General features: G+C 40.4%; 1 protein-coding gene across 1 annotated transcript; it reads right to left on the bottom strand.

Moving 5' to 3' along the window:
* Positions 1-7,253: 7,253 nt before the first annotated feature.
* On the bottom strand, positions 7,254-30,906 carry GHITM (growth hormone inducible transmembrane protein). Its single transcript, XM_077821601.1, has 9 exons — positions 30,801-30,906; positions 28,110-28,273; positions 24,984-25,083; positions 22,743-22,854; positions 21,018-21,159; positions 16,503-16,611; positions 13,213-13,401; positions 10,111-10,288; positions 7,254-8,880 (listed from the first exon to the last, which is right to left on the bottom strand). Exons 2-9 carry the CDS (start codon positions 28,239-28,241, stop codon positions 8,793-8,795), a joined length of 1,050 nt encoding a protein of 349 aa, XP_077677727.1. The 5' UTR covers positions 28,242-28,273; positions 30,801-30,906; the 3' UTR covers positions 7,254-8,792.
* Between the last annotated feature and the right edge of the window lie 30,042 nt (positions 30,907-60,948).

Raw genomic sequence — 60,948 nt, 5'->3', positions numbered from 1 at the left:
CTGGTTGCTAGGTTTCGTGTGTGGGTGCTGGGTGCTGTTTGTGACCTGTGATATACAAGAGGTCAGATTAGATGATCTGATAGGTCCTTTCTGGCTTTAAACTCAACGATAATCATAAGTAGTCTTAAACACTTCTCTCTTTCCCCACTCAGCACAAGGACTATCTGTTGGGTTAGTGTCACGTCTAGCACAATGGGGTCTTGGTCCATGACTGGGGCTCCTAGGTGCTACCTCAATACAAAAAATAAAACGGTAATAATAAATGGAGGATTAGAATGCTCCTTAGATTACCTCTCTTTATGGGGAAAGAAAACAAGCTGAAATTCATACAAAAATAGGAGCTGTGACAGCATTAGCCTCTCATCTCCGAGGGTCTAGCTTCAAATTCTGGATATCTGATCATATGCAAAAAAAGAGTGCATTACGGCACATTACCAAAACTGCCAAGCAATTTGGGATCACTGGCCCTTTCATGGGTCTACACAGGATCAGCAGGTGTGTTGACCTAGCAGGATTAAGGTATACTGGCAGGCATGGGTGGTGAGAAGCTTCCCATACCAACCCTGCCTCAAACCATTGCTATCAGTCCCTCACTTTTCAAATTGATCTGAGTTTTTAAGAAATGATTTACATGAAGATTAGTCAGTCTTCCTCAAAGCCCTGAAGGGTGACAGCTGCACTGTGCTTTCTCTTCAGTAGGCTAGCTCTGGAAGTGCAGCAGTTTATGAATTTAGATAAATGGAAAACCCAACCTCTGACAAATTGGCAGAACTCCAGGCATGTGTCATTCTCTAATTACAAGATGTAATACTTCCTGGAACAGGTAATTTCACTTCAGATAAATGGCAAGCAGTGGCCAGTTGAATTATTCTTCAAGAAAGAGGCATTATAAAACCATTTAGTTTATGTCAGGAGTAAGGCCCTGCAGCTGTGCCTGCTCAGTACTCCTGCCACCTTAACGAGCCAGCTAGGCTGCCTGATGGAGCACCCTGCCCGACTGGCTGAGGAAGCCAGAAGGCCGATTCTTAAACTCAGAAGTTTCTTGCTGGTTATTCAAATGCCCATGGACTTTGCCTCCCTAAGCTTGTATTTCTTGCCAAGCTCTGCTCCTGTTCTGCCCCACCACAGCTCCAGCCCAGAGCCTGCCCTCTTCCTGCAATCTTGGTAATCTCTCTTTGACACAGGCCTGGTTCCTGGCTCTGACTCTGTCTTGACCCTTGACTGTGGCATTTGGTTTCCGACTCTGGTTCTGATCTTTGGCTTTGCCTCAAACCCTACCTCTGGCATTTGGACTCTGACAACTAGGCTTGATAGCGTATTTCTTAGACACATATCTTCTTAAATTCAGCCCAAGGAGCTTTTGCATTCTCTTACCAACTTATTGAGAAAAAAAGGCAAGGAACAATACTAGATTTCTCAGATAGTGACGGAATAAAGGATGACTGTTGTCTTTGTAACTATGGTTAATGAGAGGACAGGAAATTTTTTCACATTGAGGCTGCATGCATTTTCTTCACTTTACATACAAACTAACCCCCTAGGAGGAACATGGGTATAAGTGTCTGTATAAACAGATGGTTACCAAGATATTTCTGATCATCCTGGCTACTACAGAAGGGTCAGTTCTTGTATTTATTTTTTATGAGAGTCCCAAGCAGATTGGATCGCAAGAACTATTTATTAAATTTTACTAACCAGAATAATAGGTTTTGCTTTAAGCATGGGGTGCCAATGAATGAAACCAGCAAGCTTTGATTGTGCTTCTTTTAAACCCTTGTTTGCATTATTATAAGGCATAACATATGAAATGAGCTCTTATTTAGCTCTCATGTTTTAAATACTATATCTTTCATTAACATGTTTGGATTGGGATTGAATGATATAGGCAAAAAGACTTTTGTTCACTGCTGTTCTTTAGAAGCCAGGTATGATAATAGCCCTGATCTTAGTTGGAATCTCTAGCTACTATTGTAATACAAATAATCTGTCTAGTTTAAATAAAGGGAAAATTGAAATTGCTTGTTTAAGAAAGTGAGTGAAACACTACTATCATTTCTCCCCTTCAGAGGTTGAAGGAGTAGTTAAAAAAAAAAAAAATCAGCGAAATTTTTTTGACAAAACCCTACTAGAGTGTGCAAAGCAGCTGGCAAATGCGACTTTGTGGGAGGGATAGTTTTGTTTATGTTTCCAAACTAAGAGGGATCTGACTGTAGAGAGCAAAAACAGAACATAAGGAAGAGAGGAACTACAAGGTAACACATAGGCAATCAACTCTAAGATGTTTGAGCTCCAGAGAAGGCAAATCTACAAAGACAAAAACAATGCTTTGAAGAAACTCAGAGAAAGGCAGAGGGAAACTTTGAGCAGTCAAGTACTCCAGGGGAGTAGTCCAAATAATTCTTAACTTGCCATAAATGGTTATGAGAAAGTGCTGTTCTTGCATTTTCTTACACTGTTACCCTGACTCCAAAACTCTGCCCGTTACAACGTTCAACACTTTCATTAAGTCTTTTCCTCATAATGAAACTATATCTGAAATTTCCTCAAATACAGCCTTTTTCAATGAAGATGAGCCAAATTAATCCCTGATGTACTTTTACCAATTCCACAGAATTACACTAGGACTGCATCAATAATGCATTTGTTGTGCAATTTCTTCAGCCTCTCTCGAACGCACTAGTTAACGTTTTATTTATTTCCAATTTTAACACTATCACTTAGTCCAGCTGTTTCATCTTCCTGGCACAAATAGCAGCCTCAGCCCTCCCAGCCTGTTTGGGAGCGTGCTCCCAGCTGAAGTACAGGTACATCTCAGGGTCACTAACTTTCACAATTTTATCACAAGCCTTGCAGCATTTGGTGTATTTCTTAAAGCCCCAGCTCCTGAGGTCATGTGGATACATAGCAATCTCAGCTGTCTTTCAAAAACAAAGTAAGTTTCTAGTCATCATGGTTAGAGAGAACTTGAAAATGTGACCTGAGCAACACCTAAAGGTTAAAAGAAGATAAACAAGAACCCCAAATGTATTCTTCTTTAACAATCACATGATTTGGGACTCATTTCTGAGCTAGTATTGGGGTTGGCAATACTAGTTTCACACTCTAGTCTAGGGAGAGCTCTAGAATGCTTCCATCTTTTTTACTTAATCCTTGGTAGGTCTGGAACAGGCCCTGGAAAATGATAAAGACCCCAGCTCAACCCAGGAGCAAATCTCTACTGCTCTTTTGCCCAAACAAACTGTTCCCCAGCTGGCCATAATCCGTAAAACTTTCAAAGCACCTAAGTGACATAGGAGCCCATGTTTCAATAGGATTTAGCCTCCTAAATCAATTTGGTGCTTTTCAAAACATGTCCCTTGTCTCTATGCACATGCATACTCTCCCCAAATACACTTGCATTGACACAGTTTTGCTTCACTTTCTTATAGAAATTATTAAAGTTTAGATTTTGGATTGTGAGTTGGTGGGTTTTTTTGGTGTGTTTCTCTGGATCTGGGAGGATTTTGGAGATCAGAAACCTCATGTATTGCTTCCACTATTGCTTTTCTCCCAGCTGCACGGCTTGCTCAGAATTTATTTTTCCTGCATCCCCTCTTCTTCCATCTTGTTTCAGGTTGGCTTTATGATGGAGTTCCAAAGCTTCTTCAATCCCCTGAACTGCTGGTGCCAGTGGATTTTTTATGTGGAAGGAAGACAGCTTCCTGTGTCTTACCCTTGTAGGATTTTCTCAGCACTATTGAACAGTCTGGTCTCCAACAGTCATTTACTCACTAATAATCTTGCCTTCATACACAGCTACTTGTCAGGAGCATTTTCTCCACTTTCTCTCCCCCTCCTGCAGACTATGACATATAGCATTCAGAGAGCAGAAGCCCTGTCCCCTTAATGAATAATTCATAACACCTTTTCCTATTTACTCCACTCTCTCCACCTACTGGTCAAAACTGCAGACTGAAACCCTACACAGCACTCTTGAACCTCACATGTTCTAATTTCATGAAAACCAAAAATCCTTATGGTCTCATACTAAGACTATTACTTTTACAAAGTTATTGCTGAAGACACAGCACCTCCCACTAAATCATTGGGACTACTCTGGTGAGTAACATTACTCCCCATCTTGAATCTCTGCAGGACTGGGCTCTATGTTTGCACAGCAGAAGACAGATCAGAAGTTCTGTCACCAACCAGTATTTATAACAATGTTAGTCTGTTCAGCCAAGGGATTCCTCCTCCTCTTTAGAAAATCACAAAGGGACAAATCCTGACATCCTTAGTCAGATGAAACTTTTAATGAGCGCTTACCTGAGTCAGATTTGAATAATCACTCCAGTGCTCAGAAGAAGTGTGAATAATGGCTATAAGAATGAAGGTAGATGGCATAGATACATGGGGTCAAGGTTTAACTGTAAAAAGTTCCAGTGCTTAAACATATTGTATAACTTGGTATCAGAAATGAAAATACATTTATGTAGCTGTAAGAGCTCTTTGGGACATCTGAGATAGCTTGAATAACCAATATGTAACGTTGGCTTGGCAGAATTCAATTTTTATTTTCTGATGAGTGGTAAAAGTTAAATTATTCCAGTACTCGGCATTTTACACAATACAATCTAGCTTTTCTTCAATTGTATCTGCTTTGATATTGTTGCTATTCATATGAGTTATACTTTCTGAAACATCCATGAGCAACAGCAAAATGCAGCTAAGATTGTTTCCTACTAAAAGTTTGGGTTGCATCAAATATTTACTAGAAATAATTGGACAAAGAAAAATGTCCTTTTTGCAGAAGATTGTGTTGAGTACTACTTATGTTCCAATGTCTCAATACTCCTTGTTGGTAAGGCCAAAAAACGAAGGAACAATTGGTAACAAAATTTATGAACTAGCTTATCACATGGAATTGTGTACATAATCCAAGCAGTACATGAAGATTTATTTACTGATCAAAAACAGTGAGATACTTGTGTAAAGTACATACTAAAGAGGTCGTGAAAACACGACCTGTGATTTCAGCATCACAACTTTCACTGCTATTGGAATGCAGTATTGTGTAGCACAACAAAACAGAATAGGTACATCTGCTACTTTAAGGACAGCTAGGATAGCATAGCATCTGCATTGTCTCACTTTAAATTATTTAAAATATTCAAGATTAATCTTACAGTGAAATAGTTGTCATAAAACATCAAATACAGATGCAGTTAATTTTTAGTAAGTCACTAATGCTGTCTATCTCAGTTTACCTGAGCAATGCAACTGGTATTTTGAGATGGGCAAAAGCATTTTTACCTCCCATACCAATTTTCTCAAGAGTTGCCTTACTCTTCTCTGCCCCCGCAGACATACTTGTTAGTGACTGAATATACCAATTCTAGTATTTTTGTTCTTAAGTACAGCATGTTTGTTTTCTTCATTTATGTACCGACTAGTTTTAGGAGTCCTTATCCAGGAGTGCAGGGTGAGAATCAACCAGAATAGAACAGCAAGCTCTCGAATTTTCTTTTGGCAAAGGCAGCTACCTGTTCTCATTCTTGTCCAATAAGTAGCATGTGTTGATGGAAGACCATCCTTTATCTTACTTTGGGACCTGGTGTTAGGCAAGGAGGTAAACCAATTAGAATTAGTTACCCGCATTTATTATATGAAGAGATGAAGTTTCTACACTGATTTGTCTTTTGCAAACCTATTATACTCAATACATCCTGGAGAGTACTAGACTGTACTGATTACGGAATCAATTGTGGAGTCATCCCTCATATATGCACCACTACAATTCAACTGTAACCAAATATGTTCACAAGGGCTGCTATTAAAACATCTCTTCCAGTGGTGGAGAGGATAAGGGGGTGGGGAGATATTTACTGTTCTATCTCCCTCTCCTACCAAATTAAGGCTGAAAAAGTGGATCCTGCCATATTTTCCTTCTCTATGTACAGGTTAAGAACTATGTACAAAGCCTCTAACTTCAAACTTTGCTAAAGAGATTGCCTCCCCTTGTGTTTAACTTTGTACAATAGGAAAGTGATATTGCCTGAATATACAATTGGCTGCCATTAGATCCAACAGTTCTTTCCTGTATTTTCCACAGTATGCATCCAATGAAGTGAGCTGTAGCTCACGAAAGCTTACGCTCAAATAAACTGGTTAGTCTCTAAGGTGCCACAAGTACTCCTTTTCTTTTTTCACAAAGATCATCCTTACACCAGTGAGATTTTTAAAAGCCTTGCCTATAACTGTCTTGGGACTGGACAGTCATTGATCTTTTCTCTTGGTTTTCACTATCTTAGTTACTTCTTTTGATGTCAGTGCTCCAGAGTTCACTAGAACAGTTAAAATTACTCCCAGTCTGTTTTAATTCCCTCCTTGGGTTGTAACAAAAATATCTTTAGTTTAAATAAAAGATTTCCTAATTAAAAAAAGGATTGTTATAGAGCAATATAAAAGCCAACTGAATACACCTGCACATAGCTCTATTGAATCAATGGAACGTAATAAAAGTTAAGATTTATGTGGTCACTGTATTTGAGATTAACAAAGACCCACCCACTAAATGGGCTACTGAATCTTCACCTGTGACAGTATGATCTGGAATCCATTAGTTTCCTCAATGAGGATCTAATTCAAAGCCCACTGAAGTCAACAGAAAAGTTATTAGATCTGTCCCATAACAATACGACTACATATGGCTGCAATGTGGATTAAGCACACACAGCAGTCATGTAGCAAAACTTACTAAGAGTGGTATCTAATGTAATCTACTGATGCAAAAAGGAATTTGACAAAATTCTTCCTACACGCCACTGCTCTCCCCCCAAACGCAGTCATCTGGAGTACCAGACAGTTGGGCACTGTTCCTTCTTGTAGGTGAAGCTGATAGTGCTGTCTAGTTAAAGGTTGCCTAGCACTTCTCAAATTTAGTGACACCAAAAGTTATACCATGTAGTTCCACAGGGTGAGAAAAAACTTCTTTACACCATGAGTAAAAGATACTAACATTTATTCCACAGAGTTTTGTCTTTGTCTATAGTGTTAATTGAGAAGAAAATGCATCTGGAAAAATAGCATTATGGACTCCACTGCAAAACAATTATGCAGACACTCCACACAAGGAGTAGGCACTGTTCATTTAATTCTCTTATAAGAAGAGGAACTGGGGGGGAAGGAGGAAGATGAAGTTACAGTGCCCTTACTAAACTAAGTAATGTACTACAGTATAAACATTATTTGAAAGGAGAAATAAGAGACCAATGAACTGTTAGTCTTGGACTTTATTGTTTCAGAAATCAGTACACGAGCACAGCACATTGTCAGCATAGTACAGTGAAAGGATAAAATCAGTTTCTCAATTGCTGATTTGAACTTTGCCAGGACTGGTAACTAGATTGAGTACAGCAGCATTTACATAGGCCTCATTTACTTTTAAGGATTTCCAGCAATAGCTTATGCCCAATATTTTCACAGGCTTACCTGGTCTCTCAGGGTAGAATACTTGTATTTGCCAAACCAAGTATGGTACTAGAGCAAACAATGAAACATAGTTGTAGAAATTCACCATCAATGTTAGTGGGACATTTTTGTTAAATATGGTAAAGAAAATACCAGTTGTATGACAGCAATTTCAGAAGAGGAGTCAAAGGATTACAGGCAAAAGCACTTGCAAGTATACAGCATTTGGTTTTGTGGCCTGGAGGACAGGTCAAAAAAGCAGAATAGAGTTCACCTTCCCTTTGTTCCTGTACCATCATTAGGTACTTTTTAGAGTGGGACTGGTCACTGAGCTCAGACCTTAGGAAGCCATCACCAAAAAGAACTTAGTTGATTTCAGTATTTAAAAAGTTAATCTACAGTTTTATTGGCCAACACACATTATAGTCTAAATATTTTTTGGTTCTGGAACCAACACTTCAATAGTTTGATGTTCCCAATGTTTAACTTCTCAGTGCAAAGACAGACACAGCTAATGAACATTAAGGATGTTGGAAACATTACAGCTACACTGAATACTAATTTTTCAAGTATATTCAGGAAAGGTGCTGAAGTTCTGTTTACCCACAGGACAAAGTAAGAGCACAAGCTTCTTTACCATTGTCCACCATTCCGGAAGGGTCGCATTGCCTTTCCAAGGCCTTTGTATTTCTCTGTACTCACCCTAATCCTTTCTAAAATTTCAGTTGAGATGTTACAAGGGCACAAATTGTGATAGATTAAGTCAAGTTCTAGTAGATAGAGCTCTAATTCCTTTCAGATAGGTCACCCAAAGGCCATCCAATAGCAGCAACAGCTCTCAGACAACACCACCACTTTCTGTTTAAGCACAACAAGGTTCCATATTCCAATATCAGTCTTTTGAGTTATCTTGTGCCCCTTTCTGTATACTTGAGTCCCCATTTTGGAGATCAGTTTCTTTTTACTATGCAATTATGGTAGATGCAAAAAGTGATAGTCACAGAATAATATGTTGTCAAACCTTTCAGAGAAGCAGACTGATTTAGTTTTATTTACTTAAGTTTAAAATATAATTTCCTGAAATATATTTCTTTCCCATTAAGATATCACAAATTACGTACAAGTGTTTGCACTGTTATCCAAATTTGACCTTTTCAGAAGAACTGGAAAACGTATCCTTGAGATTCATGTTGTACTGAAACACCTTAATAATGCTCAAGTGCTTCAAACTTCTGACTTCTACATGAAAGCTGCTTGTACACCAGATTAATTTTTACTAGGCATACACACTAAGCAGACAGAGTTTGGTGAACTATCAGATGGTTGCAAAGAAGAATCTTAATTCATTTCTTCCTGCTACTCCCACCAGTGGCAAGCATGGTGGCCACTCGAATAAAGATGTTCAGTGTATCCATGTAAATACCCAGACACCTAAAAAAACACCCCAGAAAGCCAGTTAGTTTAACTTACTATAAACAGTGTTATAAGCAACATTACTCACTCAATGTCAATACATCACATTAGGAAACTTTAAAAATCAGGTTGAGGACCCAAGTGTCTCACTCAACTTGTTTTTTAAGAAACTACATTGTGTATGTGATTCTTGTTTTTCTGAAGTGAACTGTGACCATTACAAGCAGAAATGGACTCATTTGCCACTAAGACTTCAGTTATGACATATAGCTCCTATTTATATTTGTTTAAATCATTCTGGAAACTGGAATGACAATCAAATTTGTTAAGCAATAAGCTATAGATGGGTAAAAATGCACAGTAACTTCTCATGGGACATTACATTAGTAGCTAAAAAACATACTGGAACTAGGATTTGGCCCAAACCAACTAAGCTTCCATTAAGTTCAGTGGGACCAGGATTTAGAACAAAGTTTTGAACAATGTTGGGTAGCTTCCTTCTTTCTTCCTCCCAACAGCTTACACCTCTTTCCCCCCCCCCTTTTCTTTTAGGATCAGTTATTTACATAAAAGTAAATACTGAACTTAGTTCAAAAGGATAACAGAAATATGCCTTTCCAACTCAAAAATATAACTGAGGATTGAAGAAACACCTTTACGAAGTGAGAAGGTTAGAGCCAAATCTGATAATAGGCCTATTGAGGACAATTAATCCCTATATTACTATTAGCTACAGCACTCATAAAAGTTTTACTGATTTACAATGACAAAGCTTAGATATATTATATAAACTAAGATATTTTACAGCTTACAACACAACTAAAATTGCTTGTTTGAACAGGTTAAGTATGTAAGCTGAAAGTGTTTCAGAAAGCAAGTACAAAGAATTTCTCCCACCCACACAGAAAAACTGTTAGAAATAACTAACATTGGCTGAGAGAAGGAAAAAACCCTCAAAACCAAAAAAAAAAAACCCTAATTTTTTGGCATATGGAGTACTTATGTATTTTTCAGTAATAGTTTTATCCCCATTAACTATTTTCATATTGTATTTGGAAAATAATGTGGCTATAATCCTGTACATTTTACTGTAAACTGAGGTTTACTATCCCAAAGTGAATTTCTCTCTTTAATATCTGCAGGACAGCAGGTACATTTTCTTTATACACTACTGCATAGCTTGAAGGGACATCATCAGTTAAAATAGTCTTAAAATCAGATCAGTGTTGACACCAGGATAATACTTACGAGTTGATGGGGTCATACTTTGCTACTCCATATATGGACACTGGGTGTGTCTCTGCACGTTTGATAACTTTTTGTGTGTCGTACAGCAGGAACATGCCAAAGAGGATCAATCCACCATAAACTGCTACAGAATACAGGCCTGCTCCAAATGCAGAGGTAGGAGGCAGGAACACAGATCCTGGAATAAGCGTGCAAAAAAGGTGTTAAAAGCAAGCCCTTCCTTTATGTATATGCATTGTTACAATCTTAATTATTTGAGGAATAGCATGATTTACAGTGTATGATCATGGAAGAACCATCCTGTAAGAGTACTCATGTCATTCCTGGTGCTTCTGAAATGCCAGCTATTTTCACGGATTCTAGCGTACAAGTACACCATAGTAAGAGATGTGACATTTATTCAAAATTGCAGAAGAGTACTATATAGGGCTGTCGCACGATTAAAAAGATTAAGTGTGCGATTAATTGTGCTGTTAAACAATACCATTTATTTAAATATTTTTGGATATTTTCTACATTTTCAAATATATTGATTTCATTACAACAGAAGATAAAGTGTTCAGTGCTCACTTTATTTTTGATTACAAATATTTGCACTGTAAAAAAACAAAGTAGTATTTTTCAATTCACCTACTATAAGTATTATAGCACAATTTCTATCATGAAAGTTGAACTTACGAATGTAGAATTATGTACAAAAAATAACTGCATTCAAAAATAAAACAAATGTAAAAAACTTTAGAGAGTACTAGTCCACTCAGTCCTCCGCCTTGTTCAGCCAATCGCTGAGATAAATAAGTTTGGTTACAATTTGCAGGAGATAATGCTGCCTGCTTCTGGTTTACAATGTCACTTGAAAGTGAGAACAGGTGTTTGCATAGCGCTGTTGTAGCTGGTATCAAGATATTTACAGGCCAGATGCGCTAAAGATTCACGTGTCCCTTCGTGCTTCAGCCACCATTCCAGAGGATATCCTCCATACTGATAACAGGTTCTGCTCGATAACGATCCAAACCAGAGCGGACCTATTCATGTTCATTTTCATCATTGAGTCAGATGCCACGTGCAGAAGGTTGATTTTTTTTTTTTTTGGTGGTTCAGGTTCTTGTTTCTGAGTGCTGCTCTTTTAAGACTTCTGAAAGCATGCTCCACACCTCATTCCTCTCAGATTTTGGATGGTACTTCAGATTCTTAAACCTTGGGTTGAGTGCTGTAGAAATTTTTAGAAATCTGACATTGGTATCTTCTTTGTGTTTTGTCTTAAAACGAACATGTGCTGGGTCATCATCTGAGACTGCTATAACATGAAATATATGGCATAATACGAGTAAAACAGAACAGGAGACATACCATTCTCCCTCAAGGACTTCAGTCACAAATGTAGTTAATGAATTATTTTTTTTTAAATGATCATCATCAGCATTGGAGCATGTCTTCTGGAATGGTGGCCAAAGCACGAAGGGGCATATGAACGTTTAGCATAACTGGCACATAAATACCTTGCAATGCCAGCTACGAAAGTGCATGTTCTCACTTTCAGGTAACATTGTAAATAAGAAGCAGGCAGCAGTATCTCCCATAAATGTAAACAAACCTGTTTGTCTTAGCGATTGGCCAAACAAGAAGTGGGACCAAGTGGACCTGTAGGCTCTAAAGTTTTATATTGTTTTGTTTGAGTACAGTTATGCAACAATAAAAATCTACATTTGTAAGTTACACTTTCAGAACAACAAGATTGCACGACAGTACTTGTATGAGATGAACTGAAAAATACTTTTATCACTGTTACAGGGCAAATATTTGTAATATAAAGAGTACTGTACACTTTGTATTCTGTGTTGTAATAGAAATCAATATATTTGAAAATGTAGAAAAAATCCAAAAATATTTAATAAATTTCAATTTGTATTCTATTCAGTGCAATTAACTGCAATTAATTTTTTTTGAGTTAATTGCAATTAATCAATAGCTGGAATATTGTATGATCTAGAATTTTTTTTTAAACACTATTCGATCACATGATTAGACTGTACTGTAATGTGGAAGAGCAATGGGGCACATATGCAACCCTCACTTCAACATTTTGTGACTTTTGAATTCTCAACTGTCTAGCCTTAAGTTAAAATTTAAATAGTTAGAACTTGTAAGCCTCTCACAAGTTTCCTTAAAGTATCTTTTCACCTAGAGGGCGAAACAAAACCCACCTAATTGGTGTTATTTTCATATGAAACTTCTACGTCAGACCATTTCACAGAGCAATCCAAGCAGGTATGTTACAAAAAGAGAATACACAGAAAAAATATTCAGTAGCTAATCTGAGTCACATTTAATCTGTCAATTTTAATTTGTTACCAGAAGACACCACTGCAGGTTTTTGCCATGTCACAGTTTACTGAAACTTTAACCAGACTGATTTTTATCCTAGACTTTTTTAAAAAAAAAAAATGCATGAACTCCATGTCTATCAGTACTCTTCATTGAGAGTATTTATAGTGTGGTTTTAAAACAGCAAAAACATTATTTTAAAACAGGGACATGCTGACAATTTGCTGTGGTGCCAGACTAAAAAAAGCAAAAAACAAACTTGCTGCCTGTCTACGAGAAGGTTAAGGGGTGACTTGATTACATGTACCTACATAGGGAACAAATACTTAATAATGGGCTCTTCAGTCTAGCAGAAGAAAGTATAACAATCCAATGGCTGGTAACTGAAGCTAGACAAATTCAGACTGGAAATGAGGTGTAAATTCAAAACCAGTGAGAGTTAACCATTGGAACAATTTACCAAGGGTCATGGTGGATTCTCCACCACTGACAATTATTAAATCAAGATTGGAAGTTTTTCCTAAAAGATATGCTCTAGGAATTATTTTGGAGAAGTTCTATGGCCTCTGCTATTATCCAGGTCAGGCTAGATGATCACTGTGGTCCCTCCTGGCTTTAGGGTCTATGAAGAGAACAGCTCTTGCAAATACTATCTAGCCAGGTACTTTTGGGTGTTCCTTTCTCAGTCAGGGCCAGTCTCACTGTATTAAAGATATAATGAGGTGAGTTCAGTTTTAGACACTTAGAAGTCAAACATCAAAACAGTATTTTGTTTACCAATTGACGAAGCAATAACAAGGCCCAGGCCTACTCCCAGTGGTCCTCCCATGTTCAGAAACTTTTCACTTGGTGCACATATGGCCACAGTTGAGAGACCTCCTACAATTCCTGCTGTGTACCAGGCAGCTCTGATCAGCAGAGGACCACCCAACAAGGTCAAAGGAGCCACCACTGCACCCATAACACCTAAGTGAAGAAAAAGACAAGCAAGGTTGGAAATTTAGTTATGTTTAATGCCATATATACTGAATGGCTGAAGATAAATGCCCTATCCAAACAGGGTATTTTTCAGCCACATAACTGAGTCAATAGGCCAAACTCTGTATTGATTTACACTCTGTTCAATCTTATTGAGTTCAATCGGTTTGCACAAAGAAAAGCCAGTGCAGGATTTGGCAGAAAATATTCAATACAATGCCACAAAACTTAGATCTTAGATGAAATGTGTTACTATTCATTTAATTATGAAGGACAGTTCAGAAAAAAGAGCAGTCTTTATGCTGGCTGATGACAATTACAAGGCCTGTTCAAACTCAGCAACAAGTATATCTTGAACTGAAATGCTTCAGACAGTACAGTCAGCCTATGAAATGCATTTTCACAGGAAGCTGGAGTTGTAGCTGTATTTTGAAAAAAGGAAAGAATTCTTGACATTAGGAACAGCTATGCAATCAAGTCACATGCTTCAGGGTACAAAGCGAGCAACAAAAGCATCAGAAAGGAATCCCTCTTCCCAAATACAGCACTGTGTATTATAAGAATTTGGCCTACCTCTACAGCAAGAGTATTAGACTTGACTGTATATGTCAAGTGCTTTGATCTTAAACACCATATTAGCTTCTATAGGACCTAGTAAACACAGTAGTTATGCATATGCAACACTACCACATTAGCATTTCTGAAATCCACAGACAACTGCAAACGCAGCATTAAGGTTTCTAATGGAAACTGCTTTGAAAGTAAGCAGCAGTGTCACTTGAACCCGTTAATCTGCTTGATATGAGTGAAGTTCATCAGCCATATCTTCTTACACAAAGTGTTTCAGAACAGTGGGTTTTCAATGCCCACCCTGACAGGGAATTGAGCATGTGGACATTTAATAGGTCAAATAATACTACCTTTTGAGAAGTTACAAAAAGCAGGAGAAAGGGGATAAATGCTCTTCCTGATAACATACTGTGAACAGTACAATTACAATTCCTCTCCTGAGACACTTCTGTTCCCTAAGAGAAGATGGTCTTTAGAGGACAGACCTTATTAACAAACAAGTTGCAGGAGACCAGCTGCATTATATTTAAAAGTGAATGAATACTGCACACAAGGTACACAGCAACTAGCTGCTAGCTCACATCGCAGTGGACATAACTGGTGTTGCTCTACCCCTTCCCAGTGATCCACTGATGGTTCACTGATGATATTGTGACAACATGGTGAGTGACTGGCTTTCTTCAGTCATTTGCATGTTACTATAATGTTAAACCATTATCATAGATCAAAAGTAATGGTACATTCATTTGCACAAAAAATTCAATTCAAGTGACACCTTACTTGCCCACATCAGAACTGTGGGAATAATCTGCTGCACATTGACTCATACAACTTGATTACACAGGACTGCTGATGAGGTGGTTAGTACCAGTATGATATTTATAAAGTCATGCTAACCATAAATCAATCATTCAGGAGGTAAACTGAAAAGACAGCTAGAAGATGCAAGTAATTTACTAATGTGACATATATTGCAGGTTTGATTTGAACATGCATTCTCACAGAAGAAAAAAAAATTACAGTTCTTTAAAGGGACACTTTTGACTAACCACATTTCCACCTAACCGTTCTTACCATTGTAACTCTTAAGATCACTATAAAAGATTCAAGGAGAAAGTATTTCGGTTCTTTAGTTTGTTCATTTGAGTTTGTTCATTTTTGCACTGTCAGTTTCATTGTTTTGTGGAAGGAATAAAGCCTTCCCCAGGCTCTTCAAGAACATGCATTACCTGTATTAGCAACTCTGACAATGAAATCAAAGGAAGTAAGAAATAGAGAAACAATGTGCACGAGAGGAAGAAGGGGTAAGTTTGAGCATATTTGCTCTTTTGAAGGGTGTTTTCAAAGGACTTCAAAAGAAGTCAACAGGGAGCAGAACATTCCTTTTGGGGTCGTTCTTTTAAAATTTTCAAAAATATGTTTAAGGGAGCCCATAAAATTCCTTAAAAAATAAAGTTGAAAGATGCTTCATAAAAAGGAAGTCCCTTCAAACAGACAAAGGAATGGCTTTGCTTTTTCAATTACCAATGATGTGTCTAAAGTAATTGTTAATTTTTAATATAATGGAAACATTTATGTACCTTTTTTCTATTAATAATGAATGCAAATAATCACAATCTTTCAGCAGATGCTCTGCTGAAAACAGCCTTGTGACTAGTCATGAGGACTTCCAACATAACCAGCAACATACTACTAACCGACCAGTAATTTCTATGTTCCTACTGAGCTACTGAACTGAAGCTCAATAAATTCACTGGTCAAGCATAGGGTGGGCAGAGGAAATCACCCCAAACTTTGACCTTTGTAGGATCTCTGGTAAGGTCAATCTGGATTATTAGCTTTCAACTGCTCAGGTACCCTCTGAATCCTATCATGAAGTCTGGGCTTCCAGGCTGCCACCAGGCCCTCCATTTTTACTTAACCATCACGGGAGGGGGCCCAGGTTCTGGCTTCTATTAAAGTGAACAGATTTGGGAAATGGTTAGATTGAATCAGAGAGCCTTGGCTGTTCTGTGGCAGCTGAGTACAGTGAATAGAGGGTAAGGGTTCCTCAAGTGGAAAGGCATGCTTGCAGAATCCAGATATCACCAGAACCATTTAATGAATATTAGCAAGAGAAAATGCACGGCAAATACCAATACCTGCAGCAACTTTACAGAGGGTCTGTTATCAATCCATTTATATTTAAGAGAACAAGGATGTCAAAGCAGCTCAATGCTATACAATGTACTTGGGGCAAAAGACATCTCCACAGCTCACCGATAAGCCCCAGCCAATGTAAGGAAGATACTTTAAAGAATATTTCATTAACAGCCACACAGAAGGTGCTGTGAACAGGAATAAAAGGAGCTAAAAGGAAGTTACGGCCTCCCCCAAAGCAATAGTTATTTCATTAAAGTTTTGGGAGACTAAGAACTTGCTTTCCTTTAAAAGTAGGCTTATCTTCAGCAAAACCACAGACATAATATTTCATATTAAGTAGCTGAGATACTGTCACACAGAAAATTAAATGCACCTACCAGCATGAAGCATCCAGGCAAGGTGTTTAGTACCAGGATTACCTTCATAGGATATTGACCTAACCAGCATCCCAGCACCAATCATAGCTGCAAAAGTTGCACCTATTGCCTGTAATATAAAGAATTACCATATAAGAATTCAAGAGCACACTGAGATGTACAAAATTCTCTACTCTGCCTCTGAAATCTTATTGTTTATATTAATTTTTTTACTAGCCTAAAACTCAGTGGTACTCCTATGCACAATTATTTCTCAAAGATTCAAGAGCAGAAAGCTGCACATAGTTGAGTAAAAGCACAATTAACTCAAGTACACAACTAAACTTCACACAGTAGCCCAAATCCAGTAGTCCTTACTCTAGCAAGACCACAGTGAAGTCAGTGCATTTTTTAACCCACAAAATATTAGGACTGTACAAGCCAGGTGGCACACCAATTGGTGCTGCGTGTCTAAAGCTGTCCAGTACAAGATATGCCAGGTAACAACAAACACAAAAACACACCCACAGAAGCAGCTAACTGGATGATTCTAAAGGTGTCCTCTGATGGTTCACTGTATCCCCACTTACGACCTTTCATTTACTTAAAATATTTAAACATTACTGCTTGTTCCTAGTACATGTTTTTGCCCCAAGCCCCATCCAAATACCATCTGTCCCTGCTCCCATTTGTTTCCAAACCGTATGTCTCTCCCCTCGTGCTCAGTCTAGCTGCTTCCTGCTTGAACAGGAGTGTGTGACCAAGCAGCTAATAGATGGTTGACTGAGACCATGAGCAGCTACTTCTGGCTTGCTCTTGCCAAAACCACATCTCTATGACATGCCTAAATGGACCTTGGGGCAATTCTGTAAATAGATTAAACATGGCTGTCTCTAGCTATGCCTTCTACTTTGTAGAATTATCTACATTTACCCCTTTCAGCACACATGCTCTGCAGATACCCAGCTGCCGCTTTTAATGTACGTCTCCTGCTCTCTCCCTGTCATGTATGCGCACATTCATTGGAATTTTACTCTGGGGGGAATTCTGCACCAAAAAATTAAAAATTCTGCAGACAATTTAAAATTCCGCAATTTTATTTGTCAAAACACAACATAATCACTCCAGTTTCAATTATTTTGGTAATTTGTTTCAAAATACCTGTCAACAGTACAGATAAGAGCAAAAAAGATCCCCCCAGGAGTAGAGAGTTAAAGACACCCTTACAAAAACCCAGTTTCAGTGGGGGGTGGGTGGGTGCTGGAGAGAGCTCTGGGGACACCAGCATCCCCCTCCCCACGGAGCAGCCTCCAGCCCAGACACCAGCACCCGCAGAGCCTTTACTACCCCAACTTCTTTACTGTCCTGCTGAGGGACATGGTATGGTGCGGCCCAGCCCTTCCTCACCATTTGCCAGAGTTGGCTGGATCTCCCAGGTCCTTTCCTATCCCGGGAGAATGAGAATCAAAGAGCATTCAGCCTCCAGCCCCACCAGGCTGGGCACTCTGCTCACTGCAAGCTGGGCTCTGCAAAGTCCAGCGGCCCCGAGAAGCAGCCAGAAATTCTGCCAGGTAAACAGGGAATTCTGTGAAATTCTGCATTGCACAGAATTCTCCCAGGAACAGAATTTACACCCGCATGAACATTTGAAAATTTGGACCTGAATGTCATCACTACATTATGCACAACTGATAAATGGATTTGCAGAATCCGGTACAAATGTCATTTTAATACTAAATTTTCAGTTAGTCATATACCTACAAATGCCAGTGTGCACGTTCACAGGGAAGAACAAGCAGGAGACATTCATACACAAGATTTCCTAAGGAGGTGGCTGGACATCCACAGAGCATGTGTAGATGCAAATGGATAAACAAGATTAACAAGCCTGGCCTCAGACAGCCAAATACCATATTCATAATTGTGCATGTCGCTGATCAACTTATGCGCAGGCAAGCTAGGCATCGTTTTGGCAGCAGCAAGTCATTTGACCTGCCTTTGAACAGTTAGCTATTGCCCACTGGTAGGTTTATGCAGCCTTTGATGACAGTCTGATCAGATATGTCAAGTCTGATGTGATAGGTCAGTTTCATACCAGAAGCCACAGCTTTAGTATTTCACCAACTTTAAACTATGCTTAATTGTTCAATATGACCAGCTGAAGAAACTTTTACATGACCACAACAGACTATTTTAACAAATAATATTAGCTAGCACACATTAGGCTCTTGACATGCAAATATACCTAAATTTAAACAGAAAACGAACTTAAGTTTATATATGTATGTTTAGTTAGGATTCTTTGACGTTCTTCATAAAGCCATCTTTTACAAGGATTAGATAATTAGCAATAGCTCCCTCTACCGTACATAATGTGCCCTTAGCGATATTTCTGAAACAAAATGTTTAAAATAAAACCACATTCAGCACTTTGTGGAGTAAAATTAGTTTAACCTTATCACCATTCTTATTGCCAAGTTATGTATTGTAAATTAGCCACAGTTTAACTATAACTAAGCTATGCATGTTTTAGCTAAGATAACTAAACCTTCAGTTCATGACACTTTACCGCTACTCAATTTGTTCGCATTAAATGTTTCTAAATTACTTTAAAATAGCTATTAAAGAGTGTTTAAAGCAGACTATTTTCAGCTTTTACTACTTTATGCTGTTAAACCATCTAACCATGAGAAACTGATCTTGTTCAGACCAGTTTAAGTCTGAGGTTATCCATAAATCCAGTTACCTAAGTATCATACTGGTTAGTTTAAAAATAGGATTTACCTCTACAAGCTTATTTCAAATATTCCTGTTATGTTTGTGAGAGACTGCAGCACATTAAAGTCAGATTTCAGTTTTATTGGGGTCTTTAGTATAGCTGACTAGAAAACTGAATTTCAGTTCTGTGAAAATTTGAGTGTTCACAAAATTTTTATCCTCAATCAGGACCAAAAGGCAAAAACTCAAAAGTTTTTGTGGAACTGAAATCCCACTATATTGTTTTGAAAATATTTAGACATGGTATTGCCAAAACAAAACATGCTCCCCAGATACTTGTCAGCTTACCAAGAATCTGGCTAGTTTCACCAGTACAATTAAGTGGTGTGCAACAACCAAACTGATCATCATGTCAATTTCACAGCTACCAGGATTTCCAGGGTCTCTGGTGGGTTGAAGAAAAACCCTGGAAATGCCAGCTCCCAAATTTCAAGGCTCCTTCCCAAGCTCCCCTTCAGCCTGCCAGTGTTCTGTTGGAAGTTAACTGATGACAAACCATTTCCTTGAAACATTTCAATTTTGACTAATCGTTATATACCAACAAAAATGTTTCCTCAGAATTCTTCCAGACACCATTAGTATTTAGCTTAACTACTGAGACACATTTAGGAGGAGACTGAACAGTCAGACCACTGAGCTCTAACTGCTTTCAGGTAGCAAGCTCCTGTCATCAGTCTGGTGTTTTTTTTTTTGTTTTTTGTTTTTTTTTTTAAACCACACACACACACACTAGAACAGAGGTAGTCAATTTTTTTTTGTCAAGGTCCAAATTTCTTGGACAAGGTATAATCAAGATCCAGACTCCAGAGAAAATAATAAAAAAACAGTAACGATAAGTACATAAAAAAAAGATGTCAGTGTCTGTTCAAGAGTGTATGGTGGGTCCAGATTTGGCTTGCAGTCCACCTATTGAAAACCCCTGCCCTAGTTCATGTAAGACAGGGGTGGACAAACTTTTTGGTCCGAGGGCCACACTGGGGTTGCAAAACTGTACGGAGGGCTGGGTAGGGAAGGCTGTGCCTCTCCAAACAGCCTGGTCCCCACTCCCATTCGCCCCCTCCCACTTCCTGCCCTCCTCAGAGCCCCCGACTCATCCAACCCCCCTTGCTCCCTGACTGCCCCAGCCCCTGACACGCCCCCGGGACTCCCACGCTTATCCGACCCTCCGCTGTTCCCTGTCCCGACTCCCCTCACCCCAGAACTTCCGTCCCATTGAACCGGCCCCTGCTTCCTGTCCCCTGACTGTCCCCCGGAACCCCCTACCCCTTATCCAAGCTCCCGGCCCCCTTATGCCGCTCAGAGCGGCATGTCCCGGCAGGAGTCAGACACGCTGCCCTGCAGGAGCTTGCAGCCCTGCTGCCCAGAGTGCTGTCCGCGCAACGATGTCACGGGGGGGGGGGGGGGGGGGGGGGGGGCGACAGCAGGGGAGGGGCCGGGGGCTAGCCTCCCTGGCCAGGAGCTCAAGGGCCAGGAAGGACGGTCCCATGGGCTGGATGTGTGCCGTAGTTTGCCCACCTCTGATGTAGGAGGAAGTTTCTCGTCTTCCCCGCTCACATCAATGACCAGAAGTTTGTAGACGCGCTTTATTCAAAGAATTATGTAACCCTGTATTGCTGGTACCAGGTGATTGGGGCTGCTTTAAGACAACTAGACACACCCCATAAAGTTTCACCCCCCAAGATTCCAAGTTCTGCTTCAAAACAGTTTTCTTAACACTAATCTTTCTGGTGATTAAAGAGAAAGCCCATATAACCTTACCAGCCAAGAACCCCTCATCATGAGGCTCATGAGTGCAGGAGATCTGCTGACTGCTACAGCAGACAATGCTGTCAAACCAACACTTCCTGCAAAGTACATGTAGGTAGAACGGATTCGGTCTTTCACATACTGAGGCCAAATACTGAAAGAGATGAAATTATGAACAGTTATGTTGCTATTTTTTCATGTTTTAATTGATCTCACCAGTTATTCTTAGTTCTGGTACAATCAAACTTATGATATTTAAGATTCATGAGATCCATCTTACACAGTGGCATGCAATATTCAGTTTAGAGACATTTGTCATGAAATATATCATGTTTCAGATCTTAATTTGTTAACTTCTTTTCCACCATGCACAAAATTATGTTGTTTCCATGGAACTATGCTAGTTTACAACAGATCAGTTTCACATTTCCTGTGTGCATTCCTTTCACCCCTGTCTCTGTAAAGTATCTATCTTACTCTTGCCTTTTTAAATAGTGATAGAGAGTGATGTGAATAAGTATATTATAGGTTTTAAAACTGTCTAAAAGGAAAAACCCATAGTCTATGTACTAACAATTGTAAGTAATTTAATGAAATGGTCACAAGTTGCTAAGTCACCAGAGCAATGTATCATCACATGATATACATGCTATGTTTTGAGATAAGGAATACCCTGGAAATTATAACCTTAGATAGGAAAAACTTCTGTACTACTATGTTTAAAGAACTGATTCTACAAAGACAGAATTTCCACCAGTTAGCAACATTTAATAAAGAATGCACATTCCATTTTACAAATTTACTATTACTATTTTCCCCAGAAGTCCGCAGACAACCCGAAAACATCTCAAAAGTGCAAACTGTTCCCCATTTATCTTAATGGGTGGTAAATGAATGACAGGTATTTGAATGTTAACAGAGAAGGTTGTCAATTGTATTAGAAGATTGGCACAATAGGATGTTAAAGTGAGATGTCACTTGAAGCAAGAACGCGTGGAGCTTGGAATACCACTTCTTCCCTATCTTTCTGTTACGAACCTAGTAAATTTATCACAAAACTGAGCAAGATTTTCTTATTTTAAGCCCACACATTCATAAACTTTAACATAGGATTTATCACTTGAAGGCTTCATCATTAGATAGGATGCTCCACCCCTGCTGTAGACACGGAACAAAATTTGTTATACCAAGGGCAAACACTTTTTGTAAGTTAGTGTTTGCAAGAGACAGGTAGATAGGGAACAATTATGACCTGCTTACAACATTTTCTTACAGCTCTTGGTGAATTCAAGAAGCTATTTTTGCTTTCTGAACAGGGTCTCAGAGGAACCCTAGATAATGTGGATTTAACTAGCACTTTCACAGAAGTTAGAACATCCACCTACGTTTTAACTCATGACATTCCCCAGACAAGAATATAGATGCATACCATTTGAGATGGGGCAGGAGGCAAAAATACTTCAAAGTTAACAGTATCTGCAAGATAGGAAGTGGGATATTTATAGCAGCAATCAGCCAAATTGCATTTAATCCCAAGGCTTTACCAAAATTTGTTCCCAGGTTTATATATAAAAATCAATGCTTTCTGCAAGAAACTAGGGTTTCTCTTTTTAGTTTAAAGTCATGAAGAGTAAGCACACACAGAAGGAGACCGGTTGGGAGAGAAATTCGCGTGTAAATAAGGGTGTCAACTGTTCTAGCCTTGATTTGAAATAATAAGCTTGGTATTTTGCTCACACAGCTTTTTCAATGGCTCCAATTTCATTGGACATTCCCATTCCATAATAACATAGAGCTCCAAGACCAACAGCAGCCCCTCCGGCAACAATCCATCTTCCCATCTGGTCCACTGCACAACAGAAAAAAAGATATTGATATTCCTGTAAGAGTTTTGTCCTGGGATCGAGTAGAACAGTTTTCTAATTTCAGTTTAATTATGTATATAACAACTGATAAGGAAGGGAAAAACCTCAAGATTTATAAAAACTCTTCATTCTTAATGTCCAAATGAAAAGGTTACCTGTTAGTCTATCATTATTTTATAGGAGCTTGTTTCTCTTCCATGAAACCAAGTTTAGAGAGGAACAAAGATGCCCTCTGAATATCAAATTCTCTTGTACTGCTACACGATGCAGTTTCAAACTATAGCTAGCTAGCTATGTGGATCAATAAATAAATGTTACATATTTTAAGTTTATCAACAGGAGGCAGCCATTTCTAAGACTATACAGTAATTGGAATAAAAACCCAGAATGAAAATCAAGAACAATGTCACCCACCAATTGGTTAGTGATATATGCCTATCATCTAGGTAAGTTTCTTCATTAAAACAGGAGAGGAGAAAAAAAAAAAAAAAAAAAAGTCAGGCCTTTCAGGTCTCTTACCCTTTTGCCCTTCCCTCTCAATGTTGCCTTCTAAACCTGCTCTCATTGAGAACAGTTATAACAATTTTTTATCCATCAGAAAGACCTGAAATTGGATGTTACTGACACTGCTGTAAAGGATAACTGTCTAATAAAGTGAGAAGTAGCAACCGTTGATATTTCCAGTTGCATGGTTTGTTTTTTATTGGGAAAACTATAGTTTCTCTCAAGGAAGTTTTATGAAAAAGATTTAATATAAAACAAACCTGGGTATGTATGTACTGGACTAGATGTGCTACTTAACAGTAACCCCTTTGTGGTCTATCTGGCAAAGCCATATTTAGAAAAGCAGAGTTTTGAACTTCTTGAATATCTGAAGTCAGTGCATTTGGCATCTGTATTGTGTACGTTATGACAGCAGATTAAATTCAAAATTGTTGTACACTTTTTACTAACTACAAACACAGGACGACTGATCTTTCAGTAGCTATGCTGAGCAATGCTAAAGGTTATCAAGACAAACATTCACTCTTAGAATAGAAGATAACCATTCTCTACATCCAAAGAAGTGTTGATTTCCATTAAAAAAAAAAAATTTCAATCCTCAAGCTGATCTAATAGAGCAGTGGTTCTCAAACTAGGGCCACCGCTTGTTCAGGGAAAGCCCCTGACGGGCCGGGCCGGTTTACCTGCCGTGTCCGCAGGTTCAGCCAATCGCGGCTCCCACGACACGGCAGGTAAACAAACCAGCCCAGCCCACCAGGGGCTTTTCCTGAACAACCGGCGGCCCTAGTTTGAGAAACACTGTAATAGAGTCAATCATTACTAACAGCCATAAATTGCCACTAAATTTATCATACTGTAAACTGGCACCAGTTCCAGTGATTTCAACTGAACTGTACTTGTTTACACCAGGGCTCAATTTGGCATAGTTCTCTTTAGTCACATGAGGTGACTGTTTAAAACCTTGCCAATTCAGAAGCAAAGAATTATATTTTGAAATTATACAAGCTCAAAGTAGCTGATCAGCTAACAAGCAGACCCTGCAACTAGAGCTCAGTTTATCTTCCAGCTTTTGGTCACCTCACCCCCCAGCACCAATCCCACACTAATATTAGAGTATCAGGAGATGTGAATTCTGTCACTGACTCACTATATGAACTAGGGAAAGTCACTTAACCTTTTTGCCTTCGATTATCCATCTATAAAATAGAGGCAATACCTCAAGGATGTTGCAAGGCCATAGAAATATGAATCCTACACATAAAAATAGATCTCCGCTTCTTAAAAATATATTTAACTTTTTAAGAAACTTTACTACTGACATATGAATGACAGAGGGTCTTCAAGTTCAGGAATTTCCACGTACTTCAGAATGGTTATGACTCTGAACAACTCAAATTGCTCCATGGCTACTGGAGGTATTCGCAATATCAAATATTGCGGAGAAGTGAAGAAACCCATTTTTCAGACATTTGTTTTCAAAAGCATAATTGATACTTAGTCAAACTCTATAGTAAGTCATAATGATCCAGGATTTTAAGCTTATTTCTTAGAAATAGCTTTACAGTTGGTGTTCAAACATTCGGAATACTTGAGTAGAATGGTTATTCACCTTTAAATGCAGTTTCCATTGCTGGCTCAAAGGCTGCTTCTTTAATTTCTTGGCCAGTTCTTCCACGCCGCACACCCATTTTTGCTTTGGAGGCATACCCCTGTTATGAGCAGATAGAAAGGAAAGACAGTTAAGTAGATCCTAGAACAATAAAGATGTACATATTTACAAGCAGAGTAATGGAAAAATCTTTTACATTACAGAGTAATGGAAAAATCTTCCCATGAACAGCAAGATAACTCCTTTTTAATTATACTATGTTATCTAAATATAACCGATCCCTTCTAACTCAGGTGTCATTATCCTCTTCAAACTGTGCGACACTCTAACACTGACTACACTAAATTACAAAAATATCAATTGTACCTTAATATATGAATACTGGCAGTGCAGACAGTATGATTTTATTCCGAGAAACAGCTCAAACCTCCCACACTACCCACTGGCCCTATAAGTGGCCAGAACACACTTTTTTTTGGCTTTAAATAAATAAAGCTAAATATTTGCTGCTTATGTGCTTGTGAACAGGTCAGACTGAAAGGCGTGGAGACCGAACTCAAACTGATCACTGTTTTGGGTGAAGCAGTTATAGTAGTACTCCAACCTTCTTCACATTGTACCACTTGAATCCTTAAACTCTTCTCTGAAGGGCAAGAGTAGAATTACGGCCCATAAATTAAGATTTTATGGCAGGGAAGGTCTAAAAGAAGAGATTAAAGATAAACGCCAACAAATTTTTGAAATACAAGCAAATCAAAATTTTATGATTTCTATGATCCTTGGCTCTCACTGGTTAAAATAGCCCCTGGAAATCTGAAGCCATTGCACTCTCTTGGCTTTATTAATCCGCACATGCAGATGTGTTCCTAAATATGGGCTGTAAGCACCTAGGAAATTAAAATATTCTGCAGGACTGTTTCAACACAGATTTAGAAAACATAAGGAAAGGAGTGGTAGTCAAAGTTGACCCTAGAAATTTTTTAACTATACTTGTGAGAGCAACATATATCTCACTTCTGTTCTAATAGGTATCAGCATTTAAGAATTTAACATTTATTTTTAAATAAGCAATTTACAGTGATATAGTACAGAAGATGCACTGTCACACATAATCTACAAAACAAACCCAAAGTGCACAAAAAGAGGATATTTAGAATTTAGTTGAAATAACCTGGACTTTAGTGGTCATGAAAGTGCCATAATAAAAATCTGGGAGACAAACACACTGTTTGCTTTGTGCTTAATCAGAAACTTTCCTCAACCCAATTTTTTTTAAACTCTGCAATTTTTTTGGAGGGGGTAGGGGAGAATATACCCCTGGTGATACAGACAGGTGGAAGAATTTTAAAATGGAGTAGTTTCTAAATCTACTTAGGCCACAATGGTAAATATGCCCAATTCCTGTATACACTAGTGTTTCCAGTGTAGTAGAGACAGAAGTTGGGTGAGGGAGGTAATAACGTCTGTTGGTCCAAAAAAAGAGATATTACCTCACCCATCTTGTCTCTACTATCTTGAGCCCAACATTGCTACAACAACACTGCAAGTTTCCAGTGTAGTGCCAGAATAAGACTGAGAAACTGGTGCAGGCTTCTCCAGGAGATCAGTGCCAGAAGACAAGGTGTTCCCAGACACCACTTGTGACGTGAAGGAGTCCAGTCTGTGAAAGAAGCTTATTGGAACATCTCTGGGGGTGAGATTTCATCTGTAAATCAGTTTCTTAATGTATTAGGCTTAGACTTGCCTGTTGTGTTTTATTTTGCTTGGTAACTTACTTTGTTCTGTCTGTTACTACTTGGAACCACTTCAATCCTACTTTTTATATTTAATAAAATCACTTTTGTTTATTAATTAGCCCAGAATAAGTACTTAATACCTGGGGGAGCAAACAGCTGTGCATCTCTCTCTATCAGTGTTAAAGAGGGCAGACAATTTATGAGTTTACCCTGTATAAGCTTTATAGAATAAAACAGATTTATTTGGGGTTTGGATCCCATTGAGAACTGGGTATCTGGGTGCTGGAGACATGAGCACTTCGTAAGCTGTTTTCAGTTAAGTCTGCAGCTTTGGGGATGTGGTTCAGACCTGGGTCTGTGTTTGCAGCAGGCTAGCGTGTCTGGCTCAACAAGCCAGGGCTCTGAAGTTCCAAGCTGGCAGGGAAAATGGGTTCAGAGGTAGTCTCAGCACATCAGGTGACAGTCCCAAGGAGGTTTCTGTGATCGAACCAGTCACACAACTAACATGAGAGATCTGAGGGGGTTTACCCAAGCTTGATGTGTGTGGTTGGTGAATGATTTGCACACAGAGCAACAATGAGGAACACTTGCATCCCCAAGACAAAAGAGAGAATACATTTACTACTGGAAGAGGACACAAGGCCCTATCAGAGAAGCGTGGTTTGATGTCAGACATGGCTTAAATGAGCAAGTATAAGCTCATGAAAGGCTCAGTGTAGCCTTAAAGGCTAAATGCCCAATGGGTGCAAAACTCAAACACTGTTGCAATACAATATTTTGTATAAAAAAAAGTTCTGCACTTTCCTAAAGAAGAGAGGGGAACAACTGAGGAGTTGCATATACCGTAGAGTTCCCGCTTGTCATCTGCAGTGGCCAGAAGGAATTGAGTGGCTGGGGGAGTATGCTCTCTTATAAGTCCTTGAATCGCATAGGGTGAGAGGAGGGAGAGAAACATAAGGACAGGCAAGGTCTGAGCACATCTCCAATGATTGCTGCTGTTCAAGAGTTTTGAGCATGGATGCTCAAGATGTACATGACATTTAAATGGGAATCTGTGCAGACAATGCAAGAAATACCACTCCATTCTAGTCTTCTGAGCCAAGATTTCTAACAAGCGAGTCCCAATTAGAGTAAAAAATATTCATTTTACATCTTTGGGCCACTGTTAAATAAACTTTTTGCCACTAACAACTTTACAGCAGGTTGCTGCTTCACTAAGACATTGAAGTGCTGTCGTCCCATTAAGTTGGGCCTTCCATTTCAGTTACCTCACTTACATTTTGGTGCAGATGAAAATGTGTCTTTTGGTAAAGATGGAAATGGCCTCAATGGTCTAATTTGACATCCTTTGTACAAGCAATCCTTATCAAATTAAAAAAAGCTACCTTACCCGGTTAGGTTGCAAGATCCACCGGTTCGCTTTTATGCTGGAATTCCTCAAAGCTGGGAAGGTCTGTGTAAGCGCAGGACGGAGACTCTGGCGTGGTAGTGTCCATAAACACGCTAATCTTGCTGCCAGCATGGTTGGTGCTATTGATTCAATAATGAGTATTCCTGTAATGGCATAAGAAGTGATGCTTTAGTATTTGGTTATTGTACCACAAAAAGCACAAATAAAGCAGTAAGATTTGCCAGTTATGTAACAAAAAAAAGTTTTATTTATGATCAACTACTATAAAAAAAAAAAGAACCGAGCCACTACATGAAATTTTCTGGAGTTAAATGCAGCCAGTACAGACACAGGCTAGTTGAACAGTGCACTCTTTAGTTTAGGAAGTCAAGGATTTGATTTCCTATGCCAGAATTTTTATTCATACCACATGCTCACCAGAGAAGAGGGAAGGTTTCTCTTCCTCTAACTTATCTGAACAATCTTGTGTGTGCTCATAACTAACGGCAACCCAAATGCAGGTTCGAAACATTGTGGCAACTAACTTCTGATGTTAAGAAATAAACTAAATCTCCTGCTAAACATTCACCCCACCCTAAATTCTGGAAATAGAATGCACTACCGAAGACTATCACGTACGTGGACTACTAAATCAAAATATCACCTGAAGTGCTTTGAAATGATGTGTAGTACAACCCCACCACCAGCAAGCTCTTTTTAAATAATTTTAAGAACACAATTAACTAGCCTCATCTTAATACTCCACCAAGGTCACAGATTAAAGCACCATTACAAGACAAACTCAGTTTTATTTACAACAGTCAATCTACTGTATGCTCTACTAGTACTACCAGAACTACCAACTTATTTTCATGAACACTGCTTTTTCTAGTCTTAAAAATATTTTCTTCTACTACAAAAGATTATATGTATGACTTTTCTCTATAAAGATAAAACTAAGCTATGAATACACTATCGCAGTTACTTGACACTTTCATAGACACCAATTTGCTTTTATTTGTATGTAGCACCAAAGGGATGCATAGCACAGTTTTAATCCTCATTTCAGGCTCCTACAAAAAATACAAACAATTTTATTGGCATTTACGCACATTAGAACAAGCACAGCTATTTTTTAGAATTCAGCTGAAAGTTTCTACTAGCCCGTAGAGTAAGATCTTTGGGACAGTCACCAAGTCTTTGTTTACATAATGCCCAGCACAGTAGAGCCCTAACCTGATTGAGCCCTCAAGCACTACCATAATATAAATATTAAATGAGTCAATTTCAAAAGAAGTAAGGCAGATGTTCATAACTCAACTACAAAACAAAGTGAATTTTTTGAAATGCCACTGTTATAAAGAGTTTCAGAAACCAGTAGAGAATCTTGTTTTTTTGTGTGTTACTACATTCTCTAAAAGGCTGATAAGTGATGCAATTTATGACAAATTTTCAGAATTTTAAAGATTATTTGGGACAGGACACACAGCTTTTAATTAATTTTCAAAACAGACTTGCTCTCAAAAGTCTTATGTATTAAAACTTTGAGCAGAAGTTGGGTAGGTTATCAACAGAATGAAACAAATCCTAGTAACGTTTCAGATCATCTTTTATGAAAGAGCATGAGGCAAGAAAACAGTTTGGTCATCACTATGACACATCATATAGGACACAAATTCTAATCCAGAAAGCCTTTTTGCACAGAAGCCTTGCTAGTACACTTCTTAAATAGCGATGGGATCAACCAAACCTACAGACTGAGTCAAGACTCCTGGATTCTGTTTCCAAACTGCCACCAACTTGTTACAAGCAAGTCATAGCCTCTTTGTATTTCAGTGTATTCATCGCTCACATGGGCATAAATACCTAACCCTCACAGATCATCCCAGTACCTTATTAGTAGCTTAAATGGTATTACATATATGGCCAGTGAAAATTTATCCAAGATATGTAAGGGTTAGGCTTTTACTGTCATTTGCCATACACGGATTGCCACTGACAGTCATTTGAGAGAATAAATGTACCACACAATACTGGGATAAATCTTGCTTTCATAAGCCTCTAAGGAAAAAGAAAAATACAAGCTATAACTAGAAACGTGAGCCTTTAATCTGCATTAAATGCCTTAGACCATCAGTTACCCAAAATAATACAAACAAGAAACTGGCCAGCCTGTTTTTAGGTGGAGAGAGTTCTGAAATGATGAGGTGTACAATTTGAAAAGAAATTCTTGTTCAGCACACTCCCCACAACCTGCACTTTTGGTTCACAAAATACATCCCCCAGAAGGTTGAGTGCACATTCGGGGTGGGGCAGTAGAGCTAAGGTCACAGGGAAAAGGGAGTGAATTATAGTTCCATACCTGGAAAGGGGACGGCCTCTCCCCAGGGTCATTCCTACCCCAGGATTACTCTTATTTTAGAGAAAAATCTCCCTCCCACTCTGGCCAGATAGTTCACTGCATCCCATGGGAACTCCCATGGCACTTCCCTCTCCCCAGGGCCCTCCCCCGACACAGCAAGAGTGACAGCTCCCCCGTCCACCTCCAGGGCCCTTCGTGTCCCCTCCCGGACGGCGCTCCGGCGCAGGAGGCACAGTTCCCCCGCAGCGCGCTGCCCGGCTCTGAGAGCGGGGCCGGAGCAGATGGGGGAAGCTGGGCCGGGGCCGACAGCCGGCTCCAAGACTGCTCACCTTCCCAGCGCCCACGCTACGCCCCGCCACTGCGTTCTATGCCGTACGCCTGATGTGCGAGCACAAATTGTGCGTCACGAGCTAAGTCACATGTGATGACGTCTGCAGCAAAGCTGAGTGGCTCACTCGTCTCGCGTGATCTTAAAACGGGACACTGCCGTTGGCTACAGCGCGCTCAGCTGCCATATTAGATTTGGGCAGCGAAGGTACTTGCCCCATATTGAATAAGGGCAAAGAAGCCATCTTTAATTCGGCCGTGGACGCTTCTGGAAGACATCTTGCCTGGGAGCGAGGGAACCATTGACAGGATCTGGGGCGTTAGCAGCCATCTTGCAAGAGGGCATGCCTAGCTATTAGCAGCCATTTTGGATGTGGTAAAGGCAGCCAGCAGCGACAGCCATTTTGAATGAGGGCAAGGAGACCTTGCTCAGGCTGAGAAGCTGTGGCTGGTGCTGGGTCAAGCACCTTGCCGTTATCCCTCATCCTGTGGTGTGCTGAGTACTTGCAGGGCACCCTCCCTTTGCTGCTGGGGAAAGCTGGAGCTCTCGGCCGCCCTCAAGGGAGCAAGAGGGCCCGGTCGCTTGGCCTGTATCCCCCACCACATAAGCAGGCCAGGCACCAGCCTGGGGCAGCGGCGTGAAGCGTTTGGCAGCCAGGCCCTGGACGGCGCTGACACCCTTCATTGGCCCTGCAGAGGGGCACTGCCTCAGAACCTGCTGTCCTGCCTGGCCTGCTCGGCCTGGCGCTGACTCCTCCGACTCCCCAGGACGGGAACACGGCTCTCTCCCACAACCCCACCCCAAAGGGATGATGTTTGTGCTTTACAGTTTAATGCTCTCAGGGGCACACAGTAATTGTAAAGCAGACAACACCCTCCCCACCCAGTCTAATATCTGTATGCTCTTTACTTAACAGCTGAAGCCCAGGGGAGTCCAGATCATACAGAACATCCTAAATGTAATGTCCTTCACTAGCTCAACCCTCCCTATGGGGTATCATCTGTTATCATCTTGGGGTATCATCTGTTATCACCCTCACCGACCCTGCCCCTGCAGCAGCCTCCCTCTTCTTAATCTAGTGAAAAATGGTTCTTTTCCCCCCATCCCCCACTGTGAGTTCCTTTATAGACTCCTGCTGGATCATCTGCTTTTTTTCTGCCTTTTGGTAATTTTCCATTACTTCCAGCCCCCTCCCCAACTTCTGACAAAAAGCGGAAATGTTTTCTCCCAGGTAGGTACATTTGTCCCAGTGTATTTTACTTTGAGTAGACCATTGTTGAGTGCTGATTACTCACCCTATCTCTAGCCTGGCAGAGACATGACACACCCCTGCTAACTCAGAGAAGATCCCCATGCATATCTGCTTTTCATAACAAAGTTTCATAAAACAATCTACAGTTCAGAAGTGGTACAAACAGAACCCCATATTTGTTACAACATTCCACAAAATATGCTATCAGCTCTGTCAAAATACTTCTGTGTGTGTATGAGTGTTATTGGGAGGTGAATGGCTGAAGAAAAATAAAATCATAACACAAACCTGGGGGCCACCCTATGAAATTAATAGGCTGCAGGTTTAAAACAAACAAAAGGAAGTACTTCTTCACACAACACACAGTCAATATGTGGAGCTCGGTGCCATGGGATTTGTGAAGGCCAAAAGTATCAACCAGGTTCGAAAAAGAATTAGATAAGTACATGGAGGATAATGGCTATTAGCCAAGATGATCAGGGATGCAAACCTATTCTCTGGGTGTCCCTGAACCTCTAACTGCCAGAAGCTGGGACTGGACAAAAGAGGATGGATCACTCAAAATTGCCCTGTTCTGTTCATTTGCTCTGAAGCATCAGGCACTGGCCACTGTGAGAGACAATATACTGAGCTAAATGGACCATTGGTCTGACCCTATATGGCTGTTCTTATATTAATGAATTCAGTTGTTCAATGTGCAGTAAAAGCTGGGATTAGTGGCTTTGTGGTGAGAAACAAAATAATGAGAGTTACACCTTTGGGTCTATTGATGTTTAGAGAATAAAGACTAGTGCTCCTATGAGATGTTTATTAATTGCTATGTTAGTTCTGGGTAGCTGTGTTGTTAATACAATATTAGCTAAAGTGTGGCACTGAGCCATAGCCTTTTGTTAGGGGCCACGTGGAGCCAAGCTATCCCAGCAGGAGCAATGAAGGCTTTGGACCCATCTATTCCTTGCCCCTTTTGCATAGCTAGTGTCAAGCCTAGCCTCGGGTACATGTGCTTGCCAGGTTTGGGGGGTGAATAGGAGGAAGGAGATAGTTTGGCACAGTACCAAATAAAACCTTCTGAAGAAAACCTATTCTTCATCAGAAAAAAAGAGTCACTTAGGGCTGGTCTACACTATACAATTAGGTAGTGTTACGAATTATACCTGGTAGGACACGCACACAAGTGCTACGAATTACACCTGGTAGGACACGCACACAAGTGCTACGAATTACACCTGGTAGGACACGCACATAAGTGCTACGAATTACACCTTGTAGGACACGCACACAAATGCTGCAAATTATACCTGATAGGACATGCACACCAGTGCTGCGAATTATACCTGATAGGTCACGCACAGTTCGAATCTAGGCTGAGGCACAGAAACAAAGTCCACAACTGCAGAGTTCCCAAAAGACACTAAGTTTATTACGCTCGAGCGTGGTGCCCCCCTGCTAGCCAGGAGGGGACCCTGAATGCAGATTATACAAAGATTATATACCTTTTAGCAAAGCATGTTGCCCTCGTGCATCGGAAACCTTAGCCAATAAACAAACCCTTGTTTTATCTACCACCTATCCCTGCTTGGTGCATTCCTCGTGCTATACCAGTATGTTAATTACACAGCATGGTCCTAAAGCCATGCATCAGTAACTTTTATTATCAGGATGGGAGGCCTCACATCAAGGCCAAGAAACCGGGAGTTAAAGACTGACAGAAACCAGATACTGGGAGACAAGGCAGGCTGGAGACAAGGAGGAGGATTTTCACAGGGATTCAATATCTAAGGATTACTCCTTAGCCTAGGCAGCAGTTCTGCGGAAAAGGACCTAGGGGTGACAGTGGACGAGAAGCTGGATATGAGTCAGCAGTGTGCCCTTGTTGCCAAGAAGGCCAATGGCATTTTGGGATGTATAAGTAGGGGCATAGCGAGCAGATCGAGGGACGTGATCGTCCCCCTCTATTCGACATTGGTGAGGCCTCATCTGGAGTACTGTGTCCAGTTTTGGGCCCCACACTACAAGAAGGATGTGGATAAATTGGAGAGAGTCCAGCGAAGGGCAACAAAAATGATTAGGGGTCTAGAACACATGACTTATGAGGAGAGGCTGAGGGAGCTGGGATTGTTTAGCCTGCAGAAGAGAAGAATGAGGGGGGATTTGATAGCTGCTTTCAACTACCTGAAAGGGGGTTCCAAAGAGGATGGCTCTAGACTGTTCTCAATGGTAGCAGATGACAGAACGAGGAGTAATGGCCTCAAGTTGCAGTGGGGGAGGTTTAGATTGGATATTAGGAAAAACTTTTTCACTAAGAGGGTGGTGAAACACTGGAATGCGTTGCCTAGGGAGGTGGTGGAATCTCCTTCCTTGGAAGTTTTTAAGGTCAGGCTTGACAAAGCCCTGGCTGGGATGATTTAACTGGGAATTGGTCCTGCTTCGAGCAGGGGGTTGGACTAGATGACCTTCGGGGGTCCCTTCCAACCCTGATATTCTATCATTCTATGATTCTATGATCCTCCTGGTGTATGATGTGCTGGCATTTAAACAATGGTGGGCCCCAAACCAAAATGGAGTCACATGTGCTAACTTTTCCTTAACAGTAGACATAAGGGATCTTATGTTGACCTAATTAAAGTGCCTACACTACAGCCTTACTCCCGCCGATGTAAGTGCCCTGCTACACCAACATAATAACTCCATCTCCATGAGAGGCATAGGGCTTATATCAGTGTAGTTAGGGTGTAGACACTGTGTTGCTTACATTGGCTGTTGGCTGTCTTGTCAATTTCATGGCAGGAGCTGTGAAATTGACAAGAAAGCTGGGAGCTAGAGCCCAGCTACCCTCCATCCCCCACTCTCCTGGACTCCACTCCTGACTGGGAGCCAAGGCAGAATGGGAAGCCTGTGGGGCAGCCAGGCTCCCAGGAGAGAGCTACCTGTGGAGCTAGGGAGCTGAGAGCCTTACACTGCCCCTCTTAGGTTGGTGGAAGTGCTCCTGGTGAGACCACTGATCCAAGGAGGGTATGCATATTGACATATATGGACATGCATACTGCAGTGTTTGTAAACTGACCTAATGTAGGTTGACTTACGTTTCTAGTGTAGACATACCCTTATATACAGTTTTGAAGCTCAGTTATGACATTCCACCCCCAAAATCCCGTTCCTTCCCTCCCCATCTATTCTTCCCTTCCCCCTATTTCTTTAACTCCCTCAAACCTTCCTGGTATTCTTCTTGTCTCCACACTTCTGCCCCTTTAGGCTGGGATTTTCAAAGAAGCCTAAACAATTTAGATGCCCAGTTCTAACTGAAAGTCAATGGGAGTTAATTCCTTTTGGTTCCTTTCAAAATTTCAGCCTGTATCCTTCCCCATAAACAAAACACTAAAAAGATGTGTTTCTATCACAATTCTGCTCAGTTTATATGTTGCATCCTTTTTCCAACCATGTTTTCTTTTTAAATGATAAGGTTTTCAGAGCAGAAATTATTTCTTTATGTATTATAGAGTGCCTAGCATATTGTGTATGCTACTGTAATAAAAATAATGTATCTATTTAGACCTTGTATGGAAGTTAGGCGAAAGGGTGTGGGGGAGTCTCACTGAACCTTTGCCTTCCTTTGGGTGTGCACAAACCCTGCTGCAGTGGCAATTTGGTCCAGAGTGTTGTGCATCCTATGGACTGTAAAATAGTTTCTCTTTGTTTCCAGCAGATGGCATTAGCTGTGTGAAAATAAATACGAAAGAAGGCTTTAAAAAGTTAACTTTCCCTTCAAGGAGCAGAATAGTCCATCTTGCTCTCTGTGAGTTTCCCTCCATTTTGTCAGAACTGTGTTTGCTGAGACAGGCTTTAGAATGGCAGCAAGGAGAGGTTTATTAGCTAATAAATGCAGCCACTGAGCCGTAATAATAATAGGCATTTGATCACTCTGTGTCAGTGGTATTTTGTTTTAAATGTGTGTTAACAATGACAAAGGTACAGGCAGCAGGCAATGACCACCATATATGTCACTGTATAAGTAAATAAGTTATTTATCATTTCCATAGCAGCATACTGTATGTATGCATGGAATTTTACCGACAAATAAAAGATACTGTAAGAGCCTTGAGAGATTTAAGTCAAACATAGGATAACAAGGAATTTAGGGTAAACTGAATAAAATGTGAAGGTTGACAGAATTATTAATGATTGGGAGATTAGCGATTGTATGTCCACATCTTATTTCCTTTTTTATTAAGAAAGTTAATACAATAAACAGATAATCTGAAGAAGCAAATTCTGGCAAAAATCACGTGGGGCAGATCTATGGGTAGCTGATCAGAACATCGAATCTTGAGGAGGGATTTGAATGAGAAGACTGAGGCTGCAATGGTGCACACAATCTGGGAGGATATTCCAGGCAGAGCAGGGGCAAGTCTAATGAGATTCAGGGCCTATTGTTATTTACTCTAAAGCTTTTTTACACTGCTCTGGTATAACTGAAAAAATCAGCCCCTTAGAGCTTTGAAGTCTGTTGAGTTAACTTCAATCCCAGAGTGCTACAGCACTGAAGAAAGTGCCAGCTTCGAGCCCACTGTAAATTTTATTTATTTAGAGTTTTACAGTGCTTATTGCAGGCTCTAAACACTTTATAATTCTTACATAAAAAGGATTCAATAGAGAAATTTAAATTTACACTGCAACTAATAATCATGATCCATGAAAACAACACATCTTTCCTACTAAGGCACCCGGATGACAGAAAAATACCTTTGGCACTTTCATGAAAACAACACATCTTTCCTACTAAGGCACCCGGATGACAGAAAAATACCTTTGGGACTTTCAGTGCAGTTAATCAACCAGTTCTGTCCTAAATCCTAATTCAAAAATGGCTTTGCAGTTTGCCAGAAAGTTCATGAATCCACGCTATAGTGGACCAAGGTGCAGAACAAATTCCACAACGGAAGTGAGTTTATGGAAACTGTTCTGCTAGCAGCCCCTCCCTTTGTAATGGAGGGGGTTCAAGTGTTTGCAGTTCACTCAGTCAAACACAACTGTGATGATATATATGTAAACAGGTCCACAGCCATTTAGGGCTTTTAGATTAAAACCAACACTTTGGATTCCACCTGGAAACCTACTTGCACCAGTGTAATGTGCTCCTTTCACTTAAAGGCACACATTTCTGCACTAACTTCAGTTAGTGCATGGCCTCAAGGTGTAGCCCCATGGAAAGTGCTTTGCAGTAGTTCAATCTTGTGGTGGTAAAAGCACAGATGATACTGCAATAGCAAGGTCGTCTTTGAAAGATAGGGTAGTCAACTGCAGATGCTGCATTAAAAAGCAGATTTTTCCAAGCCATGATTCCTTCTCAACCCTCTACTTAGGACTGCATCTAAATTCTAAAGGCTCAATTTAACTATGTATTCTTGACCTGAAGTTTGAATCACCAAAATAGAAATGATCTCTGAGGAGCCAATTTACACAGGACCAATTTATGCCAATTACAGCTGATTGGAAAATGGTATTTCCTGTAAATATTTTGAAAGAAATGAAAAATTTCTGAGGAAATAAACATTCTGTTTTCAATAGATTTCACAGAAATTTTGGCTTTGACAAAAACCTGAAAATTTGATTTTCATAAACTAAAACCCCAACATTTTTCAGTTTTTCCATAAAAAAATTCTACAAATTTGAACAAAATGAGACTTTTCTGTGTGAAAATTTTTATTAAAGAAGGCCATTTTCACCAATATAAATCTTGACAGAAAATTTTCAATCGGTTTTAATGCCAATGCAAGATATGTTGGAAGAATCCAGTACACAACAGACACTGTCCATCTTGTGAATAAAGATTAAACATGCAATTCCATCCAGTAGGCAGTGTCTACATATATCTTCTTTCTATTGCAGGAACAGAAAGCATGGATGTAGTATGACTACTTTAATTAATTGCACCGGTATAATTTGACCTCAGGACAGCCATAAGGAGTCCCCAGACAACTCTTCCGTTGTATGGTGCCACTTTGGCAGGTGCTGAGCCAGCATAGTTGGCCCTACACACCTTCCCTCAGAAGATCCTGGTACAGAAAGGACTTGTACTGAGGGTGGGAGAGTTTTAGTTTCATGATCTTCTGTCCCAGTTATTTCCCAGTAGCATGACAGACCATTGGGCCATTTCTGCCAAGGCACAAATTAGGTTGGCATCAGAATGCCCTAACCAGTATTGGAGGCTGAATGAGCTGCCATCAGGCCAAGGTAGGGGAGTGTGGAAGGCTCTCCGCCTCTTGAGCACCCTCTCATGGCCTGAGGTGGCTCTGCAAGTGGCCCCTGCCTTGGAATTCCCTTATCCAGAGACGCTAGTAACAAAACTTCTTCTACCTTAATTCAGAACCACCAATAGAAACAAAAAACCTAGATATAATATATATTTTTAAAAAGTTACCGTGGGGATAATTACTCCAGCCAGGACAGGTTAGGCATTTTAGAACTCACTACTCAAAGAATTTAATTTAAGTGTAAGAGAGAAATAAAAATTATGAAATGCATAGACCAGTCAAAAAACTAAAATAAAACACTTTGAAAGAATAAAATTAGAGAGAATATATATGCATTGCAGGAAGTACCAAGAAGTAACAACAACAATAATACAAGTATGTGTTGGGAGGTGAGTGTGAAAGACTGTGTCTGTGTGTGTGTGTGTGTGTGTGTGTGTGTGAGTGTGTGAGAGAGAGAGAGAGAGAAAGAGTGTGAGAGAGATAGAGGGAGAGAGAGAGAGATTGTGAGTGCTGACTGCTGGGGAAGTCTCTGAGAGACTGTGCGATGTCTCTTTACGACACTCACTCATTGCCCGGAAGGCTTGTTCAGACCTCAGACTGCAGCAGCTCTCCTGCTCCTGAGCTATGTTCCCGCCCCCCCGGCTCTGCAGAGATGGGGTACAAGGGAGGGGGGGCAGGGAGAAGGGGACACCCTGACATCAATACCCGCCTTTCCCCCTGACTCTGCACAGCCAGCAGGTGGGTCCTGGGAGCAGGGGCTCCAAGGCAGAAGGTAGGAGCAATGTGGCTGCAAAGCAGCAGAGGGAGCGACGCTTGAACACACCCTGCCAGACCTGCAGGGCTCTGCTAATCAAGTGCACAGCACTTGAATCACTTCTGGGCAGTCGCCAACAACGCAGCTTAGAGGGAACACAGCCTGTGACTCAGGCTCCTCAAAGGGATCCACAGTGGTATGTGGGGTGGTGGTGGGGCCTCCACCAAGTATGGCATGCAATTCTTTGTAAAAGCACCAGGTCTGTGCCTCGGCATCAGACTGACTGTTTGCTTCCTTGGCCTTCTGATATGCCTGATGCAGCTCCTTCTGCTTTCATGCGATGCTGCAGCCGGTCCCCATCATACACCTTCTCCTGCATCCCCCATGAAATTTGCTCATAGATGTCCACATTTCTATGGCTGGTCCACAGCTGTGCCTGCACAGCTGCATCTCCCTACAGGCCCAGGAGATCCAATATCTCCTGTTTACTCCAAGTGGTAATGTGTCTGGAATGTGTAGCCAGCATAGGTATCTGTGTAGTTGCACAAAAACATGGAGAGCTGCTAAGTGTGCTGGCCAAGCTGGCCAAACAGGAAAAGACATTTCAAAAATTCAAAGGGCTTTAAAGGGAAGGAGTGGGCTTTCTGGTGTTTGTGACCCCTGGACAGCAGAGTTCACAATTGTAACCAGAGCAGTCAGTATTGGGGATTGTGGGACAGCAGCAGGAGGACTGCTAGGGTCAACATAAGTAATGCAGCATCTACACTTGCACTACATTGACCATGGCTCAGCATCACCCAGGGAAGCTGTGTTACTGTGTTGCTGTAACAGGGTGCTTATAGCAGTGGGAGACAACTTTAAGCATAGACACATGAACAACTACATCAATGCAAGGCGGCTTACATCGACCTAACTTGGTAGTGTAGACCAGGGTCAAGAGAGCCAGCAGGCATCTACCTCTGCTGCTGTCAGCCTTCAACCCTCTCTGGCCTGGGGAAGTTTGAACCCCCACCTGCCTTCCGCTTTCACCAGTCTCATCGCTGTATGGCTAAACTAGGGAACTCTCACTGCTTTCTCCTTCAGGGGCATCCCCTCTCTGATGCTCTCAACCAACCTCTGGTCATTTTCTGAGCTCTCTGTTATTCTCTAAATAAGCAGCTCAGCTCTCTCCTTCTGTGTTCTGGACTTTCCCTTGCCTTTGGGCTGTCTCTCTTTATAGCTTCCAAGGGTAGCCCCACCCTGGTTATTATACCAAACCAGGGCACAGCGATCCTGGAACAGGAGCACTGAGCCCAATTTCATTTAGGGGGTCAGGTACCCTTTTACAGGGAGGTACAAGCCACCTTCTCAGTCCCTGTGCTGGAGCCAGCACCCACATAGGGATGAATTTCCCCCTAAGTCCTCTGTCACCAACTACACCAATTTCCAACCTGTATAGTCAGTGTGTTCATGTTGATTAATGGTTTGTTAAGGTTTTTGACACTCATGCCAGATGTGTGCAGATCACCAGTAATGCAATTATTTTCCAGCAAATACTGCACAAAGTATGTTTCTGTTCAGTGGTGCATGCTGCCTTGCCAGGCTCCCTTAACAAGACAATAAAAAATCTTTAAAATTTAGCTCAGTGCACTAGTGGAAACAGCAAGAGCTACAACAAGCCCATAATTGCATTAACAAATAGGGTGATTATGAAGTTTGAAGTTTAAGCTCATAACTCTAGCTCTGGCACCCTCTTGCAGAAAGAAACAAGTTTATCAGTTGCTCACATGGCTGTGTTCATCGCCAGAAAATAAACGAGTCTCTGCTTCGTGCAATTTCTCCTTGGAGTGAGCTTGCAGTTGAAGTTTTTCAAATTAGATCTGAAGAAAAAAATCTGAACGCTTTGTGGCTCGGCTGACTGTTTAGCATTCCAGATGTGTCTGCTGGCATATTGCACAAGACTTGGGGACTTATCTATTGCTGCTATTTACATTATCAGCGCCCATTTAATAAGAATTCCTGTTTCTATTTTAGGCTAGATTATAAATAATATACTGTGGAGATTTTGGGAAACAATACTGCGGTCTATGTCATCATGATTGCTCATAACCTGGCAAGAAAATTTCCATTTAACAGGCAGAACATCACTTCTCTCTGGCATGACATATAAAGGTTTTCAAATATAGCCTTTCATACTGCTTGGGAATTGATTACTAATAATACCATGGTGGGCTGCTCCTAAGGTGCAGGTGGGTCAAAATTTCTGACACAGGGATGAGGCGGTCTTTACAGGAGCACTTGGTTTATTGGATGTCAGCTAGATCTTAGATGACATTTACAAACAGAAGGTTGATTCATTATAGTGACACTTAGCTGAGATATTAGAGTTTAGGGTCTTTGGGCATTTCTGTTACAAGCAGAAGGTTTTAGGTTGACAGCCTAAAAGTTTTAAATAGCATTGTGCTGAAATTGGGAGCTCAACATATCTGAGCCTGCATGCACATTTTTTTTTATGTACAGAATGCAACTTCTACTGGGTAACATTGGTGGCTAGGAGTGGGGTAGAAGGTGCATGTTGTAATGGTGGGGATGCTGTTGCTAATACCATGAAATCACCTCTTTTGGGGAGTTTCGTATGCTTTTATTTGTCATGCTATAAATAAAAGTAACACAACAGGCAGTTCTCAGTATGGAACAGTGCTTTTAGTTTAGTTTAGTTTTTAGAGCTGGTTGGGAAATTATTTTTTCTGTGTGAGAAATTTTGTTTATATGAAGAAAAGAACAAAAAATTGAAACGTTTCTGTTTATATTAAAAAACCTGGGTTTTAGCAACTGAAAAGTGATTTTTTTTGTTATAAAATTACAAATAAAAAGAATTTTGGCAAAACTTTCCATTTTATTAGAAATTTCCATTGAAAATTTTAGACTAGATGCATTTTGAATTATTATTAGACTGTCTAGGTATTTTCCCCTCATTAGCTGCATGAAATTTTTTAGACTGAACATCTATGTTCCATAATAACAATATTTTGTATTCATAAAGCACTTTTCATCCTCAATCTCCAAGTATTTACAAACACTTATTTTTAAGTGTATTAAGGAAAAAGTGGGAAAAATCCCTTGCTCTGTGCATTGTACATGTTTCCTCCATTTAAAATTAATATAGTGACAAAAATAAAAATGTAAATTCCATCAAACAAACCCTCCATTTAGTTCTCTTAGGCATCGCAAATAGAGGAGCCATGTACCATGCTTTGAAACACATGTTGAATGTAAAGCATGTGCTTAAGTGATTTGCTGAATAGAGATGGGAGTATTCAAATGCTTAAAGATGAGCATATGCTCAAATGCTTTGCTGAACAGAGGGTCTCACTTTGCAAGGGTATAAATGAATATGCAAAGTGCTGAACATTTCTTTCACTGAAGCTGCTGTTAGAACAAATTGTGCATAAAGGGAGATTCTCTTTCTTAATCCATATTTTCGAATGTATAGCATGAATTAAATATTTATATCCAAAGAAAAGAAATGCTAGAAATAGTTTAGATCTTTTCCATTGAAAAGGCAAAATCTATAGGAACAGCGTGAGACCTCTCAACATTCAGGAAATTGCTATTCATTTCCCTTAAATATGACAAATACTCATTTCCCTAAATGCTGGTGAAGTCAGTGCTGCAGGAAAAGGTGACCTGGGACTTTTTTTTATGAAATTGCTATTTGTACTTTCTAATTACTTTTGGCATATAGGGCACCATTCTTCCATAATCTCTTGAAAAAATAAAATACTCTTTGATATTTGTTAAGCTTTGATTTAAAGTGACTGGCTTCCACATGGATGAAGTGAAGTTTTCTTCTTAGGAGATTTATTAGTACATTAATAGATGCAAATACATTCCTAATTCTTTTCAGCTAATTCTCCTGGGAACAATTACACAAAGAAATGATTAATATACAAGAAAACAACAGTTTAAAATCCAAAGGGTAAGTGGGGTGTGGAATATATAAAAGTCTAAACATCTCTAACGATGGAGCTTGGCAAAAATAATAAACACTGCATAAAACTACTGTAATTATTATTATTATTTATTTGTATTCTGGTAGCGCCCACAGTATGCTAGGCAATATGTACTTACCCAGGAAGACTCAGTTCCTGCCCCAATGAGTTTACAGTCAAAGGTCCCAATACTACAAACGTTTATTTAATGTTCTTCATGCTCATGTGCATAAAGTTAAGCACATGTGTAAGTGGCCAAATACGATGTTTCAGTCAGTTGTTAATATCTACTGCATCTGTACTATTCCCAGAATGGTCACAAACTCAATCCTTTATGCTCCAACAAATGTGTCGTTCATCTTCATCATAACCAGTGGATACCCCTCACAGACTAGTTTATATTTTATGAAAAATGCAGCAAACAGGTTTGTTTTTAGGGGTTTTTTTTGGATGTTTTTTTCTTTTGGTTAAAGTGTTAAACAGCCTGGCAGTAGTTGCCAGTTTTACTTTCATAGTTCATCTTACATGCTTTTAATATTAGATGTCTGATGAAAAATTTAAATACTGTCATCTGCAGAGTCAAAACACAGTATATCACCAGGACATCTGTATTTATGTTTGGATATCCACTTTCATCAGTAACTGACATTAGTGGGATAGCATCTGGCTATTGATAAGGAAGATTGGAATGGAATATCCAATACCTACTCATTGAAAAACTGTTCATAAATTCCAAAACATTGCACAACAAAAAACAAGCAGTGATTGCTGAGTGAATTCTATTTATAATATAGGACCATCAAGTTTAAGGCTAGGAGGGAACACCAGATCATCTGACCTGCAGTATATCATAGACCACTAATCACCACCCAGCCACCCCCACATCTCTCTCAACCAACAACCAAAATTAGACCAAAGTGTTATAGCCCTCAGGAGACTAAACTTTTGTGTGCCACAGGCAGAGAATAGGAAGGACCAAGGTGCCAAAGGCCCCTGCAATGGCAGAGAATATATACTGCCATTATGCTTTAAAAGAGACCCCCACCTTTTTTTATAGTTTTCCAAATATGCACTCATAATCTCAGCTAGCATTGTGACTTTGCTCATCAACATACCTTTCCTTCAGGTCACTGAACTGAAAGTCTGGATGTGGCTTCATAAGTCTGGATGAGACTGGGTATGTGGGTCACATGGAATCACAACTGGTATAGAATATAACATACAAGTATTTTCCATCACTTGCATAATGGCTGTATCCAGAGAGAGTAGGGACTGTCATTGGTTTCTTGATAATTTGCTAACGGAAAAATAGATTTAAAGTTGAAAAAAAAAGTTTTTTGTAAATATTTCTCCTAGCACTAATAATAAATAAAATGCAACAACAATAATATACAAAAGCCCAAATAAAATCCAAACAAAACAAGTTAGCAGCACTAATCTCCCAACAGGAGGTTTCTTCATAGCACTGCTCTGCTTATAGTTAATCAAACAGATAACAAGCCTTTATTAAAGTGTTACAGTGTATTATTTTGCAATTTTAATAGGAGACTTCCAAATTTAGCTACTTCCCAAAAATAATCACTCTAATAATTTGTATTCAGGAGAGAGATGTTTCTATACTAATAATGAAAATAAAATGTAGCACTGTAGAAACTACAAGCCAGAAACTACAAGCTTCCTCAGCATATAGGGACAGCAATCTGCCCAAAGTGGGTAAATGGGTATTCCTTTTGAAAAGCTAGAACAGGCAAGAAATCTTCTATGGAGACAGGCACACTTGCTCTTTATTGTAAGTCCAATTTAGGTTACAGGGAGGGAATCAATGGGTATTGTCTATCTAATGCTATGATTCCATACATTTTAAAGAACATGTAGACTTCTTTGGAGGGGTGGCAGTGTGGATCTTTGTGTGCAAATAAATTGCCCTAGTGGAATTCAAATAAACTTCATTAACATATTCCATCTAGTTTCTATTGGTTATTACTGGTCTTCTGGAGGACCAATAGCCCCAAGTACTAATAGGTCCATTGGCTCAATTCCAAAACCAATTACACCCACAGGAACCAGAAGAACAATTTGAACTGGAATTTCCACAAAAAATTATTATTCAGTTTAAGCCATATCATGTTAAACTGTTTATCTATGAGGCAGTGTGGGCACAGGTTTGTGCTGAAAACAATGGGATAAGGCTTATCCATGTAATACAGCCTTAATTTCTCTCCCATGCAAAAAAAAAAAAAAAAAAAAAAAGAAAAAGAAAAGAAAGAAGCTCAAAACTGTAGAAACCTTTAAAAGTTCAAAACCCAACAGGGGAATAGATAGCTCAGGGGGGTTGTTATATGCCTGGCTATTTGACTCTAGATCACCCATTGACTCCAGCTCAGGTTGGTTGTGACCAAAACCATTTACTCTCTGTAATCTTATGTCTCATGGGGTCACATGAGAAATGAGTTGATGGTATCAATCCCATTCTTAAGAGACATGTGTCTATGATAAAACTACCTTTGCATCCAGCTCTAACTGGCACCTGTACCTTGTTAATAATCTCAGCAGAGAAATTAAGGAACAAAATGAACACAGAAATTTGTTGTCACCTTTGGAGCAGTCTCTCCAAGTCAAGATTGAGGCTTACTGGCGGAAATATCTACACTATTATGGCCCATGATGTACCTCTTCTGCAGCTAAACAGAACATATGAGTCCTTGCAATATCAGTCTGGCACATTTCAAAAGCACAACATTGATTTTTTTTTTCAAAGTGGATAATCCTAAAGGATTAGGGCAGACCCCAGAGAAAATAAAATTTAAAACAATGATGAGATATAATTTGGAGAAAAGGCTTTAGCAGCTGTTGTAGTTTTTTACAGTCTGAGAACCCTAGGTGATTTTCTACCCATTAGTTTGGTAACCAGAGAAAAGAATTATAAACTAGATAATCACATACAGACAGTTCTTCAAAAGAGCTCAGCTCCCACTGAACCACCAAAACGAGTGGCTAGATTTTTCAAAAGAGCAAAACACATTGAATGCTGAGCAATTCTGCAAACCTTGTCTCCCTATAAAAGAGTTGACTCTTTTGAAAATCTTCCCCCATTTTGGTTACTATGCTTTTCAAAATGTGGTCCTGAGCTCTTTAGAAAAATCTGGCATATGATTGCTACCAAAGCAAAATGCATGATACTGATGTGCAAAACTACGAACACTGAGGAGACAGATTACTTTGAAAATGTTGTGATGCCTCATTGACTCGGCAAATTCACTTATACTACTGAAATATTCCAGTCCCTGTTAACAAAGCATTACTTGCCTGACTGAAGTGGCCTCATGAAGAATGCCTCAGGTGGTGCAGAATTGGAATGCTGAATCTCAGTGTGAAAAACCTCCTCCGTTCCGTAAACGCTATAATTTCACCTGTGATCGTAAATGAGGACTACCAGTATCTGACAGTGCATATGATTTAGTTATAATTGCAGATGCCTCTAAAACCACATGGTTTAGTTTTAAAAGATATTTATGGAAGGGGATCATTTCTGGAATATTATTGCTAAATGATGGAGAACAGTTCTAATTCATTATAGTTAATTTACTACTACATAAGTAAAAATTTGCTAAGAACAGCACACTTGTTAAATTAAAGATCACTTAATGATTAAACAGCAATTGGAAATAACCTTCAGTTACAAAGAAAGCAGCAAATGGAAGTTTTCTTTAAACTCATACATATTGGGAAAAGGAGATGACAGAAGCCCTTGAAAAAATTTCTGACTATAAAAAGAAAGAAAATAGCAATAGATAGACTAGGAAGAATTTGTTTTAATAGTTAATTTGGGTAGGATATCACAAAGCTTATTATTGTGATACAGTTATCATTTCAAAGACATTGGCCCTGATTCTCTACTCCATTTACACCAGTTTGAATTGAAGTCGGTGGAGTTATACTGCTGTGAAATTGTTATATTGGATTCATCTGATCTCCTCTGTGTTATGTTCACGGCATATACACAAAGAAGTTAGATAAAAACATAAAATACTCTTGCTGGAGGGTTGCAACATAACACTACTTCATTTCTTGGAATTCAGAACACTGCCACACAACCCCCTCCCCCAAAACAGAGAGAGACAAAGCAGGCTTCTCCCTAAAACAGAGTGGCAAAGCTCAGCCCACCTTACTCTAGGTTGCCCGTCCTCAAACTGGCTGCTACTAGACCCAGCTCACACACTTCCCTACAAACTCCTCCTCCCCGCCCCAGCCTGCAAGCAGGACTTGTAAAACCTCCTGAAATGTGAAATGAGAACCTACAATTTTAAACACCTTTTAAATACACCATACTCTAAAAGATTGTTCAATAGCCAGATTTTCCTTGACAGAGAATGCTTTATCTCTAGCTATCACATGTTTTGTCCTGAACTTTTTACCCACTGGTTAAAAATATTGCTGGGCACAATCTTTATGAAACTGGAATTAAGGTTGAGGATAGATTAAATTAGACTAGATTAGATAGAGATTAGTAATTTAATGGTTCAAAATTTTACAAGAGTATTGTATAGCAGTTTTCAACAAACCACCATTAGAAACCCAGGAAATCAATAGTTAAGGTTAAACTTAAAAGAAACCCAAATATTTGTGAGTATGGAAATGCATGGTGAAGGCATCCAAACACCTAGCACTCATCTTCCGGTTTTTGTTCCTTTCTATACTTACATTGTATGATGTGTTCTTTGTGGATCAAAGATTTTTTCTGAGGAGTTTGAGCTGTTTTCCATCTTAAATTTGAAAAACCACTGTACTAGTGCAATGATCATAATTCCACCATCCCCCTAACTTTTCTTCACCATATTTTCACAGAAGAGCTTTATGAAGTCTATAATGCATAGCAGTAGTAAGTTTAAGGGCCACGTTGTGGCTAGCTCTCTGAGAATGTGAAAGGATAGCGATGGTCCAAAGAGCTTTCCCCTCTTTGAATTGCCATGCTAGAGCCTGCCGTACTGGAATTTTGCCATGTGAGTCCAAGGACTGTTTGGGACCATCCCCACTAGCTGTGTTATTACTCTCTAAAGGGGCAGGCAGGGGTAAGGATGAAATAGGCTCATAGCCTTGAAGGATCCATACGTTGCACCCTATTTAAGCATGGCAGAGTGCTTGTATTCCACAGGTGATCTGAGAGGCCTGGCTGAGACAGTGCTTCCTGGGCTCCCGCTGGAGATAGAGGAGCAATACCAAACTGCCCCCAATGTGGAGCTGGGGGTTAATGCCTCCATTTTGCCTTTAGTTTGAAATAAAGACACTGTAAAGGTTCTGGGTGGAGCACTGAAAATCTGCACCACAGAACATTAGCATGTATGAAATTAGTTATAAAAACAGTCTCCAGTGCTCAGTGTGATGCGTTGTCATGGCACTAATTGTTTCTTTTTTTGTGTAAGCACTATAATTTCATGATTTGGGCCTAGGAGGTTTGCAAATGTAGATACACTCACTCTGTGCTTAATGACACTTGCCTAATTGGTGCCATATAGGATCTTAATGATTGCCTTCAGTGTGCTATTTGTCTAATAAGGAATTTAAAAGATCACATATTTTTTGTGATCTGTATATGAACATGAAGAAGGTTGGAGTTAGTGCAATCACCGTATCATTTAGAATAAGGCATTCTACCTTTTGCATTCACTGATGAGATGAAACTGTGTGTTACACATGTGTACGGCTGAATCAGAGTTTTTGTTTTTTCACAGGGAGGCAGTATGGGTAGTTTTTACTAAAGCACTAAAGCATTGTCCAGTCTGCTCCCACTGGAGTCAATGGGAGCCATTGTGGCTTGTAAAGTGGAAAGATATTATCAATGCTAAACAAATAACTAATCAATACTAAATATTCTTCATGGTCCCTAGCCTCCCAGCTTTACAGGCAATCTCTGAGTCAGCTGCTCCACTCCCAGGTTCCCATTTTCACCCTCAGACTTCATATCTTGATTACTGTTTCCCTTCCCAGATTTGTGTCCCTGGCTACATTCTGAAGTTCACAGGACTTGTTGTGAACCATAACAGAGCAGATCGGAAAAATCATGGAATCTATGGCTTCCATGAACACTGAGTCCCTTGGCTTTTGCTCCCCTTCTTCAGCTCTGTTGGGATCAAAGAGATATTATATGCCACAGCTGAAGATACAAGGTACATGTGGCTGTATCTCTGTATGAAGTTTCCACCATTTGCCCAGCTGTTTGGTAGGGTCTGAAAATCCTGTTGTCACTAGGCTTTCCAAAGTTGTGAGGTTGGTGAAGATTTTTCTGTCTCACTCATGTGGGGTACTGAAGATTATACCACTACGTGGCCTATTGTAGGAGAGGGATTGCATCAGCAGCCTGTTGTTGGTGAAGAAGGATCTTCATTTAGGCAAGACTGTTGCTGAGAGGAGGATGAAGTCTGATGCTGCAGACTGAGAGGCCTGGCAATGAGAGAGAGCTGTTTCTCAGAATGAGGCATGAGCTGGGGCTCATGTTCTGGAGTCTTTTCAATATTCAAAAATACCCTCCAGAGACATTCCTTTTCTATGGAACGGAGGTAGATAGGAACCAGGGGAGGGTATTAATATTTGACACTGTTGGTACTGCCACTGAAGTTAAGAGCAGCTATTTGAGGGGAGTGCACAGGGAATAATGGTTGCATTAGTAGTTGTCCTCTTTGGTGGGGAGTAAGGGGAAAGAGAAGATGCTAGCAACTTATACTATAATTGAGTTAGACACACTGTTTGCCAGTGGCTGGGTGTACCATGGAAAAACGCAGCAGGTGAAGGAGCCTGGAAGATGGAGGTGGGCTGTGATATTTTCTGCATCTTTTCAGTAATAGTCATGGTTGTGTCCTTCTGCAGCATCCAGTTTACATTTTGAAGGCTATCTCCCCAAGGAAAAAGGTGAGAGCCAAATTTACTTTCTTTTTAAATAAAAGCTTAGATTCCCATCACTCATTTGATGGACTCATTCTCTTTCAAAATTGGCCCTTTGCACTAGATCTCTCTAAAATTTTTTGAATAAGCCTGATCAGAAGTTTCTAGGAGAGACACTTTTTTGAAATAAGACCTGGGGGGAAAGTGTTAGAAGAATTTTAAAAAACCATGATTAATACTCCTCCCCTCCTCCCTGAGTCCAGAATCAATCATTTTTTGGCAGAAAGTTATGAACTGGCAACAAACTGCAAAACTTGAAGTGGAAAAGGACCCTTTTTTGAGGATTTGAGAGGGGATAGCCATGGGAGACATTATGGCTTATAAACTGGAACCATAGTTATATTGGGAAGAAAGTCTCAACCTTAATTATGGAGAGATACAGTCTCTGCATAATAATGTTTTACTTAATTTACCAACTTACTTCAGAGCTCCATAAAATCACCTTGGTTAAAGCACAAATACTTTTGAGTCTATAGGACATGTTACATGGAAAAGCGGCGTCGGCTGCTGTTCACGAACACTTAACATATCCAGATAATTGTACAGATACTTAATATTTTTTATTCATAAACAGCAAGTCATTAAATCTCCACTCTGGACTTTGGATCCTATGAATCATTTAATATTCACACAGGAGAGCTCAGACGTCTCTCACAAAAAAATAAACACACAAAACGAAAGAGAGTTAAAGGAAGTCTGTAAGATACACAGTGTCTGCAGTTTTGTACAGAAAGTATCTGAACTTTCTATAACTATTTTATGAAAAAGAATTTTCTGTCCTAAAATATAAACTTTTGATTTCCCACCCACCAAGCAGAACACCACAGTAGGATAACAGAAATAGTACTTTTCATAGAAGTAATAGAGTTGAAGGCCAGAGTGGACCACATGACCATCTAATCTGCCCTGCATAACATAGGCCATAGAGTCTTACCAACCGATTCCTGCATCAAGATGGTAACATTTTGTTGAGCTAGCACATATTTTTTAGAAAGAGATCCAGTCTTGATTTAACGACTTCAAATGATGGAGAATCCACCACATCCCAAGGTAAATTGTTTCAATGGTTAATTACCTTCATTGTTAAAAATTGTGCTTTATTTCTAGACTGGATTTGTCTAGCTTCAGCTTCCGCTCATCGGCTGCTAAATTACAGAGCCCTCTACTTTATTGATCAGAATATTTTCATTGGAAAAAGGGGAAAATGTTTTTTAACTATGCATTTTCTTTGCTTTCTTTGTTTTTGTTTTTGTTTTCTATAACTATGGGGATGGTAGATCCCTAATAAGGCTTGCTGCTCAAAAATATTGCAACAACTAGATAGTCCAGTGAAAAGTTACGTGGGCAAAGATGTGAAATGAAGTAGCCTGATGTCTTAAAAATCACCTGGCAGATTCTGAGAGGCGAATGACTTCCATTGAATTCACTGGAAGTCACAGCTGCTCAACATGTTTCAGCACTTAAGCCAATAACTCTAACAGAAATAAACATGAAAATCGAATGCAATGAATCCTCTAGGAAGAGGTGGCTCTGAGGCATAGCAAATATGTGCCCTTTTTTACTTTATAGGTCAGTCATAAAGACAGGTCTCATGGCTGAAAGTGTGTCATTGTTAAATTTTCTATTTTCAGCCTGTTTCAAATAAATGTTCCATTACACTAGTAGCTCACAAGCTGATACTGCAGTGCTTCTCTAGCTTACTTGTTTGCTCCTCTATATTAAATAAAATGGTGATTCTTTAATCTTCTTGTATTAAAAAATATAAAGAGCAATGAATGCAACAATGTATATACTAACTCTTTTGTCTCAATATGTTAGAGACATACCCACACACTAATCCCCTGATGCTGGAGTGAAAGGGCCAAATTCAACCTTGGTGTAACTTCATGGATGCTGGAGATAAATTTGGCCCAGAACTCTTTTACTGGTTAATTGCATGATGCAAATGTATTGTGACAAGCAAATAAACCGAATGCATCTGACAATGTGAATCATTAAAATACCCTCACATGCCTTTTGGCTCTCTCTGAGTGAAGAACTTTCCAGACTGGAATAATACATACTTTAAATACTTTAAAAGCTGGAAACAAAGAAACCTGCAAGGTTACTGTAGGAATGGAGAATAAAATGGGGCACAGCTTTGAAACTGTCTCTGAATCACTGCAGTTCACCTGTTTCTATGAAAGCTTGAGCAACAGAACATTAGTTTAGATTTTTATCAGATACTCTAAAGTGAGTTTACCCTTCTCTTTTTCATAACATCAGCGTCACCTCGCTCTTTTCAGAGGAGAATTTGCAAACTTTGAAACCATTACAGTTCAGTATGTCTGAAATTCATATGGAATAGCACATTTAATTAACTAAGTTGGCAGGCTTGGTTTCTGATTTTCTGTTCTGTCCCCTAGTGCACGCAAATATGACAATGGGCTGTTATTATAGGGCTCCTCTAACTTAGCCACACTGATTTCCTAGCTGTGACAGTAGGTCTTGTGCTTAAGGCACAGGTATGGAAGTCAGGAGAGCTGGGGTCAAAGGTCTCTCTTTGTAGCACAAAGCAGCCAAAACTGTCCCCTAACAGAATGGCTTTTGTACACTGGCATAAAACGGGTGTAGCCAGTTTTGGTACCCAATTCTGGGCTTTCCAGCATAGGTGGCATGCTGGGAGTCAGAGGTGGCATACCTGGAGTGTCTTATACCCAACTGATCCTCGTCTGATGGAATGGTCCCTTCAGAGACCGTAATAGAGTAGAACTCAGGCTGGTCTAAGTTACTCCAGGGGCCAGATTGGTCCACAGCTTGTCTCAGACTTAGGTGGCGGTGTGTGGAAATATGGTGGAGAGCCACCTGTGCTTCCCTTCACCCCCGGTGCCCCATGTACACGAAACATACCTCAGGCACACCTGAGGATCATAGAATCATAGAATATCAGGGTTGGAAGGGACCCCAGAAGGTCATCTAGTCCAACCCCCTGCTCGAAGCAAGACCAATTCCCAGTTAAATCATCCCAGCCAGGGCTTTGTCAAGCCTGACCTTAAAAACCTCTAAGGAAGGAGATTCTACCACCTCCCTAGGTAACGCATTCCAGTGTTTCACCACCCTCTTAGTGAAAAAGTTTTTCCTAATATCCAATCTAAACCTCCCCCACTGCAACTTGAAATACAAATGCACAAAGCCTTGGAAACAAGCAGGGAGAACTGGAGGTCCTGGTGATGTCAAGGAACTATGACGTGATTGGAATAACAGAGACTTGGTGGGATAACTCACATGACTGGAGTACTGTCATGGATGGTTATAAACTGTTCAGGAAGGACAGGCAGGGCAGAAAAGGTGGGGGGAGTAGCACTGTATGTAAGGGAGCAGTATGACTGCTCAGACCTCCGGTACGAAACTGTAGAAAAACCTGAGTGTCTCTGGATTAAGTTTAGAAGTGTGTGCAACAAGAGTGATGTAGTGGTGGGAGTCTGCTATAGACCACCAGACCAGGGGGATGAGGTAGATGAGGCTTTCTTCCGGCAGCTCACGGAAGCTACTAGATCGCATGCCCTCATTCTCATGGGTGACTTTAATTTTCCTGATATCTGCTGGGAGAGCAATACAGCGGTGCATAGACAATCCAGGAAGTTTTTGAAAAGCGTAGGGGACAATTTCCTGGCGCAAGTGCTAGAGGAGCCAACTAGGGGGGGCGCTTTTCTTGACCTGCTGCTCACAAACCGGGTAGAATTAGTGGGGGAAGCAAAAGTGGATGGGAATCTGGGAGGCAGTGACCATAAGTTGGTTGAGTTCAGGATCCTGACGCAGGGAAGAAAGGTAAGCAGCAGGATACGGACCCTGGACTTCAGGAAAGCAGACTTCGACTCCCTCAGGGAATGGATGGCCAGGATCCCCTGGGGGACTAACTTGAAGGGGAAAGGAGTCCAGGAGAGCTGGCTGTATTTCAAGGAATCCCTGTTGAGGTTACAGGGACAAACCATCCCAATGAGTCGAAAGAATAGTAAATATGGCAGGCGACCAGCTTGGCTTAATGGTGAAATCCTAGCGGATCTTAAACATAAAAAAGAAGCTTACAAGAAGTGGAAGGTTGGACATATGACCAGGGAAGAGTATAAAAATATTGCTCGGGCATGTAGGAATGATATCAGGAGGGCCAAATCGCACCTGGAGCTGCAGCTAGGGAGAGATGTCAAGAGTAACAAGAAGGGTTTCTTCAGGTATGTTGGCAACAAGAAGAAAGCCAAGGAAAGTGTGGGCCCCTTACTGAATGAGGGAGGCAACCTAGTGACAGAGGATGTGGAAAAAGCTAATGTACTCAATGCTTTTTTTGCCTCTGTTTTCACTAACAAGGTCAGCTCCCAGACTGCTGCGCTGGGCATCACAAAATGGGGAAGAGATGGCCAGCCCTCTGTGGAGATAGAGGTGGTTAGGGACTATTTAGAAAAGCTGGACATGCACAAGTCCATGGGGCCGGACGAGTTGCATCTGAGAGTGCTGAAGGAATTGGCGGCTGTGATTGCAGAGCCATTGGCCATTATCTTTGAAAACTCGTGGCGAACCGGGGAAGTCCCGGATGACTGGAAAAAGGCTAATGTAGTGCCAATCTTTAAAAAAGGGAAGAAGGAGGATCCTGGGAACTACAGGCCAGTCAGCCTCACCTCAGTCCCTGGAAAAATCATGGAGCAGGTCCTCAAAGAATCAATCCTGATGCACTTGCATGAGAGGAAAGTGATCAGGAACAGCCAGCATAGATTCACCAAGGGAAGGTCATGCCTGACTAATCTAATCGCCTTTTATGATGAGATTACTGGTTCTGTGGATGAAGGGAAAGCAGTGGATGTATTGTTTCTTGACTTTAGCAAAGCTTTTGACACGATCTCCCACAGTATTCTTGTCAGCAAGTTAAGGAAGTATGGGCTGGATGAATGCACTATAAGGTGGGTAGAAAGCTGGCTAGATTGTCGGGCTCAACGGGTAGTAATCAATGGCTCCATGTCTAGTTGGCAGCCGGTATCAAGTGGAGTGCCCCAAGGGTCGGTCCTGGGGCCGGTTTTGTTCAATATCTTCATAAATGATCTGGAGGATGGTGTGGATTGCACTCTCAGCAAATTTGCGGATGATACTAAACTGGGAGGAGTGGTAGATACGCTGGAGGGAAGGGATAGGATACAGAAGGACCTAGAGGATTGGGCCAAAAGAAATCTGATGAGGTTCAATAAGGATAAGTGCAGGGTCCTGCACTTAGGATGGAAGAATCCAATGCACCGCTACAGACTAGGGACCGAATGGCTAGGCAGCAGGATCTATCAGATTGACTCTATTCTCCATGACTTACTAGGGGATAATGCAATAACTTTATTGAAGATAATGGTGTTTCAATTATGTCATCAGTGAGTTAAGAATTGGGACCCTAGTTTCTATTCCTGGCTCTGTCACAGACTTCCAGCATGATGCTGAGCAACTCACCCAAGGTGGGATTTTCAAAAGCACCTCAGGGAGTTAGAAGCCTAACTCCCATTAAAAACTCAGTGGGAGTTGGACACCTAACTCCTTAAGATGCTTTTGAAAACCCCAGCCTTAATATGTGCCTCAGTTTCCCTAGCTGTAAAATGGGAATAATAATATTAATACTTGTACGGATCAGAAAGAGAGCTAGGTGAATGTTTAAAACAAATCCCATAAAGTATGCCATTAAAATGGTGAAATTCACTAAATAACGTATTCAGCCTGCACTACTGATTAATGTTCGTACAGTGCTCTGAGATTCTCCAGTGATAGGGGCTATCTACATGTAAACGATTGGTATGTTATAGTATATTCCTTGGGAGGAAAATTGCTTAAGAGCATGTCACATTTCACAACAGAGACAGTATCTTTTTGCTTTAATTACATCTACACTTCAGTAGGTGGCACTCTTCCCTCACAGTAAACAAGACCCCAGCATATCAGGCCCTCTGGCTGCCAGAGATGCCATCGTTCAGAGGACACGTAAGACCTGGGTCCTGCCCTCTTGTGATCTTTAACAATCCCATGATGCTTAGTGTGTTGGCCAAATTCCGGGGTGGGTCACTACAGTCTGTCCCCCTGCAATTTTAATTTGATACAGTGTTCTTTTACTCTTCCTGTCCTTATGTTGTTTTGGATCATTTCTGTGCACTGGGTAACAGCTGCCATACTCCACCCAACATGGCCGCATTTCATCAGTGGGTGAAACGAGCCCCGTCTGTGAAATCTGTGGAATGCTTTTAGATGAAGCTTGTTAGAAAATGGAAGATAGGGTTAGTATGATTATTACATGCCAATATTTATCTGGAGAGACTCCACTTTTTTGGCTCCCTTCTAGTATGATATTCTCATTAGACCTTGTGCTTAATTATCAAAAGAAAAAGTCCAGTTCATGGGCAAACCACCATCCTCTTCCACAAGGTCATAGACTTTGGGTCTGAAGGTTGGAAAGCCTGGTCAGGCAGAACGAAAGGCACTGCCTTCATCTTCAGCCCATGAGTACATGAGTTCCTGCAGTGAGTCTTCAACCTCCTGTTCCCTTGTTACTACTGGGTTCGACTGTAGCATTTAGCCATAGACTTGAATAGATGAAGGGCAGAGCTGCTCTACCCCAGCCGGAGCTCAGAGAGATTGTGTTATGCTGCCTTTGCACCCCTTTTAGGTCAATTTGCACTCCCAGGGCAAACAGAGGGAGCAGGCTCTTGGGTCCCTGAGTGTAGAGACTGATTGTCTCGCCTCCTTGTCCAGTCTGTACTGTTGTGGGGGGGGGAGGGGAAGGGCGCAGGGAGGAGTCCTTGTGTACTACTTCCCTGACACACCCATGCACTGACCATGATCAACCTGGCTCATCGTGAGCTAGAAATGAGGTTCATGTTAGTTGGCTGCTGGAGTAGGTTGGTTATTAAATAACTGGTGAACTTCTGGTTTGTTTAAGTTTATCTTGGTTCTGTATATTCCCAGCGAGGCATTGCAGAAGGTTTAATCATATCAGCATAGATGCCAATATTTCTGTAAACATCTGTCTGTGCTGGCTCTTAGTCACTCCTTGTTTAGGGATAGTGGGACTAACATTGTGCAGCCTCCTGTACCCCTGGGGTCCCATCGCTGATGAGAGCTTGAGTCTCATCCTCAGCACTGGAGAGTTGGCTGAGGTGGGATTGGAAGTGATCATATATGCTGAGTGTGACTTGAAACAGCTTGCTGTTTCCTTGGGGGCTCTGATAAAAAGGAAAATTGATGCAGAAGGCAGGCGCTTTGGAACCATGCCCACCTGAGCTGCTGAGGAGAAGGAGCATCAGAGATATTGGCTAACATTGAAGAAGGAAAAGCAACAATACAACTTGAGAGCTCCTGGTATGCTAGGAGTGCTAGCAGCTCTGGGAGAAGCCAGACAGCAGTAGCACTGAAAGTGAGAGTTGTTGGTTTTGCTGGGGATCCTGGGAAAAGTAGCCAGAATTCATGTGCCATGGAGTTGCAAGATTCACAACTTCATGACTGAACAAGAGCTCAGAGAGCCACCAGGGAGATTGTCACCTAATGTGGCCACTGGCATGAAAGAACCACCATAGTAGCCCAATCTCCATCTCCTATAGACACAGACCAGGAGGTGCTGCCTATAGCAGCCAGATGTTAGTGACTGTGAATTATGTGAGTGACTGTGGTGCTGTGAGGGGCACCAGTCTGCCCATGGCAACAGAACCCCAAGGTATTTATGACAATTCTGCTGAGTAATAAGAATTTGAGAGGAAGTCTGGTGAGTTGCCCATTGAAAGGGTTTATATAGGAGTTTTTTGGCACCCAGGAGAGCTAGCCTGGTTTAGGCATATAAACAGAGGTGGAACTCTAAACCCTCCTTAAAACACTGTCAGAGATTCATAGCAATGGCTGTAACAAAAGAAAAATATACACTGGTATGCCTTGCTGGTTCATCAATAGTGGCAACTGCCGGTTAGTGAATGACAGAGGTCGCAGAGGTTAAACTTTGCCACAGGCCACTCTTCCCTTGAATATTCTCTTCACTCTGGAAAATAGTTAGATACAGGAGACTCTCCTTAACATGGAGCACTTCTCATAGCACTTTGTACTGGAGACATGTCATGGGCCATACTCCTGAGCTGGTGTAAATCAGGGTACACTAGTTGGGTATCTGGCCCATATTTGTAGATTTGAAACTAAAAATCTGAGACGCACTCCATGTGTACAAGAAGCAGAGGCAGAAGAGAAGCAGCCTATATATGATGCTTATAGTCTATGGCTTTGAAGTTCTTAAAATCTGTAGCACAGTGAGGATACTCTCATTCAAGCAAAGTCCTGAATTTTAACCAAAAGAAACTATCATGAGGCCAAATCCTCAGTTGGTGTAATTCAGCTTAGCTCTGTTGACTTCAGAGTTACATTTGTCCAACTGATCTTAATGGTTAACAAGCTGTTTCCAATGTTTTATGTCGTCTTTTAGCATGTCACTGACTTGGGGCTTTTAGGATTTCCAAAATTTCTGTTTGGTTGCTGCTGTTGCTTTTGTTTTTTTAAGGCATTTTCTAATTGTACATCTGCTCAACCTTAACTCCGCCTTCATGGAGATATTTTGCCTGGGAAAATAACAAGAAGTTTGGACCCTGAACTGCCACTATTTGCTCTTTAATGGCTACATCCAGTCCCATTAACAATGAGAGCCTTTCTTAAACAATCAGTGGGAGCTGAATCATGCCTTCAGTTCTGTGGACTCTGCTCTCATCTTTCTATTAAACATTGGATAATTCCTTTATTCGTCAAAGTTAACGTTTCCCAACAGTGTCAAATCAAACATTGACAGACGCTCCATCTTATGGACCATTCCTTTTTACTATATCACTGTTGTTGTTTACCTGGTACATACTAGACTATGTGTGTTCTTTCTTGGCATGCTACTGGATTTGGATCAAATTGCGACTGAAGTCTTATTTGTCAAGTATCTGTGGGGGTTTTGCGCTGTCAAGTACATTGCTGTTTATAGAGCTATCCTTAGTATAACCCTCATCAAAAATCCCTGTGGTACTAGGTTTTGAGTTGGGAAACAAAAAGAATCCGACAGTTTAACAAAAAACCCAAATAAAACAAGATTGGTAGAAAGTGGAGAGTAAATAATTGAAGAAATCTGCCTTGGGTAGTATTAGTAGCAAAAAAAGACACAGATGGGTTTTAAACTTGCATGAAGTTGCTCATAAACTGATGGCCTGAGGGGCTTTGATCGACGAAAATCTCCATTCAAGGAATGGTAAGTGTGAAAGAGAAAAATTGCTAAGGTGACATCCTACCCAGGATGGGTCACTTTTCCCTCTAATGAGGACATGGTAGATCTATTTTCCTTTCACAATGTAGCACAAAGACAGAATTTCTCAACTCCGAGAGTTCACCTCTGAGACTTAGATTTTTTGTTTTTTCTTTACTTCGAAACACTTTTATAATCTCACTGCAACTGTGAAAGGCATCCCCATGTATTATAACAGGCATTTCTGGTTTTAGCCTCACATGCTAAAAATATTTTGCTGGTTTACACTGAGATATATAGCAGGGGTGTCCAACCCCTTCATCTCTAAACTCTGAGATACCAAAAGGTAAAATACAATATATATGAGACTCTAGGCAATTACTGCTCCAGTTTCAAGTGTACTTATATCATGTTGGATAAAATTAAAAAAACCCAGGATTCTAACAGATCATAATGCAAGCTATTTCTGATAAAAGTAAATAGTTATTTCTTCTGACAAATTGTTCTAGATTGTATGGTTATGATTTAGGATCTTCTCTTTTTTATTGTCTATTCTATTCACTACTATAATCCAGCACAGAAGTTTTAGTACTCCAGAACACATGAGCCTGAATGAATGTGAGCAGGAATTCAAGTGAATGTTCAAAGCTGAGGTTTGACAACACAGAGGTTATGGAATTGTGTCCCACATTCTGGACTCAGTGATACTTCCTAGGGGATCGCAGGAGGCCTGAATCCCATCATAATGAGATAATGAGTGGTAACATCATCTCATAGACTGCTACAGGGATAGTAGGCTAACTCTTGAAAGCCTGAGAGGTCACTCAGACTGGATTCAGGAAAACAAATCTCCTGGACCAGTTTGGCAATTACTTATGCTTGGTTAACTGAGCAGAATGGGGCTAGTGTGATCCCTACTTTGAAAGGCATGCCATGAACTCTCTTCCATGACAGTGTCTCATAGGATGGTTGCAGCATCCATTCTGGATACAGGCAGGTCAGATAATGCAGCAATCAATGCTCCCTAGTCACAACTGATGGAGTATGAAATCAAACCCTTCTTTTTTGCCCTTTCCCGCAAAGGAAACAGCAGATTATTTCCCACCGCTGCTTCCCAACCTGTCCATTTATGTTGCCCCTCCTGATTCTGCCACACGTCAATGACTGGCCAACAAACAATGATTGGTTGATACAGCCTGAAGTCAATAGTAGGTGGAGGAGAGAGGTGTTTAACACTTTTGAAAAAAGATCAGGCTATACACTTTTTGCTAGCAAAGTTCATATTGGATTCAGCAACGCTCAGTGGGAAAAATGATTCAGGGCACTTTTAGGACAATTCCTATTTTTTGCTTTTGTTTATGTGGCCAGTTGCAATAACTGTGTGTTGCAGTTGCACATCTACATTTATTTGGAAATCTTGCCCTTATGGTATCGTCCTTAGGTTCAGAGTTAATACCATTCACGATTAACGGGGCAGTTTACATCTTCCAAAATTGTTGTTTCAGTCTAAGATCGTGCTACATCAATTCACACACACAAGTTTTTTTCTAGGAAACCATGAAGACTAGATGTTTAAAAAAAAATCTTGCTTTCTGCATAATCTGTACCTTACATGGGGAACGGATACAAGCATCAGAGACTCGATTCCCATGCTGGTTTGGAGTTTCTCTTGCACAATAGAACTTATGGCCTTGTTCATAGGCGTGTGCAGCACATTTCATTAGGGTGTGCACCCAGGGAA

The sequence above is a fragment of the Eretmochelys imbricata genome, chromosome 7, assembly GCF_965152235.1.
Source record: "Eretmochelys imbricata isolate rEreImb1 chromosome 7, rEreImb1.hap1, whole genome shotgun sequence".
In the NCBI taxonomy this organism is placed as follows: domain Eukaryota; kingdom Metazoa; phylum Chordata; order Testudines; family Cheloniidae; genus Eretmochelys; species Eretmochelys imbricata.
This window is presented reverse-complemented; position numbering and strand designations above follow the sequence as displayed.

Coding starts and splice junctions, on each gene's coding strand:
- GHITM (XM_077821601.1), bottom strand. CDS start 28,241: ATGCTGGCAGCAAGATTAGCGTGTTTATGGACACTACCACGCCAGAGT. Junction 25,084..28,109: donor GGATCTTGCAACCTAACCGG/GTAAGGTAGCTT, acceptor TGCTCATAACAG/GGGTATGCCTCCAAAGCAAA. Junction 22,855..24,983: donor AATGGAAACTGCATTTAAAG/GTGAATAACCAT, acceptor TCTGTTGTGCAG/TGGACCAGATGGGAAGATGG.